General features: G+C 43.1%; 2 protein-coding genes across 2 annotated transcripts; one reads left to right on the top strand and one right to left on the bottom strand.

Moving 5' to 3' along the window:
- Positions 1-33,272: 33,272 nt before the first annotated feature.
- On the top strand, positions 33,273-64,608 carry LOC115126432 (inner centromere protein-like). Its single transcript, XM_065008581.1, has 8 exons — positions 33,273-33,389; positions 47,998-48,045; positions 51,582-51,680; positions 51,880-52,085; positions 54,865-55,056; positions 58,731-58,982; positions 59,832-60,023; positions 62,535-64,608. The coding sequence occupies exons 2-8, from the start codon at positions 48,033-48,035 to the stop codon at positions 62,685-62,687; spliced, it is 1,107 nt and encodes a 368-aa protein (XP_064864653.1). The 5' UTR covers positions 33,273-33,389; positions 47,998-48,032; the 3' UTR covers positions 62,688-64,608.
- Positions 64,609-66,911: 2,303 nt separating this feature from the next.
- On the bottom strand, positions 66,912-69,283 carry il17a/f3 (interleukin 17a/f3). The gene is made up of 4 exons (XM_029656045.2): positions 69,113-69,283; positions 68,541-68,749; positions 68,132-68,272; positions 66,912-67,937 (listed from the first exon to the last, which is right to left on the bottom strand). Exons 1-4 carry the CDS (start codon positions 69,125-69,127, stop codon positions 67,796-67,798), a joined length of 507 nt encoding a protein of 168 aa, XP_029511905.1. The 5' UTR covers positions 69,128-69,283; the 3' UTR covers positions 66,912-67,795.
- Positions 69,284-72,089: the final 2,806 nt, after the last annotated feature.

Below are 72,089 nucleotides of genomic sequence, written 5' to 3'. Positions count from 1 at the left end.
GGCCGAGAGGCTCTCTGAACCCAAGGAGGCCGAGAGGCTCTCTGAACCCAAGGAGGCCGAGAGGCTCTCTGAACCTGTCATATCAAGGAGACCGAGAAGCTCTCTGAACCCAAGGAGACCGAGAGGCTCTCTGAACCCAAGGAGACCGAGAGGCTCTCTGAACCCAAGGAGACCAAGAGGCTCTCTGAACCCAAGGAGGCCGAGAGGCTCTCTGAACTCTGACAGATTTTTACCTTGTCAGCTCGGGGATTTGATACAGCAACCTTTCGGGTTACTAGTCCAACGCTCTAATCACTAGGCTACCTGCCGCCCCCACATGCACCCACACACACACAAAAGCACACACACACAAGCACGCACACACTGCCATGGCAGTAATTCAATTGGTGGCATTCCTGGTAAGAAATCTATCTATCAGGACACCATGCAGGCAGGCTCGCGTCGTCCAGTGTCTCCCCTGGGTGTCTTTAGTCAAACATTAGGCCTCAGGGGCATTAACCTGTCATCCAACCCCCTCTAACCCACAGCAAGTCTCCAAGGGGTGATTTAGACCTGGGGATATGGCTGGCCTGGGTGGTTGGCGGTCTGGTGTACAGAGGAGAGGTGCTAGGGGACCAGACCTAAGGGGTGATTTAGACCTGGGGGTATGGCTGGCTTGGGTGGTTGGCGGTCTGGTGTACAGAGGAGAGGTGCTAGGGGACCAGACCTATGGGGTGATTTAGACCTGGGGGGTATGGAGGGCTGGCTGGGGGGGAGGCTGGAGGGTCTATGAGGGATTGAGGATAAGGTTCGGCGGAGAGGTTTAGGAGCTGAGGGGGTCTGGTGTACAGGGTGGGGGGGGGGGGTACAGAGAAGCCTGGACCTGTGGAAAATTTAGACCCGAGAGCTGGGGGGCAGGGGGGGCTGGGGGTCGGTTGGAGGCCAGACATGTTCGATCCACAGGATGTCCTTCCTGGATCTTTTAACGACAGCATGTAGGTTTCAACCATTTCAGCTTAAAACACTAAAGGGAGGAACGAGATCTTTCACGGAGCCGACTGATCAAAGTCTCAGAGAAGGTCTGGTGTTGTTTTACGCAGGCGAGGTGGCCAACCAAAGAGCACGGTCGTGCATCTCAAATGGCGTGCTATTCCCTACGTAGTACACTACTCTTGACCAGGGGTCCCTAGACTCTGCTCTAAAGTAGTGCACTCTGTAGTGGATGGGGGTGCCATTTGAGATACTGACCGGAGATCAGAGAGGAGCTATTCACTTTTCCTCCAAAACACATTGGGCCTCTTTCCTGGTGAATGACCAAGAACTAATGGGGAATATTCAGTTAGGCTTGAAGGTCCATTAGGGATGTTTTAGGGGATGCAAACCCAAATGGAACACTGTTCCCTATATAGTGCACTACTTTAGAAGACCCTTACGGCTCTGGGTGAATGTAGTCCACTATGTACAGAAGGGAAAAGGCTGCCATTTGGGTTGCAGACATTGAATGGTCAGGGTCATCATTGTTAACGAGAGGGTGATCGGGGTGATATGTGGTTAAAGAGAGGGTAATATATTTTATTTTCAGTCAAGGCACTGCTCATGTTTTTTAATGTTTCTTTGTTCTTTAAATCTTTGTTATCATTCATATATGGTATTTGGCAAATGGACTCATTTTATTTAGATAATTTTACCCCAACATCAACGCATCGTACATCGTACTCATGTAGCAACATGATCTAGAGCAACAAGACTGACACCTAACCATAGCCCTGTTAGAGAGCACATTAACACTACTGACACCTACCCATACCATAGTTAGAGAGCACATTCACACTACTGACACCTACCCATAGCCCTGTTAGAGAGCACATTAACACTACTGACACCTACCCATACCACAGTTAGAGAGCACATTAACACTACTGACACCACAGTTAGAGTACATTCACACTACTGACACCTACCCATACCACAGTTAGAGAGCACATTAACACTACTGACACCTACCCATACCACAGTTAGAGAGCACATTAACACTACTGACACCTACCCATACCACAGTTAGAGAGCACATTAACACTACTGACACCTACCCATACCACAGTTAGAGAGCACATTAACACTACTGACACCTACCCATACCACAGTTAGAGAGCACATTAACACTACTGACACCTACCCATAGCCCTGTTAGAGAGCACATTAACACTACTGACACCTACCCATACCACAGTTAGAGAGCACATTAACACTACTGACACCACAGTTAGAGTACATTCACACTACTGACACCTACCCATAGCCCAGTTAGAGAGCACATTAACACTACTGACACCTACCCATACCACAGTTAGAGAGCACATTAACACTACTGACACCACAGTTAGAGCACATTAACACTACTGACACCTACCCATAGCCCAGTTAGAGAGCACATTCACACTACTGACACCTACCCATACCACAGTTAGAGAGCACATTAACACTACTGACACCACAGTTAGAGCACATTAACACTACTGACACCTACCCATAGCCCAGTTAGAGAGTACAATAACACTACTGACACCTACCCATAGCCCTGTTAGAGAGCACATTAACACTACTGACACTTACCCATACCACAGTTAGAGAGCACATTCACACTACTGACACCTACCCTGTAAGATAAGATACTACATTAGTAGGTAACTTTTCAAAAACCCCAGATGTAATCAGCGGTTTCAGGCGTTATGGTTGTAAATCAGGTTGTGATTCTAACGTCCTGAGCGTATGATATTAGCTATGTTATGAAACCGTTATTAGTTGTCATATTGACCACTCGATCGGATGCTTTTTTTCAATTCATACTTTATGGTTAGAATCAGTGGTGGGAAAATGTTCCCAATTGTCATACTTGAGTACAAGTAAAGATACCTTAAAATAGTTGTCATACTTGAGTAAAAGTAAAGATACCTTGAAATAGTTGTCATACTTGAGTACAAGTAAAGATACCTTAAAATAGTTGTCATACTTGAGTACAAGTAAAGATACCTTAAAATAGTTGTCATACTTGAGTAAAAGTAAAGATATCTTGACATAGAAAAGTAAAAGTCACCCAGTAAAATACTACTTGAGTAAAAGTCTACAAGTATTTGTTTTAAAATATACTTAAGTATCGAAAGTAAAAGTGATTGCTGAAATATACTTAAGTACCATAAGTAAAAGTATAAATCGTTTCAAATTCCTTCTACTAAGCAAACCAGATCGCAGTAGGGATGACCTCTGTTTAGTGAGTCCTCCAGATCAGAGGCAGTAGGGACGACCAGGGATGTTCTCTGTTTAGTGAGTCCTCCAGATCAGAGGCAGTAGGGACGACCAGGGATGTTCTCTGTTTAGTGAGTCCTCCAGATCAGAGGCAGTAGGGACGAACAGGGATGTTCTCTGTTTAGTGAGTCCTCCAGATCAGAGGCAGTAGGGACGACCAGGGATGTTCTCTGTTTAGTGAGTCCTCCAGATCAGAGGCAGTAGGGATGACCAGGGATGTTCTCTGTTTAGTGAGTCTTCCAGATCAGAGGCAGTAGGGATGACCAGGGATGTTCTCTGTTTAGTGAGTCCTCCAGATCAGAGGCAGTAAGGATGACCAGGGATGTTCTCTTGATAAGTGCATGAATTGGACCATTTTCTTGTCCTGCCAACCTTTCAAAATGTAACAAGTACTTTTGGTTGTCAGCGAAAACGTATGGAGTAAAAAGTACATTATTTTCTTCAGGAATGTAGTGAAGTAAAAGTAGTCAAAAATATAAACAGTAAAGTACAAATACCCCCAAAAAACGACTTATATTAAGTAGTACTTTAAAGTAGTTTTACTTAAGTACTTTACATCATTGGTCAGAATGGAGGGAAAAATACATATTATACATAAACTTGTTATTGGAGCAGAGAATTTTCGGTTAGATTTTTGTGTGGTTTGATTGGCTGATCAAAATGAGCATACTGACATTGTCACGGTCGTGTGGAGAGACGGACCAAGGCTGTCACGCTCGTCATAATAATGACTGGACCAAGGCGCAGTGTGGGTAGACTTCCACATATTTTAATTAATAGAAACTCACCAAAACATAAACAATAAACAATAAACGCACCAACGAAACGTGAAGCTACTGGTGGTCTGTAGACAAGATCCCACAAATCACAATGGGGAAAATGGCTACCTAAATATGATCCCCAATCACAGACAACGATAAACAGCTGCCTCTGATTGGGAACCAGACCAGGTCAACATAAACCATTAATCACCTAGATGACCCACCCTAGTCACTATCGTAATGCTGATCTGTGTATAATGTGTGCTGGTATGTGCTGATCTGTGTATAATGTGTGCTGGTATGTGCTGATCTGTGTATAATGGCCATCGGTATTCAGACTTGACTAAACTTAACTCCTTAATTCCAATGTTTTGCAAGAGTTTCTCATCACCGTCAATGAATGATTTAAGCTGAAATCAATACCTGAGTTCCACATGCTTATCTCAACTTTGATCATGCCCAGAATTAATGAAAATATTTTTTTGTTTTGTTATGTTTTCATGTGTTACAGACTTCTGTCTCTCACTCAGTGGGCTAAAACCAGGGAGCCTCTGTTTCCAACAATAACTTGGCAGTCACAAAGAGAGTTGCCTTGAAGGAGAACTGGTTCTTTTGAGGCCGTTTAAAGAGCTATAGGACTCCCAATTATCTAACGCCTGTCTAGACTTTCCTTCCTGTATCTGTGTGACTTCTGCGAGAATGAGAAAGAATCAGAAAGCCGGGGTCTGTCCCGCTGATTCCCTGAGTTTCAGGATGTGTCTTCTTCCTGTATTGGAGACTATTACACTATTCATAGGAAAGGAAATAGACAGAAGTCATCCACCGACGAGAGAAGGAAGACCGTCTCTCTCTCTCTCTCTCTCTCTCTCTCTCTCTTCTCCTTTTGTTCTCTTCTTCCTCTGAGCGTTGGGCCTCAGCTTGAGCAGTGACGAAAGGACAGATCGCTGCATCTGAGGTTCTGGCCTTTCTATGGTGTTTTTCCTAGCCACCATGCATCTATACCTGCATCGCTTGCTGTTTGGGTCTTTAGGCTGGGTTTTCTGTACAGCACTTTGTGACATCAGCTGATGAAAGAAGGGCTTTATAAATACATTTGATTGATTGATTGATTTACTGCTGTTGGGGTGTCCTGTTACTGCATATGTAGAAAAAGACCGGGGTATAGGGAAGGGGGTGGGGAAGGGGTCAAAGGGCAAAGGGCAAGGGGCAAGGGATGGGGTACATTTGATCAATGTCTGTCTTTGAACTTCGCATTGTCGATGCTAGTGTGATTAATCAAGTTTCCTTGTTTAAGTGAATAAAGCATTACTACCACTACTACCGCTACCATAACCACCACCATCACTACTACTGCTATTACTGCTACTACTATTACTATTACCGTTAGTACTAGAGGTCGGCTGATTAATCGGGCCGATTTCAAGTTTTCATAACAATTGGATATCAGTAAAAAAAAAATCAATGACGGCCTAGGAACGGTGGGTTAACTGCCTCGTTCAGGGGCAGAACGACAGATTTTCACCTTGTCAGCTCGGGGGATCCAATCTTGCAACCTTACAGTTAACTAGCCAAATGCTATAACCACTTGCCTCTCGTTGCACTCCACAAGGAGACTTCCTGTTACGCAAATGCAGTAAGCCAAGGTAAGTTGCTAGCTAGCATTAAACTTCTTATAAAAAACAATCAATCAATCAATCAATCATAATCACTAGTTAACTACACATGGTTGATGATATTACTAGTTTATCTAGCGTGTCCTGTGTTGCATATAATCTGACTAAGCATACAAGCATACAAGCATACAAGTATCTGACTGAGCGGTGGTAGGCAGCAGCAGGCTCGTAAGCATTCATTCAAACAGCATTTTCATGCTTTTTGTCAGAAGTTCTTCGTTGTGCGTCAAGCATTGCACTGTTTATGACTTCAAGCCAATCAACTCCCGAGATGAGGCTGGTAACCGAAGTGAAATGGCTAGCGAGTTAGCGGGGTGCACGCTAATAGCGTTTCAAACGTCACTCGCTCTAAGATTTGAAGTGGGAGTTCCCCTTGCTCTGCATGGGTAACTCTGCTTCGAGGGTGGCTATTGTCGTTGTGTTCCTGGTTCGAGCCCAGGTAGCGGCGAGGAGAGGGACGGAAACTATACTGTTACACTGGCAATACTATAGTGCCTATAAGAACATCCAATAGTCAAAGGTTAATTAAATACAAATGGTATACAGGGAAATAGTCCTATAATTCCACAACCTAAAACTTTTTACCTGAGAATATTGAAAACTCATGTTAAAAGGAGCCACCAGCTTTCATATGTTCTCGTGTTCTGAGCAAGGAACTTAAACATTAGCTTTATTACATGGCACATATTGCACTTTTACTTTCTTCTCCAACACTTTGTTTTTGCATTATTTAAACCAAATTGAACATGTTTCATTATTTATTTGAGGCTAAATTGATTTTATTGATGTATTATATTAAGTTAAAATAAGTGTTCATTCAGTATTGTTGTAATTGTCATTATTACAAATACATTTTTTTTAAATGGCCGATTAATCAGTATCTGCTTTTTTGGCCCTCCAATAATCGTTATCGGTATCGGCGTTGATCGGTCAATCGGTCAACCTCTAGCTAGTACTACTAACATTACTACTACTATTACTATTACTACTACCACTACTACCACTGTTACTGCTACCACTAATACTACTAATATACTACTAATACTACTACTATTACTACTACTACTACTACTACTATTACTACTACTATTGCTATTACTATTATTACTACTACTACTACTACTACTAATGCTAATTCTACTACCACCACTACCACTACTAATAATTTTAGTACTACAACCAATACTATTCCTACTACTATTACTACTAATACTACTATTATTACTACTACTACTACTACTAATACTACTACTACTACTACTACTGCTAATTCTACTACCACCACTACCACTACTAATAATTATAGTACTACAACCAATACTATTACTACTACTATTACTACTACTAGTATTACTACTACTACTGCAAATTATACTACCACCACTACCACTACTAATACTTATATTACTAGAAGGTGTCTCTCTGGGGTGGTGTGTCTGTAGGGTGGTGTCTCTGTAGGGTGGTGTGTCTGTAGGGTGGTGTCTCTGTGTAGGGTGGTATGTCTCTGTAGGGTGGTGTCTCTGTAGGGTGGTGTGTCTGTAGGGTGGTGTCTCTGTGTAGGGTGGTATGTCTCTGTAGGGTGGTATGTCTCTGTAGGGTGGTATGTCTCTGTAGGGTGGTGTCTCTGTAGGGTGGTGTGTCTGTAGGGTGGTGTCTCTGTGTAGGGTGGTATGTCTCTGTAGGGTGGTGTCTCTGTAGGGTGGTGTCTCTGGGGTGGTGTGTATCTGGGGTGGTGTGTCTCTGGGGTGGTGTGTCTCTGAGGTGGTGTATCTCTGGAGTGGTGTGTCTCTGGGGTGGTGTGTCTCTGGGGTGGTGTGTCTCTGGGGTGGTGTGTCTCTGAGGTGGTGTGTCTCTGGGGTTGTGTGTCTCTGTAGGGTGGTGTGTCTCTGTAGGGTGATGTCTTTCTGTAGGGGGGTGTGTCTCTGAGGTGGTGTGTCTGTAGGGTGGTGTGTCTGTAGGGTGGTGTGTCTGTGTAGGGTGGTATGTCTCTGTAGGGTGGTGTCTCTGTAGGGTGGTGTCTCTGGGGTGGTGTGTATCTGGGGTGGTGTGTCTCTGTAGGGTAGTGTGTCTCTGGGGTGGTGTTTCTCTGGGGTGGTGTATCTCTGGCGTGGTGGTGTTTTTCTGCAGGGTGGTGTATCTCTGTAGGGTGGTGTGTCTCTGTAGGGTAGTGTGTCTCTGGGGTGGTGTGTGTCTGGGGTGGTGTGTCTCTGGGGTGGTATGTCTCTGTAGGGTGGTGTATCTCTGGGGTGGTGTGTCTCTGTAGGGTGGTGTGTCTCTGTAGGGTAGTGTGTCTCTGGGGTGGTGTGTGTCTGGGGTGTTGTGTCTCTGGGGTGGTGTGTGTCTGGGGTTGTGTGTCTCTGGGGTGGTGTGTCTCTGTAGGGTGGTGTCTCTGTAGGGTGGTGTGTCTCTGGGGTGGTGTTTCTCTGTAGGGTGGTGTGTCTCTGGGGTGGTGTCTCTCTGTAGGGTGGTGTCTCTCTGGGGTGGTGTTACACTGTAGGGTGGTGTCTCTCTGGGGTGGTGTTTCTCTTTAGGGTGGTGTCTCTCTGGGGTGGTGTCTCTGGTGTGGTGTGTCTCTCTGGGGTGGTGTCTCTCTGGGGTGGCGTTTCTCTTTAGGGTGGTGTATCTCTGTAGGGTGGTGTGTCTCTGGGGTGGTGTCTCTCTGTAGGGTGGTGTATCTCTGTAGGGTGGTGTTTCTCTGTAGGGTGGTGTCTCTCTGTAGGGTGGTGTATCTCTGTAGGGTGGTGTCTCTCTGTAGGGTGGTGTCTCTCTGGGGTGGTGTCTCTCTGGGGTGGTGTCTCTCTGGGGTGGTGTTTCTCTTTAGGGTGGTGTTTCTCTTTAGGGTGGTGTCTCTCTGGGGTGGTGTCTCTCTGGGGTGGTGTGTCTCTGTGGGGTGGTGTGTCTCTGGGGTGGTGTGTCTCTGTAGGGTGGTGTCTCTGTGGGGTGGTGTGTCTCTGTAGGGTGGTGTCTCTGTGGGGTGGTGTGTCTGCTAGTCCTCTACTGCTAAATTCACTGCTTTCCTATTTTACACACCAGCAGGTCAGACACACCAGTACCTGCTGCTGTTAGTCTGTATCCCTGCTGGTGTTAGTCTGTATCCCTGCTGGTGTTAGTCTGTATCCCTGCTGCTGTTAGTCTGTATCCCTGCTGGTGTTCGTCTGTATCCCTGCTGCTGTTAGTCTGTATCCCTGCCTCTTTTAGTCTGTATCACTGCTGGTGTTAGTCTGTATCCCTGCTGGTGTTAGTCTGTATCCCTGCCTCTTTTAGTCTGTATCCCTGCTGCTGTTAGTCTGTATCCCTGCTGCTGTTAGTCTGTATCCCTGCTGCTGTTAGTCTGTATCCCTGCTGGTGTTAGTCTGTATCCCTGCTGGTGTTAGTCTGTATCCATGTTGCTGTTAGTCTGTATCCCTGCTGCTGTTAGTCTGTATCCCTGCTGGTGTTAGTCTGTATCACTGCTGGTGTTAGTCTGTATCCCTGCTGGTGTTAGTCTGTATCCCTGCTGGTGTTAGTCTGTATCCCTGCCTCTTTTAGTCTGTATCACTGCTGGTGTTAGTCTGTATCCCTGCTGGTGTTAGTCTGTATCCCTGCCTCTTTTAGTCTGTATCCCTGCTGGTGTTAGTCTGTATCCCTGCTGGTGTTAGTCTGTATCCCTGCTGCTGTTAGTCTGTATACCTGCTGGTGTTAGTCTGTATCACTGCTGGTGTTAGTCTGTATCCCTGCTGGTGTTAGTCTGTATCCCTGCTGGTGTTAGTCTGTATCACTGCTGGTGTTAGTCTGTATCCCTGCTGGTGTTAGTCTGTATCCCTGCTGGTGTTAGTCTGTATCACTGCTGGTGTTAGTCTGTATCCCTGCTGCTGTTAGTCTGTATCCCTGCTGCTGTTAGCCTGTATCCCTGCTGCTGTTAGTCTGTATCCCTGCTGGTGTTAGTCTGTATCCCTGCTGCTGTTAGTCTGTATCCCTGCTGGTGTTAGTCTGTATCCCTGCTGCTGTTAGCCTGTATCCCTGCTGCTGTTAGTCTGTATCCCTGCTGGTGTTAGTCTGTATCCCTGCTGCTGTTAGTCTGTATCCCTGCTGGTGTTAGTCTGTATCCCTGCTGGTGTTAGTCTGTATCCCTGCTGGTGTTAGTCTGTATCCCTGCTGGTGTTAGTCTGTATCCCTGCTGGTGTTAGTCTGTATCACTGCTGGTGTTAGTCTGTATCCCTGCTGGTGTTAGTCTGTATCCCTGCTGGTGTTAGTCTGTATCACTGCTGGTGTTAGTCTCCAAAAAAATCCATATACTTTGTATAAAACCCTGATGAAGGCTACAGGCCGAAACATGTTGGCTTTAAAGTGGAACATTTTTTCAACATTAAATCATATCAACATCTGTTCAATGAAGAATATGACACTTAAAAAAAATATATATATGACAAGCGAGCACTTAGATATGGTCATTTCAAATGTTCATAAATGAATAGAATATTTGTGTATGACGTACATCAAGGCATTTGTGAAAATATTATGTAAATATATACAGGGAAAGCGGCCATGTGTTTGGACAACTACTAGAAACTGCAGTAAATAAAACCTAATAAAAACATCTGTCTTGTCCAGGACCGGAGTCTACGCAGACCGGTGCGCTATAGCCAATCAGAGCTACAGTAGAACCTTTATACAAACAAGCCATTTGTCACACAGGCCTGTCATCATTCACTTTGAACTGGACTGTGCGACTTTAGATCGTTTGAACACCTTCACCAAAAGCCACCTTGAATGGATGTCTGCAAATACTGTATATAAATGTCAAGGGAGTCTTCTTGCAGTTGTGAACTTTGCAGTCCTATTGATCAAACAACCATATGAACAGGTAGACTCTCTCTCCCTCAGTTGATTATACACGTCAACAAAAAACAAGATAAACAACTAACGCTAGCCTTGAGCAAGATAGGCTAAAAAAAATCTAACGAAGGAACATTAGATAAACAACCTCTCAAACTTGTTCAGCTAGTTGGCTGAAGTAATAGTAACCAATAACGAATTGTAGCCTACTCGCCCTTCTGCAGCTTGCCTGCTAATGCTAATGCTAATGCTAATGCTTGTCCCAACCAAGCACCCTAAGCTAACTGGCTAACGTTGGCTAGCTTTTTAGCTACTTCCAGACACAAATGAGAGAACACCTCACTCTGACCATTTTGCTCACCGTAGCAGAGCTGGTTAGGCTGTTTACATATTATCTAGAACGTTCTTGACTCAGTATTACATTTTTGTGTCTACATTTACTGACACCGGTCATATTCAGCGGGTGTTGCACGTTCGTATATATTCATCCGTTGTTCTGTGCTCTGGCACACTCAGACGAGAGTGCTATGAAATCAGACTAGACAGCCAGAGTGAATTTGCGAACGCAAGAGATATGCTAACTGGATAACAGTTGTTCCAAGTTCATCATAGCTAACTAGCATAGCGATTCACGTGTCTTGCTAGCTAACCAAATGACGCTTGGCATCTCTAGTTGTGTAGCCACTGGAAAAACGATGTGAGGGGAAAAAGTAATTCACTCAACCACTCCTCCATTGACATGACATTCTCCTAGCAGCTAGCTAGCTATCTAGCTAACGTTAGACCTTGTGTTTTGAGCTTGCTACATAAGCAGATACGCTAACCTATTAGCCATGCTATGACTGACTTGTGACCATCGCTAGGTTGATTGTATTGACATTCCCAGCCTTAGTTACAGTCATCCGTTTGTCCAAAATATTGAGTCGTTGAAACTGAAACAGTTGCATCCCGAATGGAGGCAGCCAAGTACCAGGCCAGCTGGGAGTACCAGGCCAGCTGGGAGTACCAGGCCAGCTGGGAGTACCAGGCCAGCTGGGAGTACCAGGCCAGCTGGGAGTACCAGGCCAGCTGGGAGTACCAGGCCAGCTGGGAGTACCAGGCCAGCTGGGAGTACCAGGCCAGCTGGGAGTACCAGGCCAGCTGGGATTTACAAGAAATGTATTGGTCAATTATTTTAAATCATGGATTGAACTACATCCATCTATTCTGACAACAAAGCCTTACTGTACGTTATGAAATTTTGAGTCAAATAAGAACCTATTTTTAAAACCTCATATGAAGTTGGTTTTGTAGCATAAACTGGGAATTTGATCTTTTGAACTGATACTATCATTGGGCGTTTGTTTTATTTCTACAGAAGTAGTTAACACACTGTCAGTTCCACTTTAACCATAAAGAAGCATTTGTATCAACGTTCATTGTCCTCCAAGACTGACTGACTGTCCTTGTTAAATGTTTTTTATGTCTTTATTGTAAAGATGTGTAATTTAACTGTATAAATGTAGAGAGGTAATGGTGTCACAGAATGATGTGTAGAGAGGTAATGATGTCACAGAATGATGTGTAGAGAGGTAATGATGTCACAGAATGATGTGTAGAGAGGTAATGGTGTCACCGAATGATGTGTAGAGAGGTAATGATGTCACAGAATGATGTGTAGAGAGGTAATGATGTCACAAAATGATGTTTAGAGAGGTAATGATGTCACAGAATGGTGTGTAGAGAGGTAATGATGTCACAGAATGGTGTGTAGAGGGGTAAAGATGTCACAGAATGTCACAGTAATGGTGTCACAGAATGATGTGTAGAGAGGTAAGGGTGTCACAGAATGGTGTGTAGAGAGGTAATGATGTCACAGAATGATGTGTAGAGAGGTAATGATGTCACAGAATGATGTGTAAAGAGGTAATGATGTCATAGAATGATGTGTAGAGAGGTAAGGGTGTCACAGAATGATGTGTAGAGAGGTAATGATGTCACAGAATGGTGTGTAGAGAGGTAATGATGTCACAGAATGATGTGTAGAGAGGTAATGATGTCACAGAATGATGTGTAGAGAGGTAATGATGTCACAGAATGATGTGTAGAGAGGTAATGACATAACAACCCATTATATAGTAACAACACATTATACCATAACAACCCATCATACCATAATAACCCATCATACCATAAGAACCCATCATACCATAACAACCCATCATATAGTAACAACCCATCATACCATAACAACCTATTATATAGTAACAACCCATGATACCATAACAACCGATCATACCATAACAACCTATTATATAGTAACAACCCATCATACCATAACAACCCACCATACCATAACAACCCATTATATAGTAACAACCCATGATACCATAACAACCGATCATACCATAACAACCGATCATACCATAACAACCCATCATACCATAACAACCCATCATATAGTAACAACCCATGATACCATAACAACCGATCATACCATAACAACCCATCATACCATAACAACATTTACATTTACATTTTACATTTAAGTCATTTAGCAGACGCTCTTATCCAGAGCGACTTACAAATTGGTGCATTCACCTTATGACCTCCAGTGGAACAGTAGTGCATCTAAATCTTTTCAGGGGGAGGGGGGGTGAGAGGGATTACTTTATCCTATCCTAGGTATTCCTTAAAGAGGTGGGGTTTCAGGTGTCTCCGGAAGGTGGTGATTGACTCCGCTGTCCTGGCGTCGTGAGGGAGTTTGTTCCACCATTGGGGGGCCAGAGCAGCGAACAGTTTTGACTGGGCTGAGCGGGAACTGTACTTCCTCAGTGGTAGGGAGGCGAGCAGGCCAGAGGTGGATGAACGCAGTGCCCTTGTTTGGGTGTAGGGCCTGATCAGAGCCTGGAGGTACTGAGGTGCCGTTCCCATCATCACAGCTCCGTAGGCAAGCACCATGGTCTTGTAGCGGATGCGAGCTTCAACTGGAAGCCAGTGGAGGGAGCGGAGGAGCGGGGTGACGTGATAGAACACTTGGGAAGGTTGAACACCAGACGGGCTGCGGCGTTCTGGATGAGTTGTAACAACCCATTAATGGCACAGGCAGGGAGCCCAGCCAACAGCGAGTTGCAGTAATCCAGACGGGAGATGACAAGTGCCTGGATTAGGACCTAACGCCCCATCCTGTACCATGAACAGGGTCATACTCAACGGATGTTGTAGAGCATGAACCTACAGGAACGGGCCACCGCCTTGATGTTAGTTGAGAAACGACAGGGTGTTGTCCAGGATCACGCCAATAGTAACAACCCATTCTTAGCGCTCTGGGAGGAGGACACAATGGAGTTGTCAACCGTGATGGCGAGATCATGGAACGGGCAGTCCTTCCCGGGAGGAAGAGCAGCTCCGTCTTGCCGAGGTTCAGCTTGAGGTGGTGATCCGTCATCCACACGGATATGTCTGCCAGACATGCAGAGATGCGATCATCGCCACCTGGTCATCAGAAGGGGGAAAGGAGAAGATTAATTGTGTGTCGTCTGCATAGCAATGATAGGAGAGACCATGTGAGGTTATGACAGAGCCAAGTGACTTGGTGTATAGCGAGAATAGGAGAGGGCCTTAGAACAGAGCCCTGGGGGACACCAGTGGTGAGAGCACGTGGTGTGGAGACCCATCATTCTAACAACCACGCCACCTGGTAGGAGCGACCTGTCAGGTAGGACGCCATCAATCATCATACCGTGGGCCGCGCCGGAGATGCCCAACTCGGAGAGGGTGGAGAGGAGGATCTGATGGTTCACAGTATCGAAGGCAGCCGATAGGTCTAGAAGGATGAGAGCAGAGGAGAGAGAGTTAGCTTTAACAGTGCGGAGCGCCTCCGTGATACAGAGAAGAGCAGTCTCAGTTGAATGACTAGTCTTGAAACCTGACTGATTTGGATCAAGAAGGTCATTCTGAGAGAGATAGCGGGAGAACTGGCCAAGGACGGCACGTTCAAGAGTTTTGGAGAGAAAAGAAAGAAGGGATACTGGTCTGTAGTTGTTGACATCGGAGGGATAACGAGTGTAGGTTTTTTCAGAAGGGGTGCAACTCCGCTCTCTTGAAGACGGAAGGGACGTAGCCAGCGGTCAGGGATGAGTTGATGAACGAGGTGATACCATAACAAGGAGGTCTCCGGAAATGGTCTGGAGAAGAGAGGAGGGATAGGGTCAAACGGGCAGGTTGTAGGGCATAACAACCCGTCACAAGACGCATCAGATTTCATCTGGAGAGAGAGGGGAGAAAGAGGTCAGAGCACAGGGTAGGGCAGTGTGAGCAGAACCAGCGGTGTCGTTTGACTTAGCAAACGAGGATCGGATGTATAGTAACAACCCATCATACCATAACACCTTCTTTTCAAAATGGTTGAACCCATCATAAGTCATCTGCAGAGAGGGGAGGAGGGGGTAACAGGGGAGGAGGATTCAGGAGGGAGGAGAAGGTTGCAAAGAGCTTCCTAGGGTTAGAGGCAGATGCTTGGAATTTAGAGTGGTAGAAAGTGGCTTTAGCAGCAGAGAGAGAAGAGGAAAATGTAGAGAGGAGGGAGTGAAAGGATGTCAGGTCCGCAGGGAGGCGAGTTTTCCTCCATTTCCGCTCGGCTGCCCGGAGCCCATCATATAGTAACAACCCATCATATAGTAACAACCCATTATATAGTAACAACCCATCATACCATAACAATCCATTATATAGTAACAACCCATCATATAGTAACAACCCATCATACCATAACAACCCATCATATAGTAACAACCCATCATATAGTAACAACCCATCATATAGTAACAACCCATCATATAGTAACAACCCATTATATAGTAACAACCCATCATACCATAACAACCCATCATACCATAACAACCCATCATACCATAACAACCCATTATATAGTAACAACCCATCATACCATAACAACCCATCATACCATAACAACCCATTATATAGTAACAACCCATCATACCATAACAACCCATCATACCATAACAACCCATTATATAGTAACAACCCATCATACCATAACAACCCATTATATAGTAACAACCCATCATACCATAACAACCCATCATACCATAACAACCCATCATACCATAACAACCCATTATATAGTAACAACCCATCATACCATAACAACCCATCATACCATAACAACCCATCATACCATAACAACCCATCATACCATAACAACCCATCATACCATAACAACCCATCATATAGTAACAACCCATCATACCATAACAACCCATTATATAGTAACAACCCATCATACCATAACAACCCATCATACCATAACAACCCATTATATAGTAACAACCCATCATACCATAACAACCCATCATACCATAAGAACCCATCATACCATAACAACCCATCATATAGTAACAACCCATCATACCATAACAACCTATTATATAGTAACAACCCATCATACCATAACAACCCATCATACCATAACAACCCATTATATAGTAACAACCCATCATACCATAACAACCCACCATACCATAACAACCCATTATATAGTAACAACCCATCATACCATAACAACCCATCATACCATAACAACCCATTATATAGTAACAACCCATCATACCATAACAACCCATCATACCATAACAACCCATCATATAGTAACAACCCATCATACCATAACAACCCATCATACCATAACAACCCATCATACCATAACAACCCATCATACCATAACAACCCATCATATAGTAACAACCCATGATACCATAACAACCGATCATACCATAACAACCCATCATACCATAACAACCCATCATACCATAAGAACCCATCATACCATAACAACCCATCATATAGTAACAACCCATCATACCATAACAATCCATTATATAGTAACAACCCATCATACCATAACAACCCATCATACCATAACAACCCATTATATAGTAACAACCCATCATACCATAACAACCCATCATACCATAACAACCCATTATATAGTAACAACCCATCATACCATAACAACCCATCATACCATAACAACCCATTATATAGTAACAACCCATCATACCATAACAACCCATCATACCATAACAACCCATCATACCATAACAACCCATCATACCATAACAACCCATCATATAGTAACAACCCATCATACCATAACAACCCATTATATAGTAACAACCCATCATACCATAACAACCCATCATACCATAACAACCCATTATATAGTAACAACCCATCATACCATAACAACCCATCATACCATAACAACCCATTATATAGTAACAACCCATCATACCATAACAACTGATCATACCATAACAACCCATTATATAGTAACAACCCATCATACCATAACAACCTATTATATAGTAACAACCCATCATATAGTAACAACCTATTATATAGTAACAACCCATCATACCATAACAACCCATCATACCATAACAACCCATTATATAGTAACAACCCATCATACCATAACAACCCATTATATAGTAACAACCCATCATACCATAACAACCCATCATACCATAACAACCCATTATATAGTAACAACCCATCATACCATAACAACCCATCATACCATAACAACCCATTATATAGTAACAACCCATCATACCATAACAACCCATCATACCATAACAACCCACATATATAACAACCCATTATATAGTAACAACCCATCATAATAACAACCCATCATACCCATTATATAGTAACAACCCACCATACCATAATAACCCATTATATAGTAACAACCCATCATACCATAACGACCCATCATACCATAACAACCCATCATACCATAACAACCCATCATATAGTAACAACCCATCATATAGTAACAACCCATCATACCATAACAACCCATCATACCATAACAACCCATCATACCATAACAACCCATCATATAGTAACAACCCATCATACCATAACAACCTATTATATAGTAACAACCCATCATACCATAACAACCCATTATATAGTAACAACCAATCATACCATAACAACCCATCATACCATAACAACCCATCATATAGTAACAACCCATCATACCATAACAACCTATTATATAGTAACAACCCATCATACCATAACAACCCATCATACCATAACAACCCATTATATAGTAACAACCCATCATACCATAACAACCCATCATACCATAACAACCCATCATACCATAACAACCCATTATATAGTAACAACCCATCATACCATAACAACCGATCATACCATAACAACCCATCATATAGTAACAACCCATCATACCATAACAACCCATCATACCATAACAACCCATCATACCATAACAACCCATCATACCATAACAACCCATCATACCATAACAACCCATCATACCATAACAACCCATATATAGTAACAACCCATCATACCATAACAACCCATCATACCCCATATACAACCCATCATATAACAACCCATAGTAACAACCCATCATACCATAACAACCCATCATACCATAACAACCCATTATATAGTAACAACCCATCATACCATAACAACCGATCATACCATAACAACCCATTATATAGTAACAACCCATCATACCATAACAACCCATTATAACAACCCATCATAACAACCCATCATACCATAACAACCCATCATACCATAACAACCCATTATATAGTAACAACCCATCATACCATAACAACCCATCATACCATAACAACCCATCATACCATAACAACCCATCATATAGTAACAACCCATCATACCATAACAACCCATCATATAGTAACAACCCATCATACCATAACAACCCATCATATAGTAACAACCCATCATACCATAACAACCCATTATATAGTAACAACCCATCATATAGTAACAACCCATCATATAGTAACAACCCATCATACAACCCATTATATAGTAACAACCCATCATAACAACATAACAACCCATCATACCATAACAACCCATTATATTGTAACAACCCATTATATAGTAACCCATCATACCATAACAACCGATATACCATAACCAAACAACCATTATATAGTAACAACCCATCATACCATAACAACAACCCATTATACCATAACAACCCATCATACCATAACAACCCATATATAGTAACAACCCATCATACCATAACAACCCATCATACCATAACAACCCATCATACCATAACAACCCATCATACCATAACAACCCATCATACCATAACAACCCATCATACCATAACAACCCATCATACCATAACATCATACCATAACAACCCATCATACCATAACAACCCATCATACCATAACAACCCATCATACCATAACAACCCATCATACCATAACAACCCATCATATAGTCAACAACCCCCATCATACCATAACAACCCATCATACCATAACAACCCATTATATAGTAACAACCCATCATACCATAACAACCCATCATACCAACCCATATACAAACAACCCATCATACCATAACAACCCATCATACCATAACAACCCATAACAACCCATTATATAGTAACAACCCATCATACCATAACATATCATACCATAACAACCCATAACATTATATAGTAACAACCCATCATACCATAACAACAACCATCATACCATAACAACCCATTATATAGTAACAACCCATCATACCATAACAACCCATCATACCATATCATACCATAACAACCCATCATACCATAACAACCCATTATATAGTAACAACCCATCATACCATAACAACCCATCATACCATAACAACCCATCATACCATAACAACCCATTATATAGTAACAACCCATCATACCATAACAACCCATCATACCATAACAACCCATCATACCATAACAACCCATCATACCATAACAACCCATCATACCATAACAACCCATTATATAGTAACAACCCATCATATAGTAACAACCCATTATATAGTAACAACCCATCATACCATAACAACCCATCATACCATAACAACCCATTATATAGTAACAACCCATCATACCATAACAACCCATCATACCATAACAACCCATTATATAGTAACAACCCATCATACCATAACAACCCATCATACCATAACAACCCATTATATAGTAACAACCCATCATATCATAACAACCATACCATAACAACCCATCATACCATAACAACCCATCATATAGTAACAACCCATCATACCATAACAACCCATCATATAGTAACAACCCATCATACCATAACAACCCATCATACCATAAACAACCCATCATATATAACAACCCATCATACCATAACAACCCATTATATAGTAACAACCCATCATACCATAACAACCCATCATAACAACCCATCATAACAACCCATATACCATAACAACCCATCATTATATAGTAACAACCCATCATATATAACAACCCATCAACAACCCATCATACCATAACAACCTATTATATAGTAACAACCCATCATACCATAACAACCCATCATACCATAACAACCCATCATACCATAACAACCCATCATACCATAACAACCCATCATACCATAACAACCCATTATATAGTAACAACCCATCATACCATAACAACCCATTATATAGTAACAACCCATCATACCATAACAACCCATCATACCATAACAACCCATTATATAGTAACAACCCATCATACCATAACAACCCATCATACCATAACAACCCATCATATAGTAACAACCCATCATACCATAACAACCCATCATACCATAACAACCCATCATACCATAACAACCCATCATATAACAACCCATTATATAGTAACAACCCATCATACCATAACAACCCATCATACCATAACAACCCATCATACCATAACAACCCATCATACAACCCATATACAACCCATCATATAGTAACATCATACCCATCATACCATAACAACCCATAACCCATCATACCATAACAACCTATTATATAGTAACAACCCATCATACCATAACAACCCATCATATAGTAACAACCCATCATACCATAACAACCCATCATATAGTAACAACCCATCATATAGTAACAACCCATCATACCATAACAACCCATCATACCACCATAACAACCCATACCATAACAACCATAACAACCCATCATACCATAACAACCCATTATATAGTAACAACCCATCATACCATAACAACCCATCATACAACATAACAACCCCATTATATAGTAACAACCCATCATACCATAACAACCCATCATACAACCCATAACATAACCCCATCATACCATAACAACCCATTATATAGTAACAACCCATCATACCATAACAACCCATCATACCATAACAACCCATCATAGTAACAACCCATCATACCATAACAACCCATCATACCATAACAACCCATTATATAGTAACAACCCATCATACCATAACAACCCATATACCATAACAACCCATTATATAGTAACAACCCATCATACCATAACAACCCATATATAACAACCCATATCATACCATAACAACCCATCATATATAACAACCCATCATACCATAACAACCCATCATACCATAACAACCCATCATATAGTACAACCCATCATACCATAACAACCCATCATACCATAACAACCCATTATATAGTAACAACCCATCATACCATAACAACCCATCATATAGTAACAACCCAACCATCCATAACAACCCATAACATAAACAACCCATTATATAGTAACAACCCATCATATAATAACAACCCATCATATAGTAACAACCCATCATACCATAACAACCCATCATACCATCAACCATAACAACCTCATATAGTAACAACCCATCATACCATAACAACCCATCATATAGTAACAACCCATCATACCATAACAACCCATCATATAACAACCCAACAACCCATCATACCATAACAACCCATCATACCATAACAACCCAATACCATAACAACCCATTATATAGTAACAACCCATCATACCATAAACAACCCATCATACCATAACAACCCATCATACCATCATATAGTAACAACCCATCATATAGTAACAACCCATCATACCATAACAACCATTATATAGTAACAACCCATCATACCATAACAACCCATCATACCATAACAACCCATTATATAGTAACAACCCATCATACCATAACAACCCATCATAACAACCCATAACACCCATATATAGTAACAATATATTATATAGTAACAACCCATCATACCATAACAACCCATCATACCATAACAACCCATCATACCATAACAACCCATTATATAGTAACAACCCATTATATAGTAACAACCCATCATACCATAACAACCCATCATACCATAACAACCCATCATATAGTAACAACCCATCATACCATAACAACCCATCATACCATAACAACCCATCATACCATAGTAACAACCCATCATACCATAACAACCCATCATACCATAACAACCCACCATACCATATAGTAACAACCCATCATATAGTAACAACCCATACATAACAACATAACAACCCATCATACCATAACAACCCATCATATAACCATAACCCATCATACCATAACAACCCATCATACCATAACAACCCATCATACCATAACAACCCATCATACCATAACAACCCATCATACCATAACAACCCATCATATAGTAACAACCCATCATACCATAACAACCCATCATATAGTAACAACCCATCATACCATAACAACCCATTATATAGTAACAACCCATCATACCATAACAACCCATTATATAGTAACAACCCATCATACCATAACAACCCATCATACCATAACAACCCATTATATAGTAACAACCCATCATACCATAACAACCCATTATATAGTAACAACCCATCATACCATAACAACCCATCATACCATAACAACCCATTATATAGTAACAACCCATCATACCATAACAACCCATTATATAGTAACAACCCATCATACCATAACAACCCATTATATAGTAACAACCCATCATACCATAACAACCCATCATACCATAACAACCCATATAGTATATAGTAACAACCCATACATAACAACATAACAACCCATCATACCATAACAACCCATCATACCATAACAACCCATTATATAGTAACAACCCATCATACCATAACAACCCATCATATATAAACAACCCATCATACCATAACAACCCATCATACCATAACAACCCATATACCATAACAACCCATCATACCATAACAACCCATATTATATAGTAACAACCCATCATACCATAACAACCCATTATATAGTAACAACCCATCATACCATAACAACCCATTATATAGTAACAACCCATCATAACAACCCATATACCATAACAACCCATTATATAGTAACAACCCATCATAACAACCCATAACAAACCCATCATACCATAACAACCCATATATAGTAACAACCCATACCATATATAGTAACAACCCATCATACCATAACAACCCATCATACCATAACATCATACCATAACAACCCATCATATAGTAACAACCCATCATACCATAACAACCCATCATATAACAACCCATTATATAGTAACAACCCATCATACCATAACAACCCATCATACCATAACAACCCATCATACCATATATAGTAACAACCCATCATACCATAACAACCCATCATACCATAACAACCCATCATACCATAACAACCCATTATATAGTAACAACCCATCATACCATAACAACCCATCATAACAACATATACAACCCATCATACCATAACCATAACAACCCATCATACCATAACCATAATAACCCATTATATAGTAACAACCCATTATATAGTAACAACCCATCATATAGTAACAACCCATCATACCATAACAACCCATTATATAGTAACAACCCATCATACCATAACAACCCATCATACCATAACAACCCATTATATAGTAACCAATACCATAACAACCCATTATATAGTAACAACCCATTATATATAACAACCCATCATACCATAACAACCCATCATACCATAACAACCCATCATATAGTAACAACCCATCATAACAACCCATCATATATAACAACCCATCATACCATAACAACCCATCATACCATAACAACCCATTATATAGTAACAACCCATCATACCATAACAACCCATCATACCATAACAACCCATATAACAACAACCCATCATACCATAACAACCCATCATATATAACAACCCATCATACCATAACAACCCATCATATAGTAACAACCCATCATACCATAACAACCCATTATATATAGTAACAACCCATCATACCATAACACAACCATCATACCATAACAACCCATCATACCATAACAACCCATCATACCATAACAACCCATCATATAGTAACAACCCATCATACCATAACAACCCATTATATAGTAACAACCCATCATACCATAACAACCCATCATATATAACAACCCATCATATAACCCATTATATAGTAACAACCCATCATACCATAACAACCCATCATATATAACAACCCATCATATATAACAACCCATCATATAGTAACAACCCATCATACCATAACAACCCATTATATAGTAACAACCCATCATAAACCCATCATACCATAACAACCCATCATATAGTAACAACCCATCATATAGTAACAACCCATCATATAGTAACAACCCATCATACCATAACAACCCATTATATAGTAACAACCCATCATATAGTAACAACCCATCATACCATAACAACCCATCATACCATAACAACCCATTATACCAACAACCCATCATACCATAACAACCCATCATACCATAACAACCCATTATATAGTAACAACCAACCTATCCCATATATAGTAACAACCCATCATACCATAACAACCCATTATATAGTAACAACCCATCATACCATAACAACCCATCATACCATAACAACCCACCATACCATAACAACCCACCATACCATAATAACCCATTATATAGTAACAACCCATTATATAGTAACAACCCATCATATAGTAACAACCCATCATACCATAACAAACAACCCATTATACCCAACCCATCATATAGTAACAACCCATACCATACCATAACAACCCATTATATAGTAACCCCATCATACCATAACAACCCATCATACCATAACAACCCATTATATAGTAACAACCCATCATACCATAACAACCCATCATATAGTAACAACCCATCATACCATAACAACCCATCATACCATAACAACCCATCATATAGTAACAACCCATCATACCATAACAACCCATCATATAGTAACAACCCATCATACCATAACAACCCATCATACAACCCATCATACCATAACAACCCATCATACCATAACAACCCATCATATAGTAACAACCCATCATACCAGTAACAACCCATCATACCATAACAACCCATCATATAGTAACAACCCATCATACCATAACAACCATAACATCATATATAGTAACAACCCATCATACCATAACATCATATATAACAACCCATCATACCATAACAACCCATCATACCATAACAACCCATCATATAGTAACAACCCATTATATAGTAACAACCCATCATATAGTAACAACCCATCATACCAAACCCATTATATAGTAACAACCCATCATATATAACAACCCATCATACCAACCCATCATAACAACCCATTATATAGTAACAACCCATCATACCATAACAACCCATCATATAGTAACAACCCATCATATAGTAACAACCCAACAACATAACAACCCATCATACCATAACAACCCATTATATAGTAACAACCCATCATACCATAACAACCCATCATACCATAACAACCCATTATATAGTAACAACCCATCATATAGTAACAACCCATCATACCATAACAACCCATTATATAGTAACAACCCATCATACCATAACAACCCATCATACCATAACAACCCATCATACCAACAACCCATAACATAACCCCATCATACCATAACAACCCATTATATATAACAACCCAATACATACCCATTATATAGTAACAACCCATCATATAGTAACAACCCATCATACCATAACAACCCATTATATAGTAACAACCCATCATACCATAACAACCCATCATACCATAACAACCCATCATACCATAACAACCCATCATACCATAACAACCCATTATATAGTAACAACCCATCATACCATAACAACCCATCATACCATAACAACCCATCATACCATAACAACCCATCATATAGTAACAACCCATCATACCATAACAACCCATCATACCATAACAACCCATCATACCATAACAACCCATCATACCATAACAACCCATCATACCATAACAACCCATAACAACCCATCATACCATAACAACCTCATACCATAACAACCCATTATATAGTAACAACCCATCATACCATAACAACCTAGTAACAACCCATCATACCATAACAACCCATCATATAGTAACAACCCATCATACCATAACAACCCATTATATAGTAACAACCCATCATACCATAACAACCCATCATACCATAACAACCCATCATACCATAACAACCCATACCATAACCATATACAACCCATCATACCATAACAACCATCATATAGTAACAACCCATCATACCATAACAACCCATCATATAGTAACAACCCATCATATAGTAACAACCTATTATAGAGTAACAACCCATCATACCATAACAACCCATAATATAGTAACAACCCATCATACCATAACAACCCATTATATAGTAACAACCCATCATACCATAACAACCCATTATATAGTAACAACCCATCATATATAACAACCCATCATATAGTAACAACCATAACCATCATACCCCATAACAACCCATCATACCATAACAACCCATCATACCATAACAAACAACCCATCATATAGTAACAACCCATCATATACCATAACAACCCATCATATATAACAACCCATCATACCATAACAACCCATCATATATAACAACCCATCATATATAACAACCCATCATACCATAACAACCCATTATATAGTAACAACCCATCATACAACCCATAACAACCCATCATACCATAACAACCCATCATATAGTAACAACCCATCATCATAACCATAACAACCCATCATACCATAACAACCCATTATATAGTAACAACCCATCAACCCACCATAACAACCCATCATACCATAACAACCCATCATATAGTAACAACCCATCATATAGTAACAACCCATCATACCATAACAACCCATTATATAGTAACAACCCATCATACCATAACAACCCATTATATAGTAACAACCCATCATACCATAACAACCCATCATACCATAACAACCCATCATACCATAACAACCCATCATACCATAACAACCCATTATATAGTAACAACCCATCATACCATAACAACCCATTATATAGTAACAACCCATCATACCATAACAACCCATTATATATCATATATTATATAGTAACAACCCATCATACCATAACAACCCATCCCATAACATATAGTAACAACCCATCATATAGTAACAACCCATCATACCATAACAACCCATTATATAGTAACAACCCATCATACCATAACAACCCATTATATAGTAACAACCCATCATACCATAACAACCGATCATACCATAACAACCCATTATATAGTAACAACCCATCATACCATAACAACCTATTATATAGTAACAACCCATCATACCATAACAACCCATCATACCATAACAACCCATTATATAGTAACAACCCATCATACCATAACAACCCATCATACCATAACAACCTATTATATAGTAACAACCCATCATATAGTAACAACCCATCATACCATAACAACCCATTATATAGTAACAACCCATCATACCATAACAACCCATCATACCATAACAACCCACCATACCATAACAACCCACCATACCATAATAACCCATTATATAGTAACAACCCATTATATAGTAACAACCCATCATATAGTAACAACCCATCATACCATAACAACCCATTATATAGTAACAACCCATCATACCATAACAACCCACCATACCATAACAACCCACCATACCATAATAACCCATTATATAGTAACAACCCATCATACCATAACGACCCATCATACCATAACAACCCATCATACCATAACAACCCATCATACCATAACAACCCATCATATAGTAACAACCCATCATACCATAACAACCCATTATATAGTAACAACCCATCATACCATAACAATCCATCATACCATAACAACCCATCATATAGTAACAACCCATCATACCATAACAACCTATTATATAGTAACAACCCATCATATAGTAACAACCCATCATACCATAACAACCCATCATATAGTAACAACCCATCATACCATAACAACCCATTATATAGGAACAACCCATCATACCATAACAACCCATCATACCATAACAACCCATCATACCATAACAACCCACCATACCATAACAACCCATCATATAGTAACAACCCATCATACCATAACAACCTATTATATAGTAACAACCCATCATACCATAACAACCCATTATATAGTAACAACCCATCATACCATAACCATCATTATACCATAACAAACAACCATACCCATTATATAGTAACAACCCATCATACCATAACAACCCATCATACCATAACAACCCATTATATAGTAACAACCCATCATACCATAACAACCCATTATATAGTAACAACCCATCATATAGTAACAACCCATCATACCATAACAACCCACCATACCATAACAACCCATTATATAGTAACAACCCATCATATAGTAACAACCCATCATACCATAACAACCCACCATACCATAACAACCCATTATATAGTAACAACCCATCATACCATAACAACCCATCATATAGTAACAACCCATCATACCATAACAACCCATTATATAGTAACAACCCATCATAACAACCCATTATATAGTAACAACCCATCATACCATAACAACCCATCATACCATAACAACCCATAGTAACATAACCATAACAACCCATCATATATAACAACCCATCATACCATAACAACCCATTATATAGTAACAACCCATCATACCATAACAACCCATTATATAGAACAACCCATTATATAGTAACAACCCATCATATAGTAACAACCCATCATCATATAGTAACAACCCATCATACCATAACAACCCATTATATAGTAACAACCCATCATACCATAACAACCCATCATATATAACAACCCATCATATAGTAACAACCCATCATACCATAACAACCATATAGTAACAACCCATACCATAACAACCCATCATACCATAACAACCCATCATATAACAACCCATATATAGTAACAACCCATCATACCATAACAACCCATCATACCATAACAACCCATCATATATAACAACCCATCATACCATAACAACCCATCATATAGTAACAACCCATCATACCATAACAACCCATATATATAACAACCCATCATATATAACAACCCATCATACCATAACAACCCATCATATAGTAACAACCCATCATACCATAACAACCCATTATATAGTAACAACCCATCATACCATAACAACCCATCATACCATAACAACCCATCATACCATAGTAACAACCCATCATACCATAACAACCCATCATATATAGTAACAACCCATCATACCATAACAACCCATAACATATATATAGTAACAACCCATCATACCATAACAACCCATCCATACCATAACAACCCATCATACATAACCCACCATACCATAACAACCCATTATATAACAACCCATCATACCATAACAACCCATCATACCATAACAACCCATCATACCATAACAACCCATCATACCATAACAACCCATTATCATAACCATAACAACCCCATTATATAGTAACAACCCATCATACCATAACGACCCATCATACCATAACAACCCATCATACCATAACAACCCATCATATAGTAACAACCCATCATATAGTAACAACCCATCATATAGTAACAACCCATCATACCATAACAACCCATCATATAGTAACAACCCATCATACCATAACAACCCATCATATAGTAACAACCCATCATACCATAACAACCCATTATATAGTAACAACCCATCATACAACCCATCATACCATAACAACCCATTATATAGTAACAACCCATCATACCATAACAACCCATCATATAGTAACAACCCATCATACCATAACAACCCATCATACCATAACAACCCATCATATAGTAACAACCCATCATACCATAACAACCCATTATATAGTAACAACCCATCATATAGTAACAACCCATCATACCATAACAACCCATCATATAGTAACAACCCATCATACCATAACAACCCATTATATAGTAACAACCCATCATACCATAACAACCCATCATACCATAACAACCCATTATATAGTAACAACCCATCATACCATAACAACCCATCATATGGTAACAACCCATCATACCATAACAACCCATCATACCATAACAACCTATTATATAGTAACAACCCATCATACCATAACAACCCATCATATAGTAACAACCCATCATACCATAACAACCCATCATACCATAACAACCCATTATATAGTAACAACCCATCATACCATAACAACCCATCATATAACAACCCATCATACCATAACAACCCATCATACCATAACAACCCATTATATAGTAACAACCCATCATACCATAACAACCCATCATATAGTAACAACCCATCATACCATAACAACCCAACAACCCATTATATAGTAACAACCCATCATACCATAACCATAACAACCCATTATATAGTAACAACCCATCATATATAACAACCCATCATACCATAGTAACAACCCATCATACCATAACAACCCATTATATAGTAACAACCCATCATACCATAACAACCCATCATACCATAACAACCCACCATACCATAATAACCCATTATATAGTAACAACCCATCATACCATAACAACCCATCATATAGTAACAACCCATCATACCATAACAACCCATCATACCATCATACCACAACCCATCCATACCATAACAACCCATCATATAGTAACAACCCATCATACCATAACAACTCATCATACCATAACAACCTATTATATAGTAACAACCCATCATACCATAACAACCTATTATATAGTAACAACCCATCATACCATAACAACCCATCATACCATAACAACCCACCATACCATAATAACCCATTATATAGTAACAACCCATCATACCATAATAACCCATTATATAGTAACAACCCACCATACCATAATAACCCATTATATAGTAACAACCCATCATACCATAACGACCCATCATACCATAACAACCCATCATACCATAACAACCCATTATATAGGAACAACCCATCATACCATAACAACCCATCATACCATAACGACCCATCATACCATAACAACCCATCATACCATAACAATCCATCATACCATAACAACCCATCATACCATAACAACCCATCATACCATAACAACCTATTATATAGTAACAACCCATCATACCATAACAACCGATCATACCATAACAACCGAGCATACCATAACAACCGATCATACCATAACAACCCATCATACCATAACAACCGATCATACCATAACAACCCATCATACCATAACAACCCATCATACCATAACAACCCATCATACCATAACAACCCATCATACCATAACAACCCATCATACCATAACAACCCATCATACCATAACAACCTATTATATAGTAACAACCCATCATACCATAACAACCGATCATACCATAACCAGGCTCTCTCCACTGGCTTCCAGTTGAAGCTCGCATCCGCTACAAGACCATGGTGCTTGCCTACGGAGCTGTGAGGGGAACGGCACCTCAGTACCTCCAGGCTCTGATCAGGCCCTACACCCAAACAAGGGCACTGCGTTCATCCACCTCTGGCCTGCTCGCCTCCCTACCACTGAGGAAGTACAGTTCCTGCTCAGCCCAGTCAAAACTGTTCGCTGCTCTGGCCCCCCAATGGTGGAACAAACTCCCTCACGACGCCAGGACAGCGGAGTCAATCACCACCTTCCGGAGACACCTGAAACCCCACCTCTTTAAGGAATACCTAGGATAGGATAAAGTAATCCTTCTCACCCTCCCCCCCCCTTAAAAGATTTAGATGCACTATTGTAAAGTGGCTGCTCCACTGGATGTCATAAGGTAAATGCACCAATTTGTAAGTCGCTCTGGATAAGAGCGTCTGCTAAATGACTTAAATGTAAATGTAAATGTATAACAACCGATCATGCATCTCTGATCAGTCTTCTCCTTGTATGAGCTGAAAGTTTAGAGGGACGGCCAGGTCTTGGTAGAGTTGCAGTGGTCTGATACTCCTTCCATTTCAATATTATCGCTTGCACAGTGCTCCTTGGGATGTTTAAAGCTTGGGAAATCTTTTTGTATCCAAATCCGGCTTTAAACTTCTTCACAACAGTATCTCGGACCTGCCTGGTGTGTTCCTTGTTCTTCATGATGCTCTCTGCGCTTTTAACGGACCTCTGAAACTATCACAGTGCAGGTGCATTTATACGGAGACTTGATTACACACAGGTTGTACACAGATTGTATTTATCATCATTAGTCATTTAGGTCAACATTGGATCATTCAGAGATCCTCACTGAACTTCTGGAGAGAGTTTGCTGCACTGAAAGTAAAGGGGCTGAATAATTTTGCACGCCCAATTTTTCAGTTTTTGATTTGTTAAACAAGTTTGAAATATCCAATAAATGTCGTTCCACTTCATGATTGTGTCCCACTTGTTGTTGATTCTTCACATAAAAATACAGTTTTATATCTTTATGTTTGAAGCCTGAAATGTGGCAAAAGGTCGCAAAGTTCAAGGGGGCCGAATACTTTCGCAAGGCACTGTAGTAAACAGACTCATGTCTCATGTCTGGCCTTCTTGGTTCCTCTGTCCAGTGTCTGTGTTCTGTTGTCCATCTTAATCTTTTCTTTTTATTGGCCAGTCTGAGATATGGCTTTTTCTTTGCAACTCTGCCTAGAAGGCCAGCATCCCGGAGTCGCCTCTTCACTGTTGACGGAGAGACTGGACAGAGGAACTCTGCCTAGAAGGCCAGCATCCCGGAGTCGCCTCTTCACTGTTGACGGAGAGAGAGAGAGACATACTAATGAGGCTGAAGGAATCCTCTTGGTTCTCTGTTTAACGTCAGGAAGATGGCAATCATTTATTCGTCTCTCGTGCTGCCTGCATGGCACACACACACACACACACACACACACACAAACACACACACACACACACACACACACACACACACACACACACACACACACACACACACACACAGACACACACACACACACACACACACACACAGACACACACACACACACACACACACACACACACACACACACACACACACACACACACACACACACACACACACACACACACACACACACACACACACACACACACACACACACACACACACACACACACACACACACACACACACACACACACACACACACACACACACACACAGACACACACACACACACACACACACACACACACACACACACACACACACACACACACACACACACACACACACACACATCCCCTCCCTCCAATTCTGAATGATGGCCCCATGCAATACAACACATAGGGTTAACAGCCCCCCCCACCCTCCCTGCTCTCAACCCCTGATAGGCTGCCGGGGCTAGATGCTGGCACTCCTCTGGACCAATAGCAGGGCCCGGTGGTGATGTCATGGGGTAGTAGAGGGGCTGTTGCTGATGCTGCCACTAGTCTGTATCCAAGGAGCAACACTGACAGAGAGAGAGACAGCCTGATAACCCGGACCTACCCCACCAACCCCATCCACCATCATCAACTCAGCCCTGCTCCAGAGGAGGGTAAGGAAAAGACACGCCTCTCCTGAACATAGCACAGAAAGACATCAAGGAGGTAGACTGTTATCTGGGGGTAGTTACACTAATATTAAATGGGATGTTACTAAAGGATGTAGTGTAGTAGCCGTTGGCTGTACTGGAAAACGATGCAACAACTGTCGTCTAGGAACTCTGTACTCTCTCTCTCCATGTTGTGTCTGTCTGTCTGTCTGTCTGTCTGTCTGTAATCAGGTACTCTCTCTCTCCATGTTGTGTCTGTCTGTCTGTCTGTCTGTCTGTCTGTCTGTCTGTCTGTCTGTCTGTCTGTCTGTCTGTCTGTCAGTAATCAGGTACTCTCTCTCTCCATGTTGTGTCTGTCTGTCTGTCTGTCTGTCTGTCTGTCAGTAATCAGGTACTCTCTCTCTCCATGTTGTGTCTGTCTGTCTGTCTGTCTGTCTGTCTGTCTGTCTGTCTGTCTGTCTGTCTGTCTGTCTGTCTGTCTGTCTGTCTGTCTGTCTGTCTGTCTGTAATCAGGTACTCTCTCTCTCCATGTTGTGTCTGTCTGTCTGTCTGTCAGTAATCAGGTACTCTCTCTCTCCATGTTGTGTCTGTCTGTCTGTCTGTCTGTCTGTCTGTCTGTCTGTCTGTCTGTCTGTCTGTCCGTCTGTCTGTCTGTCTGTCTGCCTGTTTGTAATCAGGTACTCTCTCTCTCCATGTTGTGTCTGTCTGTCTGTCTGTCTGTCTGTCTGTCTGTCTGTCTGTCTGTCTGTCTGTCAGTAATCAGGTACTCTCTCTCCATGTTGTGTCTGTCAGTAATCAGGTACTCTCTCTCTCCATGTTGTGTCTGTCTGTCTGTCTGTAATCAGGTACTCTCTCTCTCCATGTTGTGTCTGTCTGTCTGTCTGTCTGTAATCAGGTACTCTCTCTCTCTCTCCATGTTGTGTCTGTCTGTCTGTCAGTAATCAAGTACTCTCTCTCTCCATGTTGTGTCTGTCTGTCTGTCAGTAATCAGGTACTCTCTCTCTCCATGTTGTGTCTGTCTGTCTGTAATCAGGTACTCTCTCTCTCCATGTTGTGTCTGTCAGTAATCAGGTACTCTCTCTCTCCATGTTGTGTCTGTCAGTAATCAGGTACTCTCTCTCTCCATGTTGTGTCTGTCTGTCTGTCTGTCTGTCTGTCTGTCTGTCTGTCTGTCTGTCTGTCTGTCTGTCTGTCTGTCTGTCTGTCTGTCTGTCTGTCTGTCTGTAATCAGGTACTCTCTCTCTCCATGTTGTGTCTGTCAGTAATCAGGTACTCTCTCTCTCCATGTTGTGTCTGTCTGTCAGTAATCAGGTACTCTCTCTCTCCATGTTGTGTCTGTCAGTAATCAGGTACTCTCTCTCTCCATGTTGTGTCTGTCAGTAATCAGGTACTCTCTCTCTATGTTGTGTCTGTCTGTCAGTAATAATGTATCCTATTCAGCGTTGTCTGTCTCTGTGTTTGCAGTATGTATGATTCACTCTGGGTGGGTGTGTATTGGGAGGAGCGGTGCTGACTGGACATTAGGTAATAGGATAAGGAGGAGATGGGGGGAATGATAGAGGGGAAGTGAGGACAGAGAGAGAGAGAGAGAGAGAGAGAGAATATGGATAGTAGGCTTTATTTAGAAAAGTAGCATAGATCTACTGATACGCTGATGGCAGCAAGAGAGGAAGACAGACAGACAGAGGACAGACAGACAGAGACAGACAGACAGACAGACAGACAGACAGACAGACAGACAGACAGACAGACAGACAGACAGACAGACAGACAGACAGACAGACAGACAGACGAGAGGAAGACAGACAGACAGACAGACGAGAGGAAGACAGACAGACAGACAGACAGACAGACAGACAGACAGACAGACAGACAGACAGACAGACAGACAGACAGACAGACGAGAGGAAGACAGACAGACAGACAGACAGACAGACAGACAGACAGACAGACAGACAGACAGACAGACAGACAGACAGACAGACAGACAGACAGACAGACAGACAGACAGACAGACAGACAGACAGACAGACAGACAGACAGACAGACAGACAGACAGACAGACAGACAGACAGACAGACGAGAGGAAGACAGACAGACAGACGAGAGAATGCAGACTTTCCTGTCTTCTTTATTGACAAACAAGAAGTGAACAGCTTACCATGCAGAATGTTTCTATCGACCAGCCTCTCGGGTGACAGTTGTGAGTGTGCGCGCGCGTGTGGGCAGGGCACCACTGGTCTCTAGAGGTATCATGTCACAGTGGAAAGAGAGCTGTGACACAGCGGTCTGGACAGTCACAGTGGAGAGAGAGCTGTGACACACTGATAAGGACAGTCACAGTGGTCTGGACAGGAGGCTGTTGGAAATACACTATTTGCACAGAGTTGTGCTTATTTCTGGCTGAGCTTTGATTGGCTATTTTTTTAATAACAAATCATTTATTTTTACACCAAATACTAACATACACATACAAACAACAATTTACAGACGCACACAAACAACATCTGCCGAGACTCGCATGCTCCCACCCCCATCCCTAGTGCCTGGCCACACCCCTATCCCTAGTGCCTGGCCAGTGCCTGGCCACACCCCCCCTAGTCCCCCATCCCTAGTGCCTGGCCACACCCCCATCCCTAGTGCCTGGCCACACCCCTATCCCTAGTGCCTGGCCACACCCCTATCCCTAGTGCCTGGCCACACCCCCATCCCTAGTGCCTGGCCACACCCCTATCCCTAGTGCCTGGCCACACCCCCATCCCTAGTGCCTGGCCACACCCACATCCTTAGTTCCTGGCCACACCCCCATCCCTAGTGCCTGGCCACACCCCTATCCCTAGTGCCTGGCCACACCCCCATCCCTAGTGCCTGGCCACACCCCTATCCCTAGTGCCTGGCCACACCCACATCCCTAGTGCCTGGCCACACCCCCATTCCTAGTGCCTGGCTACACCCCTATCCCTAGTGCCTGGCCACAACCCTATCCCTAGTGCCTGGCCACACCCACAGCCCTAGTGCTTGGCCACACTCCCATCCCTAGTGTCTGGCTACACCCCCATCCCTAGTGCCTGGCCACCCCTACCCACAGCCCTAGTGCTTGGCCACACCCCCATCCCTAGTGCTTGGCCACACCCCCATCCCTAGTGCCTGGCCACACCCCACAGCCCTAGTGCTTGGCCTCACCCCCATCCCTAGTGCCTGGCCACACCCACAGCCCTAGTGCTTGGCCACACTCCCATCCCTAGTGTCTGGCTACACCCCCATCCCTAGTGCCTGGCCACACCCACAGCCCTAGTGCTTGGCCACACCCCCATCCCTAGTGCTTGGCCACACCCCCATCCCTAGTGCCTGGCCACACCCCACAGCCCTAGTGCTTGGCCTCACCCCCATCCCTAGTGCTTGGCCACACCCCCATCCCTAGTGCTTGGCCACACCTCCATCCCTAGTGCTTGGCCACACCCCCATCCCTAGTGCTTGGCCACACCCCCATCCCTAGTGCCTTTGTTATTGTTTGCCACATGGTCTTAAATTGTTAATTGTTGCCCATGCTATTTCAATAAGAAATCATTTAATGGCGGATTGATTTATTCCCAAGTTTTTAGTGTATGTTTTTTCAAGATGAGTGATGAGAAAGGAATCATCCAGCCCATTTTGTATATCACTACGGCCCCATACGCCATGTCTTGAAATATGCAGGCAGACGGATTATAGGTAAGTTTACATTATAATATTTCTGCTAGACACATTTTCTGCTCCGCCCATAACTCTTGGACTTCATAGCGTTCCCAGAAAGCATAGATTATTGAGTCGTTGTTAGTTTTACAGTTAAGACATGACTCTGCCGTTGTGCCGTAGAATTTTGGGGAATTTTCTCTCTTGTTTAATAATAAATTCTATACATTAGTTTATACTGGATTAAGTGTATATTTTTGTTAACTGTAATTTCATTAATTGTGCTCCAACATTCCCTCCATCTTGTGACAACATCAGTTTTTTTTTTTAAGTCGTAGCTCCAATAGTTTCTATTTTTTTCTAAGAGATTGTCAGTTGGATAGGCTCTCTCCAAGGTATTGTATATCTTACCTGTCATATGAACAATAAGAACAATAAGATTCCCTCAAGGTTTCTCTGATGTCCTAAAATGTTCAAATCCAAATTTTGTAATAGGTAACTTTTAAGGTGCATGTATTTTAAAACATCTACAATGGTCAGTCCCAAATGGCTTTTTCATTTTGTAATGGAAATGAATTAATGTCCTGTTGCCAAGTCATTTATGGTTTCTATGCCTTTAGTTTTCCACGTGGACCAATTTATTAGTGAATTCTGAAAATAAATACAAGGATAGTTCCATGAGGTTGTGTTTTTAGGGAGTGCTATTGGTTCTTGTAGAATCCATTACATTTTCTTCCATATTGTTATAGTGTTCTATATTGTTATAGTGTTCTATATTGTTATAGTGTTCTATATTGTTATAGTGTTCTATATTGTTATAGTGTTCTATATTGTTACAGTGTTCTATATTGTTATAGTGTTCTATATTGTTATAGTGTTCTATATTGTTATAGTGTTCCATATTGTTATAGTGTTCTATATTGTTATAGTGTTCTATATTGTTATAGTGTTCCATATTGTTATAGTGTTCCATATTGTTATAGTGTTCTATATTGTTATAGTGTTCTATATTGTTATAGTGTTCTATATTGTTATAGTGTTCCATATTGTTATAGTGTTCCATATTGTTATAGTGTTCTATATTGTAATAGTGTTCTATATTGTTATAGTGTTCTATATTGTTATAGTGTTCTATATTTTTAGAGTGTTCTATATTGTTATAGTGTTCTATATTGTTATAGTGTTCTATATTGTTATAGTGTTCTTAACTATGAAGTTGTTCATGTTCTTAGCTTCATCCTTTGAAAAGAGACACGCTAAAAGATTCTGAGATTTGAAAGTATTCAGAATGGGTTTTTTCAGCAAAGGGGGCTTTAAGTTGTTAAAATGAATCAGTTATATCAGTAGATCGTCTACAAATTGTAACGGCTTTCTTCCGTCGAAGGAGAGTCGGACCAAAATGCAGCGTGGTTAGTTCGATACATCTTTAATAAGGAAAAACACGAACAATACAAAAAAACAAGAAACGGAACGTGAAAACCTATACAGCCTATCTGGTGAAATACAAACACACTGAGACAGGAACAATCACCCACAAAATACACAGTGAAACACAGGCTACCTAAATATGGTTCCCAATCAGAGACAACGAGAATCACCTGACTCTGATTGAGAACCGCCTCAGGCAGCCAAGCCTACTTTAGACACCCCTAATCAGCCGCAATCCCAATGCCTACTAAACCCCAATATGACAACACAATAAACCCATGTCACACCCTGGCCTGAACAAATAATTAAAGAAAACACAAAATACTAAGACCAAGGCGTGACACAAATACGTTTAGTTCGTGTTTGCCAATACTGATAGCTGTTACGTTTGGGTCCTGTCTATTTCTTTCTGCAAGCGGTTCAATTGCCAGTGCAAACAGGAGAGGGGAAACAGGACATCCCTGTCTTGTGCCCCTTTCTAAAGCAATTTCATCAGATAACGTGTTATTTGTGTATATTTTTTTTGCATTATGTAATAGTTTTATGAAATGTATAATTTCAGCTGGAAAGTTGAAAGCTTCCAAAGTTTTGAATAGAAAAGACCATTCAAGACAGTCGAAGGCCTTTTTGGCATCGACAGCCATTATTGCTAAATGTATATCTTGTTTTTTTTTGCATATTGTATTAAACTGAAACATGTTCTTGTGTTTGTTTTTAAGTGTCTATTTTTTATAAACCCTGTTTGATTGACATGTATCAAGTCTGGTAAGACTTTTGCCATTTTATTGCTTGTGAGATGTGTTATTATATTGTTGCTTTATTGTCACAATGTATTAAACTTATGGGTCTATAATCAGCAGGCGACTCTCCCGATTTTCCTAGTTTTAATGTAACCTGGGGAAAAAAACAGTTCGATACATGGAACTAGGAAGTACTGAATTGAGTGGCGTGTCATTTCTGTAAAATCGCACATGTTTTAGCTGTATCTAATAATTATTTTTTTGGGGGGGGGGGGGATCTCTCTCTTTTTAGTGATTTTTTTTGTCTGTTGATAATTGCTTCAGGGTTGTTAAGTCTAAGAAGGCTACAGAATCTATCCAACTGTTGCTTAATTCTGATTTATACTGTGCCTTTGGAAAGCATTACATTTTTCTACATTTTGTTAAGTTACAGCCTTATTCTAAAATTGATTAAATTGTTTGCTTTTTTCGCTTATCAACCTACACACAATACTCCACAATGACAAAGCAAAACAGGTTTTATAAATGTTTGCAAATGTATAAAAACAAACGGACATTTCACATTTACATAAGTATTCAGACCCTTTACTCAGTACTTTGTTGAAGCACCTTTGGCAGCGATTACAGCATTGAGTCTTCTTTGGTGTGATGCTACAAGCTTGCACACCTGTATTTGGGGAGTTTATCCCATTCTTCTCTGCAGATCCTCTCAAGCTCTGTCAGGTTGGACAGCTATTTTCAGGACTCTCTAAATATGTTTCATCGGGTTCAAGTCCAGGCTCTGGCTGGGCCATTCAAGGACATTCAGAGACTTGTCCCGAAGCCTCACCTGCACTGGCTTGGCTGTGTGCTTAGGGTCGTTGGAAGGTCCCGAAACCCAGTCTGAGGTCCTGAGTGCTCTGGAGCAGGTTTTCATCAAGGATCTCTCTGTACTTTGCTTAGTTCATCTTTCCCTCATTTCTGACTAGTATCCCAGCCACCACCATGCTTCACCATAGGGATGCTGCCACCACCATGATTCACCGTAGGGATGGTGCCAGGTTTCTTCCAGATGTGGCATTCAGGCCAAATAGTTCAAACTTGGTTTCATCAGACCAGATAATCTTATTTCTCATAGTCTGTCCTTTAGGTGCCTTTTGGCAAACTCCAAGTAGGCTTTCAGATGCTTCTGTCTGGCCACTCTACCATAAAGGCCTGATTGGTGGAGTGCAGCAGAGATGATTGTCCTTCTGGAAGGTTCTCCCATCTCCACAGAGGAACTCTGGAGCTCTGTCAGAGTGACCATCGGGTTCTTGGTCACCCCCCAGACCTTTCTCCCCAGAGTGGTCAGTTTGGCCGGGCGGCCAGCTCTAGGAAGAGTCTTGGTGCTTCCAAAATTCTTCCATTTAAGAATGATGGAGGCCACTGTGTTCTTGGGGACCTTTAATGCTGCCGAAATTTTTTGGAACCCTTCCCCAGATCTGTGCCTCGACACAATCCTGTCTCGGAGCTCTACGGACAATTCCTTCGACCTCATGGCTTAGTTTTTGCTCTAACTGTGGGACCTTATATAGACAGCTGTGTGCCTTTCCAAATCATGTCCAATCAAATGAAGGTACTACAGGTGGACTCCAATGAAGTTGTAGAAACATCTCAAGGATGATCAATGGAAACAGGAAGCACCTGAGCTCAATTTCAAGTCTCATAGCAAAGGGTCTGAATACTTATGTAAATAAGGTATTTCTGTTTTTTTTTAATACATTTGCAAACTTTTCTAAAAACACGGTTTTGCTTTGGTATTATGGGGTATTATGGGGTATTATGGGGTATTATGGGGTATTATGGGGTATTATGGGGTATTATGGGGTATTGTGTGTAGATTGATGAAGATTTTTATTTTATTTAATCGATTTTAGAATAAGGCTGTAACGTAACAAAATGTGGAAAAAGTAAAGGGGTCTGAATACTTTCCAAATGCGCTGGACATTTTCATAGAAGCTTATAAAATCGTCATTAATCACATTGTTGTTTTTAATTACCACATTTTGTACCTTTGTCTTTTAAATTATAACTGGTTTAGCGTGTATTTGTTTCGTGAGAGCTGCGAGATGTTTACCAGGTTTATTTGCCATTAAGTAGTATGCTTTTAAAATATCGTATTCCTGCTTATTTTCAGAAATTGTATTTTCTTCTTTACCTTGTAATGATGTTTTATGTCCTTTTTCTAAGATTTGTTTTTATTTCATTTTCTAACTCAGATTACATTTTTGCAGAGAGTGACATTTTCCTAATGTACACCTTAAAGGTATTCTAAGTTATATCAGGGGTCAGCTTTTCTCTGTCCTTTATGTCTACATTTGTAATTGGTTCTCCAAAACGTTTTTGTTTTTTGTTTTTTGTGGTGGGTTGAGACATCACGTTGTTTAAGGTTTGAAAATCCAACAGTTGTATTGGAAGGGGTCTGCGCTCGAGGGTTATGTTTGGTTCTCCTCTGTTTCTTTCTCACTCAAACCCACGTGGTCAATCAATCACTAAAAAAAGCAAGGCCCCTTCATTATCAACGCCTCGTGCCTACATTACAACATCAAAATAGCCTTCTTGACTTTGAGGTCAGGAGGATTTGGAGTTAGGAGTTAGCCTGACTAAGGGTTAGTCAGGAGGACTTGGAGTTAGGAGTTAGCCTGACTAAGGGTTAGTCAGGAGGACTTGGAGTTAGGAGTTAGCCTGACTAAGGGTTAGTCAGGAGGACTTGGAGTTAGGAGTTTGTAGTTAGCCTGACTAAGGGTTAGTCAGGAGGACTTGGAGTTAGGAGTTAGCCTGACTAAGGGTTAGTCAGGAGGACTTGGAGTTAGGAGTTAGCCTGACTAAGGGTTAGTCAGGAGGACTTGGAGTTATGAGTTAGCCTGACTAAGGGTTAGTCAGGAGGACTTGGAGTTATGAGTTAGCCTGACTAAGGGTTAGTCAGGAGGACTTGGAGTTAGGAGTTAGCCTGACTAAGGGTTAGTCAGGAGGACTTGGAGTTATGAGTTAGCCTGACTAAGGGTTGGTCGGGAGGACTTGGAGTTATGAGTTAGCCTGACTAAGGGTTAGTCAGGAGGACTTGAAGTTATGAGTTAGCCTGACTAAGGGTTAGTCAGGAGGACTTGAAGTTATGAGTTAGCCTGACTAAGGGTTAGTCGGGAGGACTTGGAGTTAGGAGTTAGCCTGACTAAGGGTTAGTCAGGAGGACTTGAAGTTATGAGTTAGCCTGACTAAGGGTTAGTCAGGAGGACTTGGAGTTATGAGTTAGCCTGACTAATGGTTAGTCAGGAGGACTTGGAGTTAGGAGTTAGCCTGACTAAGGGTTAGTCAGGAGGACTTGGAGTTAGGAGTTAGCCTGGCTAAGGGTTAGTCAAGAGGACTTGGAGTTATGAGTTAGCCTGACTAAGGGTTAGTCAGGAGGATTTGGAGTTAGGAGTTAGCCTGACTAATGGTTAGTCAGGAGGACTTGGAGTTAGGAGTTAGCCTGACTAAGGGTTAGTCAGGAGGACTTGGAGTTAGGAGTTAGCCTGGCTAATGGTTAGTCAGGAGGACTTGGAGTTATGAGTTAGCCTGACTAAGGGTTAGTCAGGAGGATTTGGAGTTAGGAGTTAGCCTGACTAAGGGTTAGTCAGGAGGACTTGGAGTTATGAGTTAGCCTGACTAAGGGTTAGTCAAGAGGACTTGGAGTTAGGAGTTTGGAGTTAGCCTGACTAAGGGTTTGTCAGGAGGACTTGAAGTTATGAGTTAGCCTGACTAAGGGTTAGTCAGGAGGACTTGGAGTTAGGAGTTAGCCTGACTAAGGGTTAGTCAGGAGGACTTGGAGTTATGAGTTAGCCTGACTAATGGTTAGTCAGGAGGACTTGGAGTTAGGAGTTAGCCTGACTAAGGGTTAGTCAGGAGGACTTGGAGTTATGAGTTAGCCTGACTACGGGTTAGTCAGGAGGACTTGGAGTTATGAGTTAGCCTGACTAAGGGTTACTCAGGAGGATTTGGAGTTATGAGTTAGCCTGACTAAGGGTTAGTCAGGAGGACTTGGAGTTATGAGTTAGCCTGACTAAGGGTTAGTCAGGAGGACTTGGAGTTATGAGTTAGCCTGACTAAGGGTTAGTCAGGAGGACTTGGAGTTAGGAGTTAGCCTGACTAAGGGTTACTCAGGAGGACTTAGAGTTATGAGTTAGCCTGACTAAGGGTTAGTCAGGAGGACTTGGAGTTAGGAGTTTGGAGTTAGCCTGACTAAGGGTTTGTCAGGAGGACTTGAAGTTATGAGTTATTCTGACTAAGGGTTAGTCAGGAGGACTTGGAGTTAGAAGTTAGCCTGACTAAGGGTTAGTCAGGAGGACTTGGAGTTATGAGTTAGCCTGACTAAGGGTTAGTCAGGAGGACTTGGAGTTAGAAGTTAGCCTGACTAAGGGTTAGTCAGGAGGACTTGGAGTTAGGAGTTAGCCTGACTAAGGGTTAGTCAGGAGGACTTGGAGTTAGGAGTTATGAGTTAGCCTGACTAAGGGTTAGTTAGGAGGACTTGGAGTTATGAGTTAGCCTGACTAAGGGTTAGTCAGGAGGACTTGGAGTTAGGAGTTAGCCTGACTAAGGGTTAGTCAGGAGGACTTTGAGTTATGAGTTAGCCTGACTAAGGGTTAGTCAGGAGGACTTGGAGTTATGAGTTAGCCTGACTAAGGGTTAGTCAGGAGGATTTGGAGTTAGGAGTTATGAGTTAGCCTGACTAGGGGTTAGTCAGGAGGACTTGGAGTTATGAGTTAGCCTGACTAAGGGTTAGTCAGGAGGACTTGGAGTTATGAGTTAGCCTGACTAAGGGTTTGTCAGGAGGACTTGGAGTTAGGAGTTAGCCTGACTAAGGGTTAGTCAGGAGGACTTTGAGTTATGAGTTAGCCTGACTAAGGGTTAGTCAGGAGGATTTGGAGTTAGGAGTTATGAGTTAGCCTGACTAGGGGTTAGTCAGGAGGACTTGGAGTTATGAGTTAGCCTGACTAAGGGTTAGTCAGGAGGACTTGGAGTTATGAGTTAGCCTGACTAAGGGTTTGTCAGGAGGACTTGGAGTTATGAGTTAGCCTGACTAAGGGTTAGTCAGGAGGACTTGGAGTTAGGAGTTAGCCTGACTAAGGGTTTGTCAGGAGGACTTGGAGTTATGAGTTAGCCTGACTAAGGGTTAGTCAGGAGGACTTGGAGTTAGGAGTTAGCCTGACTAAGGGTTAGTCAGGAGGACTTTGAGTTATGAGTTAGCCTGACTAAGGGTTAGTCAGGAGGACTTGGAGTTATGAGTTAGCCTGACTAAGGGTTAGTCAGGAGGATTTGGAGTTAGGAGTTATGAGTTAGCCTGACTAAGGGTTTGTCAGGAGGACTTGGAGTTAGGAGTTAGCCTGACTAAGGGTTAGTCAGAGGACTTTGAGTTATGAGTTAGCCTGACTAAGGGTTAGTCAGGAGGATTTGGAGTTAGGAGTTATGAGTTAGCCTGACTAGGGGTTAGTCAGGAGGACTTGGAGTTATGAGTTAGCCTGACTAAGGGTTAGTCAGGAGGACTTGGAGTTATGAGTTAGCCTGACTAAGGGTTTGTCAGGAGGACTTGGAGTTATGAGTTAGCCTGACTAAGGGTTAGTCAGGAGGACTTGGAGTGGAGTTAGCCTGACTAAGGGTTAGTCAGGAGGACTTGGAGTTATGAGTTAGCCTGACTAAGGGTTAGTCAGGAGGACTTGGAGTTATGAGTTAGCCTGACTAAGGGTTAGTCAGGAGGACTTGGAGTTAGGAGTTAGCCTGACTAAGGGTTACTCAGGAGGACTTGGAGTTAGGAGTTATGTTAGCCTGACTAAGGGTTAGGGAGGACTTGGAGTTATGAGTTAGCCTGACTAAGGGTTAGTCAGGAGGATTTGGAGTTAGGAGTTATGAGTTAGCCTGACTAAGGGTTAGTCAGGAGGACTTGGAGTTAGGAGTTTGGAGTTAGCCTGACTAAGGGTTTGTCAGGAGGACTTGAAGTTATGAGTTATTCTGACTAAGGGTTAGTCAGGAGGACTTGGAGTTAGAAGTTAGCCTGACTAAGGGTTAGTCAGGAGGACTTGGAGTTATGAGTTAGCCTGACTAAGGGTTAGTCAGGAGGACTTGGAGTTAGAAGTTAGCCTGACTAAGGGTTAGTCAGGAGGACTTGGAGTTAGGAGTTAGCCTGACTAAGGGTTAGTCAGGAGGACTTGGAGTTAGGAGTTATGAGTTAGCCTGACTAAGGGTTAGTTAGGAGGACTTGGAGTTATGAGTTAGCCTGACTAAGGGTTAGTCAGGAGGACTTGGAGTTAGGAGTTAGCCTGACTAAGGGTTAGTCAGGAGGACTTTGAGTTATGAGTTAGCCTGACTAAGGGTTAGTCAGGAGGACTTGGAGTTAGGAGTTATGAGCCTGACTAGGGGTTAGTCAGGAGGACTTGGAGTTATGAGTTAGCCTGACTAAGGGTTAGTCAGGAGGACTTGGAGTTATGAGTTAGCCTGACTAAGGGTTTGTCAGGAGGACTTGGAGTTAGGAGTTAGCCTGACTAAGGGTTAGTCAGGAGGACTTTGAGTTATGAGTTAGCCTGACTAAGGGTTAGTCAGGAGGATTTGGAGTTAGGAGTTATGAGTTAGCCTGACTAGGGGTTAGTCAGGAGGACTTGGAGTTATGAGTTAGCCTGACTAAGGGTTAGTCAGGAGGACTTGGAGTTATGAGTTAGCCTGACTAAGGGTTTGTCAGGAGGACTTGGAGTTATGAGTTAGCCTGACTAAGGGTTAGTCAGGAGGACTTGGAGTTAGGAGTTAGCCTGACTAAGGGTTTGTCAGGAGGACTTGGAGTTATGAGTTAGCCTGACTAAGGGTTAGTCAGGAGGACTTGGAGTTAGGAGTTAGCCTGACTAAGGGTTAGTCAGGAGGACTTTGAGTTATGAGTTAGCCTGACTAAGGGTTAGTCAGGAGGACTTGGAGTTATGAGTTAGCCTGACTAAGGGTTAGTCAGGAGGATTTGGAGTTAGGAGTTATGAGTTAGCCTGACTAAGGGTTTGTCAGGAGGACTTGGAGTTAGGAGTTAGCCTGACTAAGGGTTAGTCAGGAGGACTTTGAGTTATGAGTTAGCCTGACTAAGGGTTAGTCAGGAGGATTTGGAGTTAGGAGTTATGAGTTAGCCTGACTAGGGGTTAGTCAGGAGGACTTGGAGTTATGAGTTAGCCTGACTAAGGGTTAGTCAGGAGGACTTGGAGTTATGAGTTAGCCTGACTAAGGGTTTGTCAGGAGGACTTGGAGTTATGAGTTAGCCTGACTAAGGGTTAGTCAGGAGGACTTGGAGTTAGGAGTTAGCCTGACTAAGGGTTAGTCAGGAGGACTTGGAGTTATGAGTTAGCCTGACTAAGGGTTAGTCAGGAGGACTTGGAGTTATGAGTTAGCCTGACTAAGGGTTAGTCAGGAGGACTTGGAGTTAGGAGTTAGCCTGACTAAGGGTTACTCAGGAGGACTTGGAGTTAGGAGTTATGAGTTAGCCTGACTAAGGGTTAGTCAGGAGGACTTGGAGTTATGAGTTAGCCTGACTAAGGGTTAGTCAGGAGGATTTGGAGTTAGGAGTTATGAGTTAGCCTGACTAAGGGTTAGTCAGGAGGACTTGGAGTTATGAGTTAGCCTGACTAAGGGTTAGTCAGGAGGACTTGGAGTTAGGAGTTTGGAGTTAGCCTGACTAAGGGTTTGTCAGGAGGACTTGGAGTTATGAGTTAGCCTGACTAAGGGTTAGTCAGGAGGACTTGGAGTTAGGAGTTAGCCTGACTAAGGGTTAGTCAGGAGGACTTGGAGTTAGGAGTTATGAGTTAGCCTGACTAAGGGTTAGTCAGGAGGACTTGGAGTTATGAGTTAGCCTGACTAATACGGGACGGTTTAACCCTTTTCGATCCAAGAACTGGTCCTAAAATGAATAGTATTAGGAGCCTGAAGAAGAAACTACCCAGATGTCTATTCAACGTCTACTCCAGGTTGGTGAAATGACGTGGTGTGTGCCCAGTTGGTAGTAGTGTTAGGCCCCTGAAGAAGAAAGTCATGTAAGAACAGATTTTGGTAATATTTTGCATTAATTCAGTGTTGGGGAGCCCATCTGAGGAAGGGTAGAGACAGAAAGAGCAGCTGGTGGAGAGATCTGGAGGGAGAAGGGCTGCCACCCCTCCTTCCCTCTCCCTCTCCACCTCTCCCTCTCCACCTCTCCCAGTCTCTCTTTTTCTGTCTCTTTTTCCATTTCTTGCCCTCTCTCTCTCTCTCTCTCTCTCTCTCTCTCTCTCTCTATTTCTCTCTCTCTCTCTCTCTCTCTCTCTCTCTCTCTCTCTCTCTCTCTCTCTCTCTCTCTCTCTCTCTCTCTCTCTCCCTCTCTCTCTCTCTCTCTCTCTTTCTCTCTTCTCTCTCTCTCTCTCTCTCTCTCTCTCTCTCTCTCTCTCCCTCTCCCTCTCTCTCTCTTTCTCTCTCATCTGAATTCACTCTGCAGTTCTCCACGTGTCACGACTGTGATTTATCACACAGTCACACTGGTACAGGTTATAGTGCGTGGCCGTAAGGTTAACCTGAACGACTTATATCCCAAACATCAGGATTATCAGATACCCTCTCTTCAAAACTAACACTTTTTTTTATTACCATTCACAGATTTGTCTATTTTCTCATTAAGTCTTCAAGCACCAGTCTCTTGAACGTAGCGTGACCCTGGGTGTTATGTTAACTCCAGATTATTTAATAATCATTCTTCTAAAGTAAAATCTCATTGAAGCCCTCTTTATCTACAGGAACAGCATTGACCTGAGCTCAACACAGTGGAATCATGACCCTAGCAGGTAAGCACTTATCTCCATATACAGTACAATACACAATACCTTCATAAAACCCCAAATGTACCTCCAACAAAAGGCCATTAATGCTGACAGGAGACATCATTTAGACACAACAAAACATACGTTTGTGTCCTCATTTTATGTAATATAACACACTATTAGTCTAGCCTAGCCAGGGGCCGTAGTTGGGTGTTGGCTAGGTTTACACTGTCAGAGACACACTGCACTGTACAGTGGACTACAGTGGCTTGCAAAAGTATTCATCCCCCTTGGCATTTTTCCTATTTTATTGCCTTATAACCTGGAAGTAAATAGATTTGTTTTTTTTTGTTTTTTTTGGGGGGGGGGGGGTTATCATTTGATTTACACAACATGCCTACCACTTTGAAGATGCAAAATATGTTTTATTGTGAAACAAACAAGAAATAAGACCCAAAAAAACTATTCATCCACCCAAAGTCAATACTTAGTAGAGCCACCTTTTGCAGCAATTACAGCTGCAAGTCTCTTGGGGTATGTCTCTATAAGCTTGGCACATCTAGCCACTGGGATTTTTGCCCATTCTTCAAGGAAAAACTGCTCCAGCTCCTTCAGGTTGGATGGGTTCCGCTGGTGTACAACAATCTTTAAGTCATACCACAGATTCTCAATTGGATTGAGGTCTGGGCTTTGACCATTCTGGGTCTGGGCTAGGCCATTCCAAGACATTTAATTGTTTCCCCTTAAACCACTCGAGTGTTGCTTTAGCAGTATGCTTAGGGTCATTGTCCTGCTGGAAGGTGGACCTCCGTCCCAGTCTCAAATCTCTAGAAAAACATCCCCACAGCATGATGCTGCCAGCACCATGCTTCACTGTGGGGATGGTGTTCTCGAGGTGTTGGGTTTGCGCCAGACATAGCGTTTTCCTTGATGGCCAAAAAGCTACATTTTTGTCTCATCTGACTAGAGTACCTTCTTTTGCTTCATTTTGTCTTTAAGCAATGGCTTTTTTCTGGCCATTCTTCCGTAAAGCCCAGCTCTGTGGAGTGTACGGCTTAACATGGTCCTATGGACAGATACTCCAATCTCTGCTGTGGAGCTTTGCAGCTCATTCAGGGTCTCTTTGTTGCCTCTCTGATTAATGCCTTCCTTGCCTGGTCTGTGAGTTTTGGTGGGCGGCCCTCTCTTGGCAGGTTTGTTGTGGTGCCATATTCTTTCCCATTTTTTTATAATGGATTTAATGATGCTCTGTGGGATGTCACAGAACTCGACACAACTCGAAGGTTACCAAAACAAGTCTGCAGCATTGAAGTTCCCCAAGAACACAGTGTCTCCATCATTCTTAAATGGAAGAAGTTTGGAACCAACAAGACTCCCTAAAGCACCAAGACTTCCTAAAGCTGTCCTCCCGGCCAAACTGAGCAATCAGGGGAGAAAGGCCTTGGTCAGGGAGGTGACCAAGAACCTGATGTTCCTCTGTGGTGATGGGAGAACCTTCCAGAAGGACAACCATCTCTGCTACACTCCACCAATCAGGCCTTTATGGTAGAGTGGCCAGATGGAAGCCACTCCTCTGTAAAGGCACATGACAGCCCACTTGGAGTTTGCCAAAAAGGCACCTAAAGGACTCTCAGACCATGAGAAACAAGATTGTCTGGTCTGATGAAACAGAGATTGAACTCTTTGGCCTGAATGCCATGCATCACATCTGGAGGAAACCTGGCACCATCCCTCCCGTGAAGCATGGTGGTGGCAGCATCATGCTGTGGGGATGTTTTTCAGAGGCAGTGACTGGGAGACTAATCAGGATTGAGGGAAAGATGAACTAAGCAAAGTACTGAGAGATCCTTGATGAAAACCTGCTCCAGAGAAGGTTTACCTTCTAACAGGACAACGACCCTAAGCACACAGCCAAGACAACGCAGGAGTGGCTTTGGGACAAGTCTCTGAATGTCGTTAAGTGGCCCAGCCAGATCCCGAACTTGAACCTGATCTAACATCTCTGGAGAGACCTGAAAATAGCTGTGCAGCGACTCTTCCCATTCAACCTGACAGAGAGGATCTGCAGAGAAGAATGGGAGAAACCCCCCAAATACAGGTGTGCCAAGCTTGTAGCGTCATACCTAAGAAGACTCGAGGCTGTAATCGCTGCCAAAGGTGTTTCAACAAAGTGCTGAGTAAAGAGTCTCAATACTTATGTAAAATGGGATATTTCAGAGTTCTATTTTTAATACATTTGTAAAATTTAAAAAAATTTAAAAATCCTTTTCATTATTGTGTATAGTTTGATGAGGGGGGGGGAAACAACGTAATCAATTTTAGAATAAGGCTGTATGTAAAGTAACAAAATGTGGGAAAAGTCAAAGGGTCTGAATACTTTCCGAAGGCCCTGTATTTATCTGTGATCAGAGAGGAGATGAAGGCCCTGTATTTATCTGTGATCAGAGAGGAGATGAAGGTCCTGTATTTATCTGTGATCAGAGAGGAGATGAAGGTCCTGTATTTATCTGTGATCAGAGAGGAGATGAAGGTCCTGTATTTATCTGTGATCAGAGAGGAGATGAAGGCCCTGTATTTATCTGTGATCAGAGAGGAGATGAAGGCCCTGTATTTATCTGTGATCAGAGAGGAGATGAAGGCCCTGTATTTATCTGTGATCAGAGAGGAGATGAAGGCCTGTGATCAGAGAGGAGATATCTGTATTTATCTGTGATCAGAGCGGAGATGAAGGCCCTGTATTTCTCTGTGATCAGAGAGGAGATGAAGGCCCTGCATTTCTCTGTGATCAGAGAGGAGATGAAGGCCCTGTATTTATCTGTGATCAGAGAGGAGATGAAGGTCCTGTATTTATCTGTGATCAGAGAGGAGATGAAGGCCCTGTATTTCTCTGTGATCAGAGAGGAGATGAAGGCCCTGTATTTATCTGTGATCAGAGAGGAGATGAAGGCCCTGTATTTCTCTGTGATCAGAGAGGAGATGAAGGCCCTGCATTTACCTGTGATCAGAGAGGAGATGAAGGCCCTGTATTTCTCTGTGATCAGAGAGGAGATGAAGGTCCTGTATTTATCTGTGACCAGAGAGGAGATGAAGGCCCTGTATTTCTCTGTGATCAGAGAGGAGATGAAGGTCCTGTATTTATCTGTGACCAGAGAGGAGATGAAGGCCCTGTATTTATCTGTGATCAGAGAGGAGATGAAGGCCCTGTATTTATCTGTGATCAGAGAGGAGATGAAGGCCCTGTATTTATCTGTGATCAGAGAGGAGATGAAGGCCCTGTATTTATCTGTGATCAGAGAGGAGATGAAGGCCCTGTATTTATCTGTGATCAGAGAGGAGATGAAGGTCCTGTATTTATCTGTGACCAGAGAGGAGATGAAGGCCCTGTATTTATCTGTGATCAGAGAGGAGATGAAGGCCCTGTATTTATCTGTGATCAGAGAGGAGATGAAGGCCCTGTATTTATCTGTGATCAGAGAGGAGATGAAGGTCCTGTATTTATCTGTGATCAGAGAGGAGATGAAGGCCCTGTATACATAACTATATGTTTGTTTCCCCTGCAGCGTACAGAGAGAAGTTGAAAGAGCTCCCCCTAGTGTCTCTGTTCTGCTCCTGCATCAACCTTCAGACCATCGACTGTAAACCCACATACAAAGCAGAAGGTAAAACAACACATTCATAAAGTTCATTTATAAGTTGTACCTTCCTGACGTTTCATACATTAGTACAACATATTCAGGTAGAAACTAAATAGAAAAGAAGAAGCATTGAAGAAAGAAATACATTTGCAGAATATGTAGAAACATGTGAGCTAGCTAGTTGTCTAAAGGTTGTGTTTTAAAGTTGCTGTCCCATTCCCAGATGTGGTGGATCTGGGCTGGTGTGTGATGAAGGACGTGGAGGTGATAGAGTTGAACAAGCGTTCTTCGGGCCAGGCCTTCGAGGTCATCCTGAAGCCTCCGTCGTTCGATGGCGTCCCAGAGTTCAACGCTACCATGCCCCAACGCAGAGAACTCTCCATGGAGGAGATCCAGAAGAAACTAGAGGCTGCAGAGGAGAGGAGGAAGGTGAGGAGGACAGGGAGGAAAGGAGAGGAGGAAGGTGAGGAGGACAGGGAGGGGGAGAGGAGGAAGGTGAGGAGGACAGGGAGGAGAGGAGAGGAGGTAGGTGAGGAGGACAGGGAGGAGAGGAGAGGAGGAAGGTGAGGAGGACAGGGAGGAGAGGAGAGGAGGAAGGTGAGGAGGACAGGGAGGAGAGGAGAGGAGGAAGGTGAGGAGGACAGGGAGGAGAGGAGAGGAGGAAGGTGAGGAGGACAGGGAGGAGAGGAGAGGAGGTAGGTGAGGAGGACAGGGAGGAGAGGAGAGGAGGAAGGTGAGGAGGACAGGGAGGAGAGGAGAGGAGGAAGGTGAGGAGGACAGGGAAGAGAGGAGGAGGAAGGTGAGGAGGACAGGGAGGAGAGGAGAGGAGGAAGGTGAGGAGACAGGGAGGAGAGGAGAGGAGGAAGGTGAGGAGGACAGGGAGGAGAGGAGAGGAGGTAGGTGAGGAGGACAGGGAGGAGAGGAGAGGAGGAAGGTGAGGAGGACAGGGAGGAGAGGAGAGGAGGAAGGTGAGGAGGACAGGGAAGAGAGGAGGAGGAAGGTGAGGGAGGACAGGGAGGGGGAGAGGAGGTAGGTGAGGAGGACAGGGAGGAGAGGAGGAAGGTGAGGAGACAGGGAGGAGAGGAGAGGAGAGGAGGAAGGTGAGGAGGACAGGGAGGGGGAGAGGAGGAAGGTGAGGAGGACAGGGAAGAGAGGAGGAGGAAGGTGAGGAGGACAGGGAGGGGGAGAGGAGGAAGGTGAGGAGGACAGGGAAGAGAGGAGGAGGAAGGTAGGGAGGACAGGGAGGGGGAGAGGAGGTAGGTGAGGAGGACAGGGAGGAGAGGAGAGGAGGAAGGTGAGGAGACAGGGAGGGGGAGAAGAGGAAGGTGAGGAGGACAGGGAGGAGAGGAGGAAGGTGAGGAGACAGGGAGGAGAGGAGAGGAGGTAGGTGAGGAGGACAGGGAGGAGAGGAGTTGAGGAAGGTGAGGAGGACAGGGAGGAGAGGAGAGGAGGAAGGTGAGGAGACAGGGAGGAGAGGAGAGGAGGTAGGTGAGGAGGACAGGGAGGAGAGGAGAGGAGGAAGGTGAGGAGGACAGGGAGGAGGAGAGGAGGATGGTGAGGAGGACAGGGAGGAGGAGAGGAGGAAGGTGAGGAGACAGGGAGGGGGAGAGTAGGAAGGTGAGGAGGACAGGGAGGAGAGGAGAGGAGGAGGGTGAGGAGGACAGGGAGGAGAGGAGAGGAGGAAGGTGAGGAGGACAGGGAGGAGAGGATAGTAGGAAGGTGAGGAGGACAGGGAGGAGAGGAGGAAGGTGAGGAGGACAGGGAGGAGGAGAGGAGGAAGGTAAGGAGGACAGGTAGGAGAGGAGAGGAGAGGAGGAAGGTGAGGAGGACAGGGAGGAGGAGAGGAGGAAGGTGAGGAGGACAGGGAGGAGAGGAGAGGAGGAAGGTAGGGAGGATAGGAGGAAGGTGAGGAGGGTAGGGAGGAGAGGAGGAAGGTGAGGAGGACAGGGAGGAGAGGAGAGGAGGAAGGTGAGGAGGACAGCGAGGAGAGGAGAGGGGGTAGGTGAGGAGGACAGGGATGAGAGGAGAGGAGAGTAGGAAGGTGAGGAGGACAGGGAGGAGAGGAGAGGAGGAAGGTGGGGAGGACAGGGAGGAGAAGAGGAGGAAGGTGAGGAAGGTAGGGAGGAGAGGAGAAAGGTGAGGAAGGTAGGGAGGAGAGGAGGAAGGTGAGGAGGACAGGGAGGAGAGGAGGAAGGTGAGGAGGACAGGGAGGAGAGGAGGAAGGTGATGAGGACATGGATGGGGAGAGGAGGAAGGTGAGTTGAAGGAGGAGAGGAGACACACAAGGAGACAGGGAGGAGGAGAGGAGACACACAAGGAGACAGGGAGGGGGAGAGGAGGAAGGTGAGGAGGACAGGGAGGAGAGGAGGACAGGGAGGAGGAAAGGAGACACACAAGGAGACAGGGAGGAGGAGAGGAGGAAGGTGAGGAGGACAGGGAAGAGAGGAGGAAGGTGAGGAGGACAGGGAGGGGAGAGGAGACACTAGGAGACAGGGACGAGGAGAGGAGAGGAGGAAGGTGAGGAGGACAGGGAAGAGAGGAGGAAGGTGATGAGGACATGGAGGGGGAGGAGACACTAGGAGACAGGGACGAGGAGAGGAGAGGAGGAAGGTGAGGAGGACAGGGAAGAGAAGAGGAAGGTGAGGAGGACAGGGAGGGGAGAGGAGACACTAGGAGACAGGGACGAGGAGAGGAGGAAGGTGAGGAGGACAGGGAAGAGAGGAGGAAGGTGAGGAGGACAGGGAGGGGAGAGGAGACACTAGGAGACAGGGACGAGGAGAGGAGACACTAGGAGACAGAGATGAGGAGAGGAGACACTAGGAGACAGGGAGGAGGAGAGGAGACACTAGGAGACAGGGAGGAGGAGAGGAGGAAGGTGAGGAGGACAGGGAGGAGTAGAGATACATACACACACTAACCATAGCGATAGAGGACTCTCAAAAGCCCGTTTTTATCATTGGCAGCGCCATTGAGGACTTTCACCAATTTGAAGCGGGACTTCCTATTGGTTAAGGAAGGTTCCGTTTATTTACTAATTCATAGAAGTAGAAGAAGAACATTGACTTCTTCAAAATGGAGATGGTCCTCAATGGCACTGCCCATGATCTCAGGCACCATAATGGGACAGATGTTGCATCCTCTAAGTATCTCTATGGCACAAACACACACCTGTCTGTATCCTGACACCACTGCACACACCGCCCTCTAGTGCCAGGAGGCTGAGTTGCTGAAGCACCTGGCAGAGAAGAGAGAGCACGAGAGAGAGGTGATTCAGAAGGCCTTAGAGGAGAACAACAACTTCATCAAGAATGTCAAGGAGAAGCTGGAGCAGAAGATGGAGGCCAACAAGGAGAACAGAGATGCTCTACTGGCGGCCATGTTGGAACGACTTCAAGAGAAGGTGATTCTCTTTCTCTTTATTCTCTCTTCAGTCTGTCTGTCTGTCTGTCTGTCTGTCTGTCTGTCTGTTCTCCTTATTTATTTATCTTGAGTTTCTCTCTCTAGTCTCTTTCTAGTCTCTCTAGTCTCTTTCTACTCTCTTTCTCTCTCTCTCTCTCTCTCTCTCTCTCTAGTCTCCCTCTCTCTCTAGTCTCTCTCTCTCTAGTCTCTCTCTCTCTAGTCTCTCTCTCTCTCTAGTCTCTCTCTCTCTCTAGTCTCTCTCTCTCTCTAGTCTCTCTCTCTCTAGTCTCTCTCTCTCTCTAGTCTCTCTCTCTCTCTAGTCTCTCTCTCTCTCTAGTCTCCCTCCCTCTATTTTATTTACAGTGCCTTGAAAAAGTATTTTCTCCCTTTCTGATTTTCTTAATTTTTTGCATATTTTAAACACTGAATGTTATCAGATCTTCAACCAAAACCTAATATTAGATAAAGGGAACCTGAGTTTACAAATAACAACAGCTCTCTCATCTTCACTCAATGCCTAGGTTTACCTCCACTGTACTCACATCCTACCATACCTTTGTCTGTACATTATGCCTTGAATCAATTCTACTGTGCCCACAAACCTGCTCCTTTCACTCTCTGTTCCGAACGTACTAGACAACCAGTTCTTATAGCCTTTAGCCGTACCCTTCCAACTTCTCCTCCGTTTCTCTGGTGATGTACAGGTTCATCCAGGCCCTGCAGCTCCACTCCCATTCCCCAGGCACTCTCATTTGTTGACTTCTGTAACTGTACAAGCATTGGTTTCATGCATGTTAACATTAGAAGCCTCCTCCCTAAGTTTGTTTTTTCCATTGCCTTAGCACACTCTGCCAACCCGGATGGTGGAGTTGCAATCTACTGCAGAGATAGCCTGCAGAGTTCTGTCTTACTATCCAGGTCTGTGCCCAAACAATTTGAGCTTCTACTTTTAAAAATTCACCTTTCCAGAAACAAGTCTCTCACCGTTGCAGCTTGCTATAGACCACCTTCTGCCCCCAGCTGTGCCCTGGACACCATACCCCATCTATCTTCAGAGCTCGTGCTGCTAGGTGACCTAAACTGCGACATGCTTAACACCCCGGCCATCCTACAATCTAAGTGTGATGCCCTCAATCTCACACAAATTATCAATGAACCTACCAGGTACAACCCCAAATGCGTAACCATGGGCACCCTCATAGATATCATCCTAACTAACTCGCCCTCCAAATACACCTCTGCCTTTGTCAACCAGGATATCAGCGATCACTGCTTCATTGCCTGCGTCCGTAATGTGTCAAACGACCACCTCTCATCACTGTCAAACCCTCCCTAAAACACTTCAGCTAGCAGGCCTTTCTAATCGACCTGGCCGGGGTATCCTGGAAGGATATTGACCTCATCCCATCAGTAGTGGTTGCCTGGATGTTCTTTAAAAGTGCTTTCCTCACCATCTTAAATAAGCCCCATTCTAAAAATGTAGAACCAGGAACAGATATAGTCCTTGGTTCACTCCAGACCTGACTGCCCTTGACCAGCACAAAAACATCCTGTGGCGTACTGCATTAGCATCGAATAGCCCCAGCGATATGCAACTTTTCAGAGAAGTTAGGAACCAATATGCACAGGCATTTAGGAAAGCAAAGGCTAGCTTTTTCAAACAGAAATTTGCGCCCTTTAGCACAAACTAAACAGATCATCGACCATTTCGAATCCCACCGTACCTTCTCCGCTATGCAATCTGGTTTCTGAGCTGGTCATGGGTGCACCTCAGCCACGCTCAAGGTCCTAAACGATATCATAACCGCCATCGATAAGAGACAATACTGTGCAGCTGTATTCATCGACCTGGCCAAGGCTTTCGACTCTGTCAATCACCACATTCTTATCGGCAAACTCAACAACCTTGGTTGCTCAAATGACTGCCTCGCCTGGTTCACCAACTACTTTTCAGAGATCATTGTGTCAAATCGGAGGGCCTGTTTTCCGGACTTCTGGCAGTCTCTATGTGGGTAACACAGGGTTCAATCCTCAGGCTGACTTTTTTCTCTGTATATATCAATGATGTCGCTCTTGCTGCTGGTGATTCTCTGAACCACCTCTACGCAGACGACACCATTCTGTATACATCCGGCCCTTCTTAACACTGTGTTAACAAACCTCAAGACGAGCTTCAATGCCATACAACTCTCCTTCCGTGGCCTCCAACTGCTCTTAAATGCAAGTAAAACTAAACGTATGATCTTCAACCAATCGCTGCCTACACCTGCCTGCCCATCCAGCATCACTACTCTGGACGGTTCTGACTTAGAATACGTGGACAACTACAAATACTTAGGTGTCTGGTTAGACTGTAAACTCTCCTTCCAGACCCATATCAAACATCTCCAATCCAAAGTTAAAACTAGAATTGGCTTCCTGTTTCGCAACAAAGCTTCCTTCACTCATGCTGCCAATCATACCCTCGTAAAACTGACTATCCTAACGATCCTTGACTTCGGCGATGTCATTTACAAAATAGCCTCCAACACTCTACTCAGAAAATTGGATGCAGTCAATCACAGTGCAATCCGTTTTGTCACCAAAGCCCCATATACTACCCACCACTGGGACCTGTATGCTCTCATTGGATGGCGCTCGCTTCATATTCGTCGCCAAACCAACAGACTCCAGGTCATCTATAAGTCTTTGCTAGGTAAAGCCCCGCCTTATCTCAGCTCACTGGTCACCATAGCAACACCCACCCATAGCACGCGCTCCAGCAGGTATATCTCACTGGTCACCCCCAAAGCCAATTCCTCCTTTGGCCGTCTTTCCTTCCAGTTCTCAGTTCTCTGCTGCCAATGACTGGAACGAACTGCAAAAATCACTGAATCTGGAGACTCATATCTCCCTCACTAGCTTTAAGCATCAGCTGTCAGAGCATCTCACAGATCACTGCACCTTTACATAGCCCATCTGTAAACAGCCCATCCAACTACCTCATCCCCACACTGTTATTTATTTTATTTATTTTGCTCCTTTGCACCCCAGTATCTCTACTTGCACACTCATCTTCTGCACAACTATCACTCCAGTATTTAATGCTATATTGTAATTATTTTCACCACTATGGCCTGTTTATTGCCTTACCTCCCTTATCTTACCTCATTTGCACTCACTGTATATAGACTTTTTCTATTGTATTATTGACTGTATGTTTTTTTTATTCCATGTGTAACTCTGTGTTGTTGTTTGTGTCAATCTGCTTTGCTTTATCTTGACCAGGTCGCAGTTGTAAATGAGAACTTGTTCTCAGCTAGCCTACCTGGTTAAATAAAGGTGAAATTAATTTATATATATTTTTTTTAAATATGCAAAATAGTGAAAATTAGAAAGGGGGCGGGGACTTTCATTTGTCCAATAGGAGCTCTTGGTTTATTTATCAAACTCTTTCTTTCATCTCCCTCTCTCTTCCACTTACCAGTCTCTCTAAATTATCATTTTTTACACTTTCAAAAAAAATTGAATTAATGAATATTATACAGACACTTAACATTATTTTTGTTTCTGTCAGATCATTTCCATGTTGATTGAGGAGCTTTTGTTTTATACTGTTTTTCCGTCTGGGTTTTACCGAATTAATGCTAATAGATGCCTGAATGTAAATATTGTTGTTGTTTTCCTGTGTGGCAGGACAAACATGCAGAAGAGGTGAGGAAAAAGGTACTAGCTTTGGCAGATGTGGTGGATCTGGGCTGGTGTGTGATGAAGGACGTGGAGGTGATAGAGTTGAACAAGCGTTCTTCGGGCCAGGCCTTCGAGGTCATCCTGAAGCCTCCGTCGTTCGATGGCGTCCCAGAGTTCAACGCTACCATGCCCCAACGCAGAGAACTCTCCATGGAGGAGATCCAGAAGAAACTAGAGGCTGCAGAGGAGAGGAGGAAGGTGAGGAGGACAGGGAGGAGAGGAGAGGAGGTAGGTGAGGAGGACAGGGAGGGGGAGAGGAGGAAGGTGAGGAGGACAGGGAGGGGGAGAGGAGGAAGGTGAGGAGGACAGGGAGGAGAGGAGAGGAGGTAGGTGAGGAGGACAGGGAGGGGGAGAGGAGGAAGGTGAGGAGGACAGGGAGGGGGAGAGGAGGAAGGTGAGGAGGACAGGGAGGAGAGGAGGAAGGTGAGGAGGACAGGGAAGAGAGGAAAGGAGAGGAGGAAGGTGAGGAGGACAGGGAGGAAACACTAGGAGACAGGGAGGAGGGGAGGAGACACACAAGGAGACAGGGAGGAGGAGAGGAGACACACAAGGAGACAGGGAGTTGTAGAGGAGACACACAAGGAGACAGGGAGGAGTAGAGGAGACACACAAGGAGACAGGGAGGAAGAGACACTAGGAGACGGGGAGGAGGAGAGGAGACACACAAGGAGACAGGGAGGAGTAGAGGAGACACACAAGGAGACAGGGAGGAAGAGACACTAGGAGATGGGGAGGAGGAGAGGAGACACACAAGGAGACTGGGAGGAAGAGACACTAGGAGATGGGGATGAGAAGAGGAGACACTAGGAGACAGGGAGGAGGTAGAGGAGACACACTAGGAGACAGAGAGGAGACACTAGGAGATAGGGAGGAGGTAGAGGAGAAGAGGAAGATGAGGAGGAAGATGAGGCAGGGAAGACACACACACACATTATCATGCACTTACACTCACCACGCATAAACACACTCACCACGCATAAACACACTCACCATAATCCATGTCTGTTTGTATCCTGCTCCTGATACTCTCCTCACACCGCCCTCTAGTGCCAGGAGGCTGAGTTGCTGAAGCACCTGGCAGAGAAGAGAGAGCACGAGAGAGAGGTGATTCAGAAGGCCTTAGATGAGAACAACAACTTCATCAAGAACGCCAAGGAGAAGCTGGAGCAGAAGATGGAGGCCAACAAGGAGAACAGAGAGGCTCTACTGGCGGCCATGTTGGAACGACTGCAAGAGAAGGTGATGCTTTCTTTCTCTCGAGTTTCTTTCTCTTTCCCTCTAGTCACGCTCTCTGTCTCTCTCTCTATAGTCTCTTCTCTAGGAGAAGTAACGTTTACCTCTCCTTTCTTATTCTTGAGCTTATCTCTCTCCCTCCCGTCTCTATCACTCTCTATTTCTATATATCTCTATATCTTTCTCCTAACTCTCTTTAGTCTCCCCCTCTCTTTAATCTCCCTCTCTCTTTAGTATCCCTCTCTCTTTAATCTCCCTCTCTCTTTAATCTCCCTCTCTATTTAGTCTCCCTCTCTCTTTAATCTCTCTCTCTCTTTAATCTCCCTCGCTCAATAGGCACTCTTGCTCATCAGTCTCGCTCACTATTTAATCTCCCTCACTCCTTAATCTCCCTTTCTCTTTGATTTTCCTCTTTCCCTCTTTAATCTCCCTCTAACTTTAGTCTCCTCTCTCTTTAGTCTCCTCTCTCTTTAATCTCCCTCTGTCTTTAGTCTCTCTCTCTAGTGTCTCTTTCTCTCTCTTTTTAATCTCCCTGTGTCTTTAGTCTCCCTCTTTAGTGTCTCCCTCTCTCTTTAGTCTCCTCTCTCTTTAATCTCCCTCAGTCTTTAGTATCCCTCTTTAGTCTCTCTCTCTCTCTCTAGTCTCTCTTTCTCTCTTTCTTTTTATTTTCCCTCAGTCTTTAGTCTCCCTCATTAGTCTCTCTCTCTTTAGTCTCCCTCTCTCTTTAATTTCCACTCTCTTTAATTTCCCTCTCTCTTTAATTTCCCTGTCTTTAATCGCCCTCGCTCTTTAGTCTCCCTCGCTCTTTAGTCTCCCTCTCTCTTTAATTTCCCTCTATCTTTAATTTCCCTGTCTTTAGTCTCCCTCTCTCTTTGTTCTTCCTCTTTCCCTCTTTAATCTTCCCCTCTTTAGTCTCCTCTCTTTTTAATCTCCTTCTGACTTTAGTCACCCTCTTCCCTTTAGACCCTCTCAATTTAGGCTCCCTCTCTCTAGTCTCTCTCTCTCTAGTCTCCCTCTTTCTAGTCTCTCTCTCTCTAGTCTCCCTCTCTCTAGTCTCTCTCTCTAGTCTCCCTCTCTCTAGTCTCCCTCTTTCTAGTCTCTCTCGCTCTAGTCTCCCTATCTCTAGTCTCCCTCTCTCTAGTCTCCCTCTTTCTAGTCTCTCTCTCTCTAGTCTCCCTCTCTCTAGTCTCCCTCTTTCTAGTCTCTCTCTCTCTAGTCTCCCTCTCTCTAGTCTCCCTCTCTCTAGTCTCCCTCTTTCTAGTCTCTCTCTCTCTAGTCTCCCTCTCTCTAGTCTCTCTCTCTCTAAACTCCCTCTCTCTAGTCTCCCTCTTTCTAGTCTCCCTCTTTCTAGTCTCTCTCTCTCTAGTCTCCCTCTCTCTAGTCTCCCTCTCTCTAGTCTCTCTCTCTCTCTAGTCTCCCTCTCTCTAGTCTCCCTCTCTCTAGTCTCCCTCTCTCTAGTCTCCCTCTCTCTAGTCTCTCTCTCGCTCTCTTTAGTGTCCCTTTCTCTTTAATCTCCCTCTCTCTTTAATCTCCCTCTCTAGTGTATCTCTCTCCTAGTCTAGTGTCTCTCTCTCCTAGTCTTTCTAGTGTCTCTCTCTCCTAGTCTTTCTAGTGTCTCTCTCTCCGAGTCTAGTGTCTCTCTCTCCTAGTCTAGTGCCTCTCTCTCCTAGTCTAGTGTCTCTCTCTCCTAGTCTAGTGCCTCTCTCTCCTAGTCTATTGTCTCTCTCTCCTAGTCTAGTGTCTCTCTCTCCTAGTCTAGTGTCTCTCTCTCCTAGTCTAGTGTCTCTCTCTCTCCTAGTCTAGTGTCTCTCTCTCCTAGTCTAGTGTCTCTTTCTCCTAGTCTAGTGTCTCTCTCTCCTAGTCTAGTGTCTCTCTCTCCGAGTCTAGTGTCTCTCTCTCCTAGTCTAGTGTCTCTCTCTCCTAGTCTATTGTCTCTCTCTCCTAGTCTAGTGTCTCTCTCTCCTAGTCTAGTGTCTCTCTCTCCTAGTCTAGTGTCTCTCTCTCCTTGTCTAGTGTCTCTCTCTCCTAGTCTAGTGTCTCTCTCTCTCCTAGTCTATTGTCTCTCTCTCCTAGTCTAGTGTCTCTCTCTCCTAGTCTAGTGTCTCTCTCTCCTAGTCTAGTGTCTCTCTCTCCTAGTCTAGTGTCTCTCTCTCCTAGTCTAGTGTCTCTCTCTCCTAGTCTAGTGTCTCTCTCTCCTAGTCTAGTGTCTCTCTCTCTTACTCTCTTTCTGTCTCCCTTTAGTTAATCTATTCTAACTCTAAAAAAAATTGCATCACCACAAATTCTCATCTAGCATATATTCCTCCTGTCTAAAATCTCAAACCTCATAATTATACAGACACTAAACACATTCTGGTGTCTAGCTTGTCCAAGTTTTTGTCTGGTCATTCCCATGTTGAGTGTCTCTCTTGAGAACCTCGGGAGATATTTGTTTTATTCTGTTCATATCTGAGTTTTACCGACTTAATGCTAATAGATTCCTAAATGTAAATATTGTTGTTGTTTTCCATGTGGCAGAATAAACACGGCGAAGAGGTGAGGAAGAAAAAAAGAACTGAAGGAGGAAGCCAGCTGGAAGACGAGTGGAGCGAGGGAGCGAGGGAGCGAGGGAGTGGGTTTTGTGAGTCAATAAAAAAAATTGACCTGAAAACAAGCCAATCTGAACTATGAACACAGGAGTCAATGTTCATGTTAATGTATACGGTAACGAACAAAACTAAACAGGGATTCCACAACACACAACAAAAACATTGTGATGAAATAAAAGAGACAAGAAGGTGTCTGGCTGGCAATGTAAGGTGCACCAGAGTGTGAGTGGATCTTGGTGTGAATGGGTGTTTTAATGACGATGTTAATTATGTGGGGATAGACAGAGTGAATCTGGTGTTTGTGGTGGAACACAGTGGAGTGGTAGGCTATCAATATGGTGCCTCAGTCAGCGCCGAAACATACAGTACCACACCCTTAGAGCCCACTATCCCAGAGCTGGCTGAACACACCCTTAGAGCCCACTATCCCAGAGCTGGCTGAACACACCCTCAGAGCCCACTATCCCAGAGCTGGCTGAACACACCCTTAGAGCCCACTATCCCAGAGCTGACTGAACACACCCTTAGAGCCCACTATCCCAGAGCTGACTGAACACACCCTCAGAGCCCACTATCCCAGAGCTGGCTGAACACACCCTCAGAGCCCACTATCCCAGAGCTGACTGAACACACCCTCAGAGCCCACTATCCCAGAGCTGACTGAACACACCCTCAGAGCCCACTATCCCAGAGCTGGCTGAACACACCCTCAGAGCCCACTATCCCAGAGCTGACTGAACACACCCTCAGAGCCCACCATCCCAGAGCTGACTGAACACACCCTCAGAGCCCACTATCCCAGAGCTGACTGAACACACCCTCAGAGCCCACCATCCCAGAGCTGACTGAACACACCCTCAGAGCCCACTATCCCAGAGCTGACTGAACACACCCTCAGAGCCCACTATCCCAGAGCTGACTGAACACACCCTCAGAGCCCACTATCCCAGAGCTGGCTGAACACACCCTCAGAGCCCACTATCCCAGAGCTGGCTGAACACACCCCCAGAGCCCACTATCCCAGAGCTGACTGAACACACCCTCAGAGCCCACTATCCCACTAGCTGACTGAACACACCCTCAGAGCCCACTATCCCAGAGCTGGCTGAACACACCCTCAGAGCCCACTATCCCAGAGCTGGCTGAACACACCCTTAGAGCCCACTATCCCAGAGCTGACTGAACACACCCTCAGAGCCCACTATCCCAGAGCTGACTGAACACACCCTCAGAGCCCACTATCCCAGAGCTGACTGAACACACCCTCAGAGCCCACTATCCCAGAGCTGACTGAACACACCCTCAGAGCCCACTATCCCAGAGCTGGCTGAACACACCCTTAGAGCCCACTATCCCAGAGCTGGCTGAACACACCCTCAGATCCCACTATCCCAGAGCTGACTGAACACACCCTCAGAGCCCACTATCCCAGAGCTGACTGAACACACCCTTAGAGCCCAATATCCCAGAGCTGACTGAACACACCCTCAGAGCCCACTATCCCAGAGCTGACTGAACACACCCCCAGAGCCCACTATCCCAGAGCTGACTGAACACACCCTTAGAGCCCACTATTCCAGAGCTGACTGAACACACCCTTAGAGCCCACTATCCCAGAGCTGACTGAACACACCCTTAGAGCCCACTATCCCACTAGCTGACTCAACAACATCCACACTCTGTATCTCACTTGCAGGTGCTTACACATCAAAATGATTTACAATGTGATATGTTTTTCCCTACAGCTTTATCGGGATGCTGTAACCAACTCATGCACGTCATTCACTCATGCACTATTTTGAATTTACCGGGGAACACTGTCAATGATAAATCATTTGTGTATATCAGACAAAAGATTGGATTGTGTCATTGGAAAAGGCTAAATATGTCTCAAATACTCTCAAATAATTTTAGCAAATGTATTAAAAATGACATACAGAAATATCTCATTTACGTAAGTATTCAAAACAGTCAATAAATGTTTGAATCCCCTTTGGCATCGATTATAGCTGTGAGTCTCTCTGTGTAAGTCTCTAAAAACTTTGCACACCTGGATTGTACAATATTTGCACAAATTCTTCAAGCTCTGTCAAGTTGGTTGTTGATCATTGCTAGACAGCCATTTTCATGTCTTGCCATAGATTTTCAAGCCAAGTTATGTCCAAAATGTAACTAGGCCACTCAGGAACATTCGCTGTCTTCTTGGTAAGCGACTCCAGTGTAGATTGGGCCTTGTGTTTTAGGTTATTGTCCTGCTGAAAGGTGAATTAGTCTCCCAGTGACTGGTGTAAAGCAGACTGAAGCAGGTTTTCGTCTAGGATTTTGCCTGTGCCATTACATTTATTTTTGATCCTGAAAAACTCCTCAGTCCTTAACGATTACAAGTATTCCCATAACATGATGTAGCCACCACTATACTTGGAAATATGGAGAGTGGTACTCAGTGATGTGTTCTAGTGGATTTGACCCAAAACAGAACACTTTGTATTCAAGACAAAAAGTGACTTGCTTTGCCACATTTTTTTGCAGTATTACTTTAGTACCTTGTTGCAAACAGGATGCATGTTTTGGAATATTTAAATTCTGTACAGTCTCCCTTGCCACTCTGTCAATTAGGTTAGTATTGGAGAGTAACTACAATGCTGTTTATTCATCCTAAATGTTCTTGTATCACAGCCATTAAACTCTGTAACTGTTTTAAAGTCACCATTGGCCTCATGGTGAAATCCCTGAGCAGTTTCCTTCCTCTCCGGCAACTGAGTTAGGAAGGATGCCTGTATCTTTGTAGTGACTGGGTGTATTGATACACCATCCAAAGTGGGTTTTTTTTTACCCATCTACCAATAGGTGCCATTCGCGAGGCATTGGAAAACCGCCTTGGTCTTTGTGGTTGAATCTGTGTTTGAAATGCACTGCTTGACTGAGGGACCTTATGTGTGGGGTACAGAGATGAGATAGTCATTACAAAAATCATGTTAAACACTATCATTGAACACAGAGTGAGTCCATGCAACTTATTATGTGACTTAAGCATATTCTTTTTACTCCAGAACGTATTTAGGCTTGCCACATCTTGGGGCGGCAGGGTAGCCTAGTGGTTAGAGCGTTGGGCCAGTAACTGAAAGGTTGCTGGATCAAATCCCAGAGCTGACATGGTACAAATCTGTTGTTCTGCCTGCCCCCTTAACAATTAATCCACTGTTCCCCTGTAGGCCGTCCTTGTAAATAAGAATTTGTTCTTAACTGACTTGCCTAGTAAAATTATTTAAAAAATAATAATAATAATTAAGTAACAAAGGGGTTGAATACTTGACATAAGACATTTCAACTTTTCATTTTGAATTAATTTGTACAATTTCTAAAAACATAATTCCACTTTGACATTATGGGCTATTGTGTTTAGGACAGTGACACAAAATCTCAATTTAATCGATTTTTCTTTTGGGAAGGATTCAGTTCATTTGCATGGCAAAGAGGGACTTTGAAATTAATTGCAATGCATCTGATCACTCTTCATAACATTCTGGAGTATATACAAATTGCCATCATACAAACTGAGGCAGCAGACTTTGTGAAATGTAATATTTGTGTCATTCTCAAAACGTTTGGCCACGACTGTACATAATGTCCTACTTTTTACCAGAGCCCTATGGGGGTCTGGGTCAATGGGGGTCTGGGTCAATGGGGGTCTGGGTCAATGGGAGTCTGGACCTATGGGGTCTGGGTCAAAGGGGGTCTGGGTCAATGGGGGTCTGGGTCAATGGGGGTCTGGGTCAATGGGAGTCTGGACCTATGGGGTCTGGGTCAAAGGGGGTCTGGGTCAATGGGGGTCTGGGTCAATGGGGGTCTGGGTCAATGGGGGTCTGGGTCAATGGGGGTCTGGACCTATGGGGTCTGGGTCAATGGGGGTCTGGGTCAATGGGGGTCTGGACCTATGGGGTCTGGGTCAATGGGGGTCTGGACCTATGGGGTCTGGGTCAATGGGGGTCTGGGTCAATGGGGGTCTGGACCTATGGGGTCTGGGTCAATGGGGGTCTGGACCTATGGGGTCTGGGTCAAAAGGAATGCAATACATAGGGAATAGGGTGCTCAGACTTCATTGTGGCATTGTGGGAAATGTGTGCCCTGTATTGCTGGGAATGTGAACATTTGACTTGCTATGTCTTTATGTGTGTTGTGTTGTTGACTGAACTCACAGCTCCAGGTGATCTCTCTTCTCTGTCCTCTGTTGTTTACATGTCGGTCATTTAGCAGACACTCTTATCCAGAGTGACTTGCATAATAAATACTAATAACACTTTTAGAACAAAATAATAGAATTTATTCAGAAACACATTAAGTGGTAAGTGTTCGTTCTACTACAAACTAGGGTCAATATTTAGTCACAGGCTAAATATCATATGGACATTCCTATACAATAAGAATATTTGAATGAAAAAAAAATGAATGTTTACATTGACATTTTAGTCTTGTGCAACTTAACGTTAATGATGTCACTGTCATTTATATTAAACAGGTATAATTTAATTAACAAGTATTTTAAAGGAATACTTCGGCATTTTGGCAATGATAGCAGATACTCCTAGACTTCGCCATTGTGCCATTGTGCCATTGTGCTAACGCTAGTTAGCATTGGCTCACAACACTACCTCTAACTTCCTTCATACTAAACACAGAGACATAAAAATGGTATCCACGACTTCATCTGACTCTGGGGAAGTAGACAAAGGGCATCATTGCCAAAATCCCGAAGCATCCCTTTAAATAAACAAGTCATTTAACAAGTCATTTAACAAGTCATTTAACAATAACAAGTCATTTAACAAGTCATTTAACAAGTCATTTAACAAGTCATTTAAATGAACTAAAACACGGTAGGAAAGTACGAACAGAGAATGTGAACCCTGCCTGTTGACCTCAGACGTTTCCAGGTAGACTATATGTCAAGAGGTCAAATACATCACTTTGTCCATTTCCACGGGTCAACATCAAAGCCAAAGACAAAAAACACATCAACGTTCATTATTCCCTTCTAAGACATCTACGTTACAGCCATGCTACTCTACAGAGTTTAGGGTCCATTTCAATTCAGGAAATGTAGAAGATAATCAGATATCCATTTTCCATGGAAACTTTTTATATTTAAAGAATTTTGAAATGATTTTCCTTGAATTAGGAGTTATCTTATTATCACTGCTTCTGATGGAAAATGCTGGGTCTCACACAGGTACAGCCCACATTTACACTCTCACTGTCCAGTTTGTAGAAATAACACTTCTTCTTCCCCTTCTTCCTCCCCTTCCCCCCGTTGCTGCCCTTCTCTCCCTGAACCCTGCAAAAAAAGTCCCCAAAGGTCAGACAACTGATTCAGATATATTAATTATAACAGTACATTTATCACCCTTTTATTTCTCAAACAAAAGTGAACTTAATTCAATTCAATACATGAAATGTATCCTCTGAGGAGCGATTTAAGATAAGGTAAGTCAGTAATCGTAATAATATCATAATATGTCCAAAGATTACCTGCGGAGCACCAAGGTCTGATGGAGTATGGGTTTGGACTCCAACCCCATGTCCTCTTCTCCGTCTGGGGTTAGACAGCCAGACCTCTGGCACTGAGCCTGGGAGATATGTTGAGGGACCCGGGTCTCATCGTATGTGTCGCTGGTTAGGGAGAGCGGGCGGAATAGGGGGGTGGGGAGGGGAATAGATAGAGAGAGAGAGAGAGAGAGAGAGAGAGAGACCTGTTATTCGTCGCCTAAAAAAAAAAAGTGTAAAGTGTATATCATCGAGACACAAAATGCCACAAAACACATTTAATAATATATATATATTCATTCTATTTCCGTTAAACTTGTCATTTATGTAAATTGTTTTAGTTATGAACACATCACATCCATGTCCAACAGTAGCTGTACTATAACAAAGTCACCTGTATGTCCACGGAGAGAGAGACCTGGTGGCTTTATGAAGGACAGGGAAGACAGCGGTCTTCAGGTTAGGATCCAGAACTAAACCTACAGTCATTACTCTCTGTTCGACTGGTCCGGAGCCATTGGCTGCCTTCCGTTTGGTCTCCTGGCATTTCTTACGTCCATCCAGTGACATGATCAGACCCAGCACCAGTAAACCTCTGAAGACCTGACCAACACGACAGAGCTTCAATACCCGTTCACCCATATCTATAATAACACTTGTAAAAATGGTGGTCATTTAGTAACGAACAGCACATAAAGTTATCGTGATACAAAGGCTGGTTTACACAGACAACCCAATTCTGATCTTTTGCCTAATTATTGGAAAGACCAATTAGAGGAAAAAGATCAGAATTGGGCTGTCTGTGTAAACGCAGACAAACAAAGTCTAAATTAAATGTCAAAATCAAAAATGAATTGGCAGAAAAATGTCCCCTATCCACCCCTACCTGATATCCTAACAGGCAAAACTGTACATAGTGAAATTGTCCTATTCGTAGCAAGGGGTTAAAGAACAGTTGAGACTCACCGTGGCCAGAAGCATATCTCTCTCTCTCTCTCGCTCTGTCTATCTGTCTCTGTCTGTCTCTCTCTCTCTTTCTCGCTCTCTCTGCTGTCTGTCTGTCTCTTCAGAGGGAAACGTTGCTGTGACAGAATGTTTCAAGTTGCCTTTGTTCTAGAAGCAGGGAAGGTTCCAACGCTGTACGTATTTCCGGTGACTGTCGTCGATCAACAGATAACACACTTAGATCAAAAATATTGATGATGTAGTTCGATTTTTTTTATTTTTTTATCCCAGAGATAGTATCAAGATGTTTCAGAGCATATGTAATGAAATGCAAAACCATAGAATATCTATTAAGTATTAATTAACAACCAAGGTTGGGGTCAATTCCATTTGAATTCCAGTCAAATCAGGAGCTACACTGAAATTCTAAATTCAATTATCTTCAATGCTTTTTCAATGAGCAAAACAAAATGTTCACTGGAATTTGGTGAACATTCTGAACAGACTGGAATTTGGTGAACATTCTGAATAGACTGGAATTTGGTGAACATTCTGAATAGACTGGAATTTGGTGAACATTCTGAATAGACTGGAATTTGGTGAACATTCTGAATAGACTGGAATTTGGTGAACATTCTGAATAGACTGGAATTTGGTGAACATTCTGAACAGACTGGAATTTGGTGAACATTCTGAATAGACTGGAATTTGGTGAACATTCTGAATAGACTGGAATTTGGTGAACATTCTGAACAGACTGGAATTTGGTGAACATTCTGAACAGACTGGAATTTGGTGAACATTCTGAATAGACTGGAATTTGGTGAACATTCTGAACAGACTGGAATTTGGTGAACATTCTGAACAGACTGGAATTGAAATGGAATTGATCCCAACCTTGGTTGTTAATACAGTGGGTTTGAGAGAATCATGTCAGCAGGAACACATATCAACATAAACCTCAGGTCGTGACCTTTAACTCAGGAAGTCAACATGTAACTCTGTATAATGGTAGTGTGCTACAGAATCCCATTTAACTCTCTATAATGGTAGTGTGCTACAGAATCCCATTTAACTCTCTATAATGGTAGTGTGCTACAGAATCCCATTTAACTCTCTATAATGGTAGTGTGCTACAGAATCCCATTTAACTCTCTATAATGGTAGTGTGCTACAGAATCCCATTTAACTCTCTATAATGGTAGTGTGCTACAGAATCCCATTTAACTCTCTATAATGGTAGTGTGCTACAGTATCCCATTCTTTTTACCATTTATCACCAGAACAATCTGACAGTGACACCCGTTGTGCCTACTACAGCTCCTTCTCTACATCCTCTCGTTGGCCTTACCTCTTTTTTTCTCTCTCTTTTTTTCTTTCCATTTCCTAAAGCGGTTCCATTTTACTTGACCTTATTTTGACTTACTGTAATCTCAACGTTAGAAGAAAGAAAAAAAAAACAATGAGTGGCTAGACCCCAGTCGTTCTCCTGTTGTTATAAAACCCTAGCCCTTGTTAGCTAACTGAAACGTACGTATCAAAGCTCTGAAACTGATGACCTAGGTGACATACATACTGAACAGACTAATGCCTACGTCCGGGGTTAGAAAGGTGTGAACGGGGAGTTTTCAAGGAGTGATTTGCTGTGCTGATATATACAGTAACTCTTTAGTAGGTCAGTCATGATCAGTCAGAAATAGAGGAAGGACTAAGAACAAACAAGAGAGAACTATTGTAAAGTAGACTGTGTCTGTAGAGTGTGTATAAGATGTATGGATTGAAGGTAGAAGCAGAAGTGTTTATTAGTTTACTCCAATTGGGGGATCGGCGGTAGGGTTTACGGGAAATAATAATAAAGGTATATTCTTTAAAAAAGTATGTATGTCTATATAGGTATGTGTATGTATATATGTGTATCTGTATGTCTATATAGGTATGTGTATGTATATATGTGTATATGTATGTCTATATAGGTATGTGCAAGTATATACAGTGCCTTGCGAAAGTATTCGGCCCCCTTGAACTTTGCGACCTTTTGCCACATTTCAGGCTTCAAACATAAAGATATAAACTGTATTTTTTTGTGAAGAATCAACAACAAGTGGGACACAATCATGAAGTGGAACGACATTTATTGGATATTTCAAACTTTTTTAACAAATCAAAAACTGAAAAATTGGGCGTGCAAAATTATTCAGCCCCTTTACTTTCAGTGCAGCAAACTCTCTCCAGAAGTTCAGTGAGGATCTCTGAATGATCCAATGTTGACCTAAATGACTAATGATGATAAATACAATCCACCTGTGTGTAATCAAGTCTCCATATAAATGCACCTGCACTGTGATAGTCTCAGAGGTCCGTTAAAAGCGCAGAGAGCATCATGAAGAACAAGGAACACACCAGGCAGGTCCGAGATACTGTTGTGAAGAAGTTTAAAGCCGGATTTGGATACAAAAAGATTTCCCAAGCTTTAAACATCCCAAGGAGCACTGTGCAAGCGATAATATTGAAATGGAAGGAGTATCAGACCACTGCAAATCTACCAAGACCTGGCCGTCCCTCTAAACTTTCAGCTCATACAAGGAGAAGACTGATCAGAGATGCAGCCAAGAGGCCCATGATCATTCTGGATGAACTGCCGAGATCTACAGCTGAGGTGGGAGACTCTGTCCATAGGACAACAATCAGTCGTATATTGCACAAATCTGGCCTTTATGGAAGAGTGGCAAGAAGAAAGCCATTCTTAAAGATATTCATAAAGAGTGTCGTTTAAAGTTTGCCACAAGCCACCTGGGAGACACACCAAACATGTGGAAGAAGGTGCTCTGGTCAGATGAAACCAAAATTGAACTTTTTGGCAACAATGCAAAACGTTATGTTTGGCGTAAAAGCAACACAGCTCATCACCCTGAACACACCATCCCCACTGTCAAACATGATGGTGGCAGCATCATGGTTTGGGCCTGCTTTTCTTCAGCAGGGACAGGGAAGATGGTTA

The sequence above is a fragment of the Oncorhynchus nerka genome, linkage group LG24 (assembly GCF_034236695.1).
Source record: "Oncorhynchus nerka isolate Pitt River linkage group LG24, Oner_Uvic_2.0, whole genome shotgun sequence".
Classification (NCBI taxonomy): domain Eukaryota; kingdom Metazoa; phylum Chordata; class Actinopteri; order Salmoniformes; family Salmonidae; genus Oncorhynchus; species Oncorhynchus nerka.
This window is presented reverse-complemented; position numbering and strand designations above follow the sequence as displayed.

Bases quoted from the DNA above. Each gene is read 5' to 3' on its own strand.
- il17a/f3 (XM_029656045.2), bottom strand. The intron at 68,273-68,540 runs GTGACTTTGTTA...CTCCCTAACCAG, and splicing joins CTCTCTCCGTGGACATACAG to CGACACATACGATGAGACCC. The intron at 67,938-68,131 runs GTAATCTTTGGA...CTTTTTTTGCAG, and splicing joins CAGACCTTGGTGCTCCGCAG to GGTTCAGGGAGAGAAGGGCA.
- LOC115126432 (XM_065008581.1), top strand. The intron at 58,983-59,831 runs GTGAGGAGGACA...ACCGCCCTCTAG, and splicing joins CTGCAGAGGAGAGGAGGAAG to TGCCAGGAGGCTGAGTTGCT. The intron at 60,024-62,534 runs GTGATGCTTTCT...TCCATGTGGCAG, and splicing joins TGGAACGACTGCAAGAGAAG to AATAAACACGGCGAAGAGGT.